This window comes from Microtus oregoni, unplaced genomic scaffold (genome assembly GCF_018167655.1).
Source record: "Microtus oregoni isolate MIOR12 unplaced genomic scaffold, Mior012 000031F_ref0000149, whole genome shotgun sequence".
Lineage (NCBI taxonomy): Eukaryota > Metazoa > Chordata > Mammalia > Rodentia > Cricetidae > Microtus > Microtus oregoni.
The window spans coordinates 17,754,510-17,826,598 of NW_024543090.1; the positions used below are offsets into that span (position 1 = coordinate 17,754,510).

General features: G+C 38.9%; 1 protein-coding gene and 1 pseudogene across 1 annotated transcript; both read right to left on the minus strand.

Moving 5' to 3' along the window:
* Positions 1-24,939: 24,939 nt before the first annotated feature.
* LOC121465837 (60S ribosomal protein L7a-like) lies at positions 24,940-25,743 on the minus strand. The gene has a single exon (XM_041679247.1). It carries the CDS (start codon positions 25,738-25,740, stop codon positions 24,940-24,942), a length of 801 nt encoding a protein of 266 aa, XP_041535181.1. The 5' UTR covers positions 25,741-25,743.
* Positions 25,744-50,458: 24,715 nt separating this feature from the next.
* Positions 50,459-50,932, minus strand: LOC121465857 (annotated as a pseudogene).
* Between the last annotated feature and the right edge of the window lie 21,157 nt (positions 50,933-72,089).

Consider the following 72,089-nt stretch of genomic DNA (forward strand, 5'->3'; position numbering starts at 1 on the left):
TAATGGAGGAAATCCTGGGTGGAATGATGACTCCTCCCCATCTCGTTCCTTGACCACCCTTGGTTACGTGTATGAGACCTTTTACTGCTCTATCTTGAGATTGTAGTTCAGCGCTTTCTCCCGTGAAATCTTAGCAGTAGAAAAACCAGATGAGTGTAACTCGAAACGGAACTTTTAAATGAGAAGTTTTTCATCTTTGTGAGCACCTCTTAGATATTTCTACATCATGGCGGTAGCTGGGGAGGTGCTTTACCATTGAAGACAGGTATGAATCATTTACCTTCAAGAGTACTGAAGTCTGTGCTGTGCAAATACCACTTCACGTTTCCAAATATGGAATCTTACGCGTTTCCTTTCCTATTTACTCCCATTAATCAGATAAAGTTTACAAGATGCTTAATACATACCAAATATTCAAAAGCCACATAGGTTAAATACCCTAAAATGAAAGTGTGTCAAATATTTTCTCTTTCTCTGTGGTAAGAATAAAGGCCACAAAGAACTCTCTCAGGTTATCTGATAAAATCCCTACGGTGGTTACTGGAAATGGAGAAAAGATGGGTTTGGATGGTTCAGTCACCACCCCTGCCCACCTTCCTGGGAAATCTCTAAACTGGCATCTGTGGCATCCAACCACCGTTAAGAGTGCTCATCTGCCCTGAGCTGGATACGCTGTGCTCCACAGAGGCTTCTGTTCACTGTCCAGTACGTTAGCAGATGATGTATGTTTTGTAGCTAATGGACTCGAATAGATCTTTGAATTTCACAGCTCGGTGAGTGTGTACTCCATTTTCTTTCTGGCTCTGCTGTTGCATTTTTTTTTAAAGAGCATATCCGTATATTAAAACGAAACCATCAAGAAACTGGCAAAATCTGCTTTACACATGATCAGAGCAGATGGGAAAGACACAATTAGAATTCTTTTAACTATTGATGCTAATAGTCATTTGACCAAAATCCTTGACATTGTTAATGATTGAATTACTTCTTGATTAGAAACGGCATGTGGAACAGAACCCATTGTTTTCTGTTAGGTTTAATGTAAAGATTTCTGTGGTTATGTTGGGCAGATAGATGAAATACTGATACCAAGAAGTTAGAGATGCCATTTAATGTAAATTAACCATGTGCCGTGCCTACTTTGAGATGGTCTGAACACAATTATTTTTACAAGTATCTTAGTGTTTCTTATATTTAAACTGTTCTTTCCCAAGACTAAGAGTATAAGAACTTTTGATCTGAATAATTTCACAGAATCAGCAATCATCCAAACAGTTCTACACTGGCTTTACACACAATAGATTAAAAAAAAATTCATGAACAATAATTTCATCATCACAAAAGAAGTAGAAAGGTACATTCACATTACTTCATAAGAAAATTAATACTGTGCATTCATGTGACACAAAGATTAAGCTACTTTAAGTGCTTCAAATTAGCATCAAAGCTAGGTATTTGTTGCAGATCTGAAAAATAAGTACAATATAATTGGACGCAAAACGGGGGGGGGGAAGCCCTAGGAGTTGAGGACCTATAACCCAAGACTCAGTCTCTTACCTATTATGTAAATAGTTTCATTAGAATGAAGCTGCGGCCACCTCTTTTTTACCTATCCTTTGTTGCTTTCTCAGTACAGTAGCAGAACCGGAATGGCTGCAAAGGACACCACATGGCCTTCAAAACTGAACATGCTGGCATCAATCCCTCTAAAGGAAGACCCGTATGACAATTCCTAAACCAAAGAGGTTAATCATCCATACAACAGCCCAGGAGGATCTCAAATCGGTGAAGAAGCTCTGAAAATAAAATAAGCAAATGATGAAGTAGTGCTGTGATTGCGCACGTCTTTCACCGTGCGCAATAATTTCACAGAAACAAGGTTAGAGCTAAAACAAGAATCTAGGCCTGGTGTGGTGGCTCATACCTGCAATTCCAGCACTCAGCAGATTGAGGCAAGGGAATCGGGAAATCAAAACTAGCCTGAGCTACCTGGTGAGTTCAAGGCTACACAGCAAGACCTTTTTAAAAATCTATCTATCTATCTATCTATCTATCTATCTATCTATCTATCATTTATCTATCTATCCATCCACCCATTCATCAAAGAAAAAGTGGCTAAATGTATAAAACATACTTCTTTTTCCTTTTGTAATCCTTTTTCCTATTTTTCTTTTATTGAAACAATTTTTTCATGCAATATATTCTGATTATGGTTTTTCTCACCCATCTCCTCTGAGATTCCCCGCACCTCACATTCTGTCCAAATCCACACCCTTCCTGCCTTTCCTTAGAAAATAAACATTTAAGAAATAGTTATTTATTTAATAAACATTAAATAAACAGTTAAGAAAGAAAATGTGGTACATTAAACAATGGAGTGCTACTCAGTGGAAAAAAAACAATGACATGTTGAAATTTGTATGCAAATTGATGGAGCTAGAAAAAAAATTCTGAGTGAGGTAACCCAGACACAGAAAGACAAACATGGCATGTACTCACTCATAAGTGGATATTAGATGTAAAATAAAGGATAGTCAGCTTCTAGTCCATGACCCCAGATAAGCCAGGTAACAAGGAGACTCCTAAAAAAGACATACATAAGTTGAAGAGAGGGAGGAGCAATAATATGAGCAAAGAGGTCAAGACCATGATGGGGATACCCACTGAAACAGCTTACCTAAGCTAATGGGAGCTGGCTGACTCTGAACTGACAGCAGGGAAACCAGCATAGGCCAAAATTTGGTCCACTGAATATATTGTATGGCTGGAACAGACTGTGGGGTTACTGGTAATGGGACCAAGATTTATGCCTACTGCTTGAACTGGCTTTTTGGAACCCATCATCTTTGGAGAGATGCCTTGCTCAGTCTAGATATAGTGCATAGGGGAGCTTGGTCCCACCTTGAAGTGATGTGCTAGAAGTTGACTCCCCATGGAAGCCTTATCCTCTCTGAGGAGTGGATGGGAATGGGGTGGGGCGAAAGTGAAGGGAGCGGGAGGAGGGGAGAGAGTGGGAACTGTGATTAGTATTAAAATGAAAAAAATTAATTAATAAAGAAAATAAACATTTAAAGATTAATAACAAAATAAAATAAAAACAAATAACCAGAAAAGGAGAAATAAAACAAAAAACAATACAAACAGAAACAAAAGAGTCTTGTTAGATTTCCTTCATCTGTGTTGGCGTATCAAACGGTGTTTTCATTATACAGGTCTCATTTAGACTACATTGTTGAGGTTTGGTGGGTACAGCCTCCCTGCCATGTCTAGAAGACATTGTCTTACAGCAGATGTCCACCCCTAGATAAAGAGCTGCCACAATCAACTGTCACTGAGAGAGGGAGACTCCATATTCTCCAAAATGAGTCCTCTGACAGGTCATCCAAAAGGGCCAGCCTTAAACGCATGAACAGCACGGGGTGGACTCAGTAGGTGTGTGTGTGCCTCAGAGTTTAACGAAGAAAATTAAAGAGGAAGGGGTCATAAATTTAAGTGGGAGTGGGGGAAGGGATGGAAATACATACTCAACTATTAAACTCTCAAAAAGTTAAAATTAAAAAAATTCTCTTAGCCAAGAGCAGTCACACACACCTGTCATCCTAGTCCTGGGAGGCTGTGGCAGAGGGACCAAGTTACGAGCCAACCTAAGTTACAGAGCGAAACCATGTCAGAAACGAATACATATATATATACAAAAGAGTCAAAGGAAAAGCATGAGAAACTCATGTAGATGCAGAGACACACATGTGTGTACACATAGAAATTCCATAAAAACGCAAAACTAAAAACTGTAAGAGCAAACAGAGAGAAAGATAAATAACTGGTCAATAGAATAATAATCAATAATTGCAGAAACACATTCACATGAACTCATGCTTTAACAAGACTGTTTTTCTTTGTTTTCATTCTTTTTTTTTTGACAACTTGGATCGTGACATTTAGTTTGCATTATAGAGAAAACAGACATTCAGACTCTCTGGAATTTATAGTCTAGGGAAAAAGACAGACATCTACACACATAACTACTTTAGAATAAAAAAAATCCTGTCTCACAGTGGAATTTCTGAAGACACCAAGCACAAGGCAGAAGAAACAAATCATCATCACCCACATGTGTAACTAACGCTGTCTGGATACTAGACACCATGTCCAAAGGGCAGGATGTAGGAATTCTTGGTACAGGGTAGTCAGTGTGGGATAGAGCATTTTAGAAATACATTCAGCATAGTTCAATGAAGAACATTCAGTCAAGAGATTCAATTTTAATTAGTGAAACGGTAATATTAGAACCATTGAAATCAAAGAAGGGTTCCTGCATAATTGTTTCAGAACCCCAAATGAGACTCTCTGGTTTCTTCCTCTGTTCTTCTATCTCAGAGTTTTGCATTAAATTATATTCCCTTCATTGACCTACATCAGATAAAAATTCTGTCCCCTCTTGATGGCAGTAGCTGAATCAGCAAGTCATGGGTCTGAGCCTCTGTGCCACCTCTCTGTTAGACTTACTGTGGGGCCACAGTTGTTAGGGTGATATATAGTAACTCAGGGATCTGCTCACAAGTAAAAGGTAACTTTTCTATTTCACTCATACACATAGTGCAGTGCACACAAAATCTAGAAGTCCTTCTCCCGATGTACCTATTGTTTATACCCTGTCCTTCTGTGTTTGTGTATTTTTCAGACTCTGTTTATCTGTAAAATAATTGAGTTAGGTGACCTACAAAGTCTTCCTTGGCTTTTCAAACATGTGGCTTATATACATTACTCAAACAAATTTCTGTTACCCTTCCCTGTGCTCTACCTGGCTACTTTACTGGTCATTGTTTTTCATCTCTGGGTTAGGGACCCTGTTCATGATAATGACTACTTTGCTTTTAGGAATGAATTTACTCTATTAGAATTGTATAGAGAGTAGTATTTGATGATGATAGCTGTGACATTAGGTTAAGTACAATCTAGTGTCTATTACAATCTAGAAATTCTTTCACTTGAATTTCCTGAAATGGAGATATTTTCCTTCCTCTTTACTAGAATGTACCAGTGGACTCAACTAATCTGCAATGTGGTACCTTTAAGGAACTATTCTTTGACTGTCATCTAATGGTCATTAATTTAGATCAATTTCTTTTAATACTGATATTGGAGTTAGTTGTCAGGCACAGGATACATGCTGAATCAACGGAGTTTAAAATGATCTGAAGTTTCATGTTAGAGGAATAGAAGACTACACAACATCTGTTTTATGTACCGTATTCTCAGCAAATCATCAGCATCAGTATGATGGCAAGTTCAGCTAGAAACTGAAAATGCAAAGAGTTCTTACCAACCAGCCATCAGTTTGCATGGAAACAGCACAGCAGTAAACTGAGGCCATGGCAACTTGAAGAGAGGACTCACACTAGGCCATAAACCAGTGGGGCTCAAGTTATTTCATTTATTGAACGCAAACAAGCCTTCATTAAAAATGTGATGTAGTGGAAATCCTTCATGAATTTAATTTTCCCCTCATCAATGCACAGAGCATTTACAAACTGAATAACCTGCATTAAGTAGATGGAAACGAATTAGTGTAAAATAAATTGGAAAATTTCAAGCCACTAAAATGCACAGTGCATGCCCATTTGTAAAATCTTAACAGAATGGATATTTTAAATGTATCTTTTGTCTTTGGCAAAAAAAAGAAAGACAAGGAAATTAATATTTTTGTAATATAGATGTCATCTTATATTTCATGCCTGACTCATTTGAAAATGTAGATTAATTTGCAAACAATTTAGAAAGCTGAACTATTGAATTGGGTCCTCTAAGATTTAGGATTTGTCATCTTTTAAAGTTGACACCCAGCGAGAGCTTGTCAATTACAAAGGAGTGAAATGAAGTGAAAGTGAGTCTCATCTCCATCTTCTTGTTATATGCTTGGTTGGCCAGAGAGACACCATTTACAAGCCGAAAGTAATTATTCAGAAAGTTGCGCTTCGCTTTAAGACCAAATTTAAGCAAGAGAAAAGTGCCATTATGTGATGGTTATTTTATTCAGTGAGTGGGGAGGTTGGGGGGGGGGGTGGAGAGGAAGTACAGCTGATGTTGGAATGTCCCTAATGTGTTTACATCTCTTACCTCAGCAATGAGCAGAGATGATTTCAGGTTCTCCACAAACAAACAACGCTCCCTGCTTTGCTGCTCTATCCGTGCTCAGTGAGTGTCAGCGTTTGGGAGAAAGAATAATGATGTGAAATCCAGGTGTCATCATTATGGGAATGGAGACAGTCATGGAAATCCCACCCCCTTACCTGATCTTAAATGTTGAGTAGGATTTTTATTCTGTTTGTAAGTGTTAAGAACTGCAATGTTTTAATTCCTTGGGAGAGTCTTACAAAGGTAAATTGTTTATTGTTGTCAAATCGATACATTCGGAAAGGAATGCTTCCGTGTTATTATTCATGCTCCGACTCCTGGCATTGACCTAAGGATGGAATGCTGACAGGCAAAGTCACCCCTGGAACAAAACAATACTTAGAGATGTAGCACCCCAATACATTGACTTTCCCATTGTGCTGAACCCAGAGCCATTAAGCAGGCTTTGAAAATCTATCTGCCTCTAAGACCAATAGCAGAGATTAGTGGGACCAAAGAATTGCTGAAATTGTGCATGTTTTACTAGTCTTTTCTCTCTGGGCCTCCTGTGACCATTTACTATCATATGTCATCTCTTCTCTAAGGTGAAAGGAAAAGAAAGAAATGGAAGGGGGAGTGCAGAAGAGATGCATTGTAAAATTTAGATCTCTCAGAACAACAGCTCGAGACATCCTCCCTTCTCCATTGTCTTACCTAGAGCTCTCAGGCCAGCTCTGTCTACACTATAGTAAGAGAGCAAAGGGTCCAGGTGGATTATTTGGTACTTAAACCCCTGCTCATTCCTTTCTTGTTTTTTTTTTTTTTTCAGTGATGCATGATGTTACAAACCACTCCACAGATTGAATTAGGAAGAAATAGCATTCTGTCTACCTAACCCAATTCACTTTCTGAAGCCACATTGAGACACCCCATGACTCTGTCTTAGTAACTCAGACCTCAGCAATTATTCATTGACTCACCCTGAAGCCTCAGACTCTGTTTATGGTCTTTCTTAGGACTTTTTGTCAACGGCTGCACACAGATTTTTTAAATCATAAAAGTAATAAAATAATGTTGGTGTGGACCACAGAAGAAAATATCAACTATATTTCAATGTTCCGTTGTCAAAAGTGAAAACTATGATAATTATACTTATTCTCTGGCTAACTTTTCTATGCCCACACCATATATTTTTTTAAAAACCTCTTACCCATGGTTCTGTATACTGAGCTCTTATTGCATACTAATTCCTGAGACCTATACATCACTCCGCTAGGTACAGACAGCTGGCTCCTCCTTCACGATGGGCACAGATCAAGACTTACTAAATAACAGCATTATTGGAACACAGTAAGTTATTTAGAACATTATTACTAAATCCTGTCACTATGTTTATATGATTATAGCGTTCAAAAAATTTACATTATTTTAAAGCCAATTCTCAGGAGGAAAATTACTGGCTCAAAAAGTGAACCTTAGTAGTATAATTGAAGGAATTCACTTTTAACTTCATAACTATGTATTTGGACATTGATTTTTAACTTACTCATTTGTACACTCTAAAGCACACTGTGTTGCTTTGCCTTCTGATTGTAAAATCAGATATTACCACCCTCTATACAGTGTTTCATAAGAGTAGGAAACAACATATTAACATCTGGCATCAACAAGAAAACATGATTGGAAGACAAAAATGACACAATGAAATCCATTGCTTTGTACGTTAACTTTAATAATCACTTAAAAAACAGACATACTTACTCTCCCTCAAAAATTTGCATAAATATCCCAGAAAGGCTCGACATCTGACTCCACAGACACTCGCCTAGCCACATTCATTGTTGCTTTATTCCTAACAGACAAGAAATAGAAGGAGCCTAGATGCCTGCCAGTTGATGTGTCTGTAGAGAAAATGTAGTTCTCTCTCTCTCTCTCTCTCTCTCTCTCTCTCTCTCTCTCTCTCACACACACACACACACACACACACACACACACACAGGAATTCTCTTCAGATATAAAGGGAAATGAAATCTACAGGTAAATGCATGGAACTGGGAAATATTAAACTAAGTTAGGAGGCCCAGACCAAGAAAAACAAACACCATATTGCATGTACTCTCATATTTTTGGATCCTACTTTGACTATTTAGGTTTGAGTATTTAAAGTGAAAAATTCAAAACTGGAAAAGTAGAATGGGACCATTACAAGGAAGAAACTATGGAATAGGGCTTAATAGGACACAGATACTGTGAAGAGGGAAAGGGAAAGAAAGGCGACTTAACTGGGGTAAGAGTTGAGAAGGCAATGCAGAAGGAAAGGGAGAAAGGTAGGATAAATACTATAATGATGTTGGAAAAAGCCATAGAGTATCTTAATGTTTTATATGCTTACTTAAAATATTTATTGCATATATGTTTTCTTATGCATAGCTTAAATGGACTTATTCCCTACGGGGGGAAAATGCTCCCACCAGGAACCATAGATGACCCAACCAAAACCCCAGGTAAGGGAAACTTTGTTTTGAGTTATTGGTTATATATATGCGTGTGTGTGTATATATGTATATATGTATAGCAATAATACCTATAGAAGAAGAAATTGTTCAAGAAGATGTTATTGGGCATGAGAGGAGTCAGAGGGGTGAATATGACATATAAAGTGTATACGGATTTCTAAAAAAATCAAAATGAAAAGAAATATTAATTATCTAAAAAATTAGTGTAAAATCTCTTTAGTTGTCTATGAGAATACCAGTGTTTCACAATCTTGTTCTGTTTAGTTGTTAAACTGACTCTGATAAAAAATGGTCTCATATTATCTCATATGCATAACACTGATAGCTAAAATGCTTCTGTATCATCATTTTTCCCTTTGAGTCTTCTTATTCATATTAGTTTGCATTCAAATTTTTAATTTTATAAAATATATGTAGCTTCTTTCTGAGGTGGGTTGAATGGTTGACTGATTGATTGATTGAACCAGGGCCTAAGTAACCCATTCTGTCCTCCCTAAGCTGAGGACTACAGGCATGCACCATGACTTCTGGCTTTTCAGGAGCATCATATGGTGTTTCTGTGATAATTCTCCACACACTCCTGTTTCTGTGTAACTATTTGTGTCTATAGACAATGAAAATTCAGATACAAATAAACTCGCATGGATTACTGTCCCCTGTCAATTGCGTTTTATTCTTCATGCTCTAAAATAGCTTTCATATCAACCAGAGTACTAAAGGTGAACTAGAAAAGCATGTTCTAATGAGGTATCTGGTGATGTTAGTGTGTTCTTTGAAGTTGATATGAAATTGATTAAGTATAACTAATGATTCTTTTTAGATTTCAAAAATTTTTAAGAATCCAAGCTGCCATTACCATTTCAGGTTACATGTGTGTGCTGACTTCTGGACTTTTGTGTTTCCCCTGTGTTCATTCATTTTGTGTCTACCCACATATCAGAAATAATTTCCTTTTTTATACCAATAAAGCCAAATTTTGATGAGACTTTCAGCAGAGTTGGAGATTTTGTGTCTGATTAAAAATTTAGATTGAATAGGTCAGTTCCTTGACAAAGCAAGACATCAACAACTGGCCACTACGAAGTCTTGCATCATAAGAGAAATAGATGTCCTAAAAGACTTTTCTCACTTTCCAATTTTCCTATCTTGTATTCAGAAACTGCCTTGGGTTCGCTTTTAGATATCTAAAATATTCCAACCTACTTTACCCCTTCAGTAGCTCAGAGAACTTCATGGAAGAAGAGGCAGAAAGAAGGTCAGAGTAAAAGATAGGAGATATGCTACAAAAACGACTCTTTTGGACATGACTTAGTCTTTTTGTATTCATGGCCGTTACAGCTGTGGACACCTGTACAGGACTGTGATGATGGATGCTATAAAAATAATCCCACACTAGCTCAGAATTGAGTATAATAAAGGGCTATTTATTGAAAAGTAGACTCACAGATCACAGTTCTCTGCATGAACAGGGAACAGGAACTGAATCCAGAAGCCGGGAGAGATAGAGACAGAGATAGAGTTAGAGAGAGAGAGAGAGAGAGCATTTGCTTTACATCAATGTTTATAGTATAAGAGGCCATGCCCAAGTGGGCTAGTATCTTAAAGGTTACTGGCTGAAGGAATTCCTACAGCACCTATCCTTTAAATAAAAGAGTTTAAATAAAAGAGTTCTAAGCCTAATACAAAACTATATGCAATAAGAACAAATATCAAGTGTAAAATTTAGAATTACAACCAGTATAAATGATATCAAGCAAAAAACATATGCTAAATGTTTCAATAGTTATCCTATCCTAAGGAGTCTAAGTCTCGTATTAAAAATAGGTTGGGCAAGTCATGAGAGGAAAGCAACTATAACTATCTAGTTTTCAACCCCATTGAAGACCTGAGAAGGGAAATAATATTACTTGAGTATACAGAAGTACAATCAAGCAACTTCCAAAATGTACAATAAATGACAGAGATAACTGACTACCTGGGCAATCACCCAAAGTCTCATTTGCAATATTGGAGCAACCAACTTTGGCTAAGGTCTAGAGTAACTGACAGACATCTTCAGAGGTAGAAATGTATAGTGAAATATGATAAATATATCCTAAAATTGTATCAATATACAAAATGTCTTAAGCAGAGGTAGAAGCATGCATGCATGCAATATGACAAAATCACTTTGCATAGGTGTACAAATATTGTAAACAGAAATAGGAGCATATTCAATATAACAAACACAATTTGAATTTATATTGATATACAAGAATCGATACCAATGAAATTGTCTATCAATAATAGCTCACAAATATTCACTCTATTATTCCCTATTATTATTATTAATGTAAGCTCACACTAATCTACTTATTATCTCATTCTTGTCCCAAGCAAGTAAGACTGCTGTGTGGCATACAGACAAAATATGTTCATTGTAAAGAGCTTGATCTTGTGGGTCAGCATAAGTGCCCTCACCAAGAATTTGATCTGGAAAGCCTCAAATCCTTTTGCTTTTTTCTATTGTTCTAAAATTTTGTCTTTTCTTGCCAATAGCATTTCCATAGTGGTTGTGGCCTGTCTTCCAAGACCACTGAAACTAACTGAAGCCAATCATGTGGGGTATCCTTATTGCTGGAAGCCCACGTCTTTACCATCTCCCTAACAAATCATGAATGCAAGCCATAAGACATTACTGCTTGCTTAATTTCTTTTAGATTGTTCATACCTATAGATATCCATCTATATTCTTTGGATTCTTTTGGGCATTTAGAACTTGATGCTTTTTCAGAGATGATTACAAGGTAGGACGCTAAAACCTTGGGTAAGTCATCTTTGGCTTTGACATGTACTGGTGATGTTAAATCCTGTCCTTGTACCTTCTCTCCCTGCCCATCAGTTCTGAAAATATCCTCAATTTTTTCAAATCTTTTTACTACTGTCTTTTGTAAAGCCTAAATCTCTTGGCCTGTATATATTTCTAGTGATTTCATTGAGGCACCTAGACTCTGGTCCTCATTCTGCACATGTGATTCCAAGATATGAAGCTTTTCCTTTAAAAATAATATCTCATCCTTGGACATTATTTGGATAGTGCACAGATTGCCTTCCTGGAGAGATACTCTATCTGCTAACCTATCATATCTTTTTAACAGATTTTTATTGTCAAATTCAACATTATAATTTTTTTCAGATAATTTCTCAGTACCCTTTGACATGAATTGAATTTTATCTGTTAAATTAATGTTATTCTTTTCAATGGTATTAATTTTTTTCAGATAGCTGTTCATTTTTAGTCTGTAAAGACTGTATCATTTCTAAAAGTGCCTCATTCTTGGCTCTGTTATCAAACCATTTTCTTAAGGATACAATATGAAAAACAAAGCTAAGTCCCAATAACCAATAAATGATATATCAGCAAAACCATATAAGCCTTGAAGAATACTATCCATAGCATAAGCAAAAAAGTTATTAAATTCCTGAATGAAAATGTTGTCAGCTATTGTATAGTTTTTAACTTTATTAATTTATTGATTTCAGTAAGTTGTCATAGGTGTAATAATCTTTATTGACCAGCAGATGTCATGGCTGTAGCCATGTGGTAGTGAGACATGACCAGCAGCAGCGTGGGACTATTCTAGCTGCTTTGGCTTCATGTATCAGTGCCTGGTTAAATATTGACAAATATGCTTTGCTTGACAAATTTAGAACAGTTAAATAAATCCTGAAAAAAAAAATAAATTCTGTACACCAAGAGTTCTTTGGTGGCCAGAATATCCAGGATCCCAGAGCTAGTGAGCAGGGAACACAAAATGGAAGCTGTGTAAGTTGCCGCACAGTGGTGGAGAGAGCATGTCGAGCCTACCACACTATAGCTCTGCTGTGGCAGAGTTTTGGCAAAAACAAAACAAAACAAAAAACAACAACAACAAATACTTGGTAGGTGAAATCAAGCAAGGTGGACGGGGGTAGGGAGTGGGAGATCTTCTGGGCCACAGACCTTTTAGGCCTTTCATGTCTGTCCCAGTAGGCATGGAGTTAGGATTCACATGGGTACCAGATGATGATGGATGCTATAAAAATAATCCCACACTAGCTCAGAATTGAGCACAATAAAGGGCTATTTATTTAGGGGTAGACCCACAGATCACAGTCCTCTGCACGAATGGGGAACAGGAACTGAATCCAGAAGCCAGGAGAGTGAGCAAGTACATGCTTTGTTGGCATTTGTAGTATAAGAGGCCATGCCCAAGTGGACTGGTATCTGAAAGGCTACTGGCTGAAGGAGTTCCCACAACAAGACTGGACCCATGTATGTTTTATCATGGATTAGGACTGGTCTCATGAAGCTCCATGCCCTAGGAAACATTGGTAGTTTGCTGGGAGAGGGTAATAATTTTTTTCAGTAGTTTAATCCCATACTCCAATAAATAACCTCCAACCCAGCTCATGTAAGCAACTCTAACCTCATTAGGTTATACAAAGGCATCAAAGCAGGAAAGGAATGTGATAAGAAGAGGATATCAGTAGCAGAGAAAGAGGAATGAGAGAGGCAAGTGGGGATAAGACTACTAAATTCATTATATACACATATGAAACTGTCAAAGAATAAATAGTAAAGATTGTCTATTAATATGTAAAGCATGTTTCCATAGTAAGTCATTATAGTCTCATTCAGTCAATTATAAGTTATACCATTTACAGACACATCCATGCACCATTCAGAGAGACAGCAGATGCTATCACCAAAGCTATGATAACTTATTGATTACTATACATCTCCTAACTTCAGAGAAATTACAGTGCAAGGATTTATGAGGGCTAGAGCCATGGAGAGATGGCATGCATATTATTTTGGTCCTTGCTTTTTTACATCAGGAGAAAATAGATTTCAAAATTATTTTCTTTAAATTCACTCCTATCAATTCTTTGTGTTAGGAAGCTGGTGATATAAAGACTTAAAAATATATTTCATATTGATTATAGAATAAGAAAATAATCTGATTTTCCAACCCTCTTTTGCTTTCTGATACATTTTTTTAAAAATCCTTTCAATGGTGAAGCTTTGAATTATGTATTATTTTTGACTATTTTAGTGATGTTTGTGTGAGTGTTGACTGTATTTGTGTCCGGGTACATATGGAGCCCAGAGGGTAATGCTGGATGTCTTCCTCGGCTGCATCTCTATTTATCTGAGACATGTTCTCTCATTGAATCTGGTCCTAACAATTCAGACGGACTGGCTGGGCAAGAGCCCTGTGGATCCTCCTGTCTCTGAGTGCTTCCCCAGTATTAGGAGCACAGGTACACTCACAGCCTATTTTTTAAAGTCGGTGTTGGGAATATAAACTTAGGTTCTCATGCTTAACTGGCAAGCAAGTTAGTGCCTGTATACCATGTACTCAACTCTTTGACTTATTAGATTTAGGAAAAAAAGCACAAAGTCATGGAGATTGCTAAGATCCTAGAAAAACTTATTCTTAATTCTCCAAGCTGTGTGCCTAGTGGATTTTGTGTTCATGTACACTTTGTGTATAGCATTGCTTTGTAAATTTTATAATTTTTTAAAATACTATCTTTTCTCACTTTATATATCAATCCCAGATTCTACTCCCTCCCTCCACCTTCCCCACCACCTCATCCCCACCCCCATCCACTCCTCACAGAGGGTAAAGCTTCCCATGGGAAGTCAGCAAAGTACTGACTTTTTGGAAACCATTCTTTTTGGAGGGATACTTTGCTCAGTCTAGATGTAAAAGGGAGGGCCTTGGTCCTTCTTCAAAGCAATGTGCTAGACTTTGTTGACTCCCCATGGGAAGCTTTGTAAAAATTTTAATTTGTATTTTCCAACCAATTAAGCCTTCAGTTAGTTGTTCATGTTTCCCGTCTGAAATGTAAGGTCTTCCAGAATCATTTTCCATCTGCCTGTAGAAATTTGTTTTTGCTTTCTTTTAATGTATAACTGCTTTTGACAAATTCTGCCAGTTTTGTTTATCTGAGAATGCTTTTATTCTTCAATCATTGTTTGGGCAATTTTTGCCCAGGTAAAGTTCTAGATGGGGGCTTATTTGCTCTCAGCATTTAAAAAACGTCATCTTAAAGACTTCTTATTTGACCTAATATGAACCAACTGGGACCAATATTAAAACATGAGGAAAGACATGCAGGAAGTGACCGTAAAGTGTTGGAAGGGAGCCTCAGGAAGAAAAGGTAACCAACCAGACAAAGATCCACAGGATCTGTGAGTGAAATTGGGGCTCCAAGGGTTCTGGGAGAGCAGTGGGCTAGCATTCTCCGTGCTGAGACCCTGAGAGAGCGGTGGCCACTGGAGAAGGGTCCCTATTAAGTGTCTAAAAGCATCACGCGTGTGTGAAGAAACTCGTCAGCCCAGAAAAAGAGTCACCAATAGAATCAGCACTGTATTCCAAACTTTCAAAACCATGGTGACAAATGCCTGGCAGAAACAACTATTGATTGGACCCAAAGTATCAGAATCAGGCATGGTGAAAGGTCTGGAAGAGGTCCCAGTGGGAGCCCACAGCCAGGTTTCTCCACCTGGGACACAACAGTAGGGCTAAGCTATAATCCTCAAAGATCTGCCTCCTCCCCCCTCTGGATACACTTCTGCCCCTCATGGCCTGTACACCAAACGCTCTACAACCTTCCAGAACAGCACTGTTAAGTGGGAATCAAATGTTCAAATGCAGGAGCCTGTGGGGGACGTTTCTCAATCAAATTGAACAGGAATAGACAGTAGCTGGCACTTGTCCTGGACAGAAATAGTGCCTGTTGTTCCCAGCCAGGTGGAAAAAGCTCAGAATTCACATAGCATTAGATAAAACACATAGGAAAGTCTTGACTCGGTATGGGGGATAATTAGCCCTGGACTAAACGTTATTCTGGGACCACCTAACAAATCTTAAAAGCAAGGCTTAAAAGGATCAGGCTGTTTCCAAGTAATTTAACTATGTATTAGAACAAAGATCATAAATATGAATAGAATGCAAATTATCTGCCTTGCAACATAGGAAAATCCCTCAAACCCAGCACCCAATCAGAACGTGCCACACATTCAAAAGGTAAGAGAATATGACTTATAAGGAGGAAAGCTTTACTTGGCTATAACAGTGAAATATACTGTTGGTCTTCATTTAGAATATCAGGGTTTTTTGTAAGCACTTGCAAAATCTCCTTTTCTTTGGTTTAAAACCAAATACCTAAAAATGTCTTAAAGGAAATCAACTATACAGAGGCCTGTTTTGTTCGATTTCCAATGCCTCATGCTTGTAATAATTTTTTCACTTTTTGAAAGTATAATTACAGCATTCCCCCTTCCCTTTCTTCCCTTCAACCCTATCCTTGCTCAGGTCTTGCTAGAAATATGTAAGAGAATCCATATCTATGAAGTCGCCCATGTTTTCTTGACTTGATGACAAAAATCTACTATGTCCTGGCTCAAGGACCTGCTTATTAGGTCAGCACAAATTCTATGATTGCTAGAGACTTTCAGGAACTCTTAGCAACTATGACACAATTTAGCAGACATCTTTCAACAATCATGAAAATTACACTTCAGGTATTACCTGTTTTCCTTCCTACTAGGAAAAAAACTCCAGCTGAACTAGGATTCGGGGGAGGAAATCTCTCAATGCATTTACATATATAGTCACAAAATCCTCAGTTTACCTCGCTTGACATGCTGAAGTACAGTACATAGTTTTCTATGTGCTTTAGAGAGTCTAAGGAATACACAGGACTACACACGCACAGACTTCTGGGAGCACAGTGTCTGTGTTTTGGCAAAGCAGAGAATATGAATCATTTCTCCAGAATATTGTTAATTTAATTTTCAAAAATATTATATAATGAAGTAACTATTATTATAAAGATGCTTTCCAATGGCATTTAATTATAGCACAGGATAATTTATTTTACTAGCTAGAGTATCTTGGGCTAATTGCATTTATTTATGTTTTGTGTGTGTGCCATCATAACTAACAGCCTATCACATACATGCCCCACTCCAAGTCCTAGAAGATATTCTGGATTTCCCCTTAAATCTTGGAAATGCTTCTTACTTTCAGGGAGACCATTTCTTTGCCCTCACACCTCCCTGGTAGAGGAAAGCTTTGATCTCTCTAGAAGCCTAATTGCGTTTCATGGAAAGGTTCCTCTTTGCAATTAAGTCTAGACTCAGATGGTTGGTGTCTTTTCTTTCATGTTTCTGTTCAGTCATTTAGGTGGCAAATTTTCTGTCTCACCCGTGTTTCCTTTCATCTCGGCTCCTGGTAACAGTAATGTCTGGTTAGCCACATTCTTTCATCTGAGATAGACAAGCTCTCTGATCACCCTTGAAGGGTTCTGGCAAATTCCTCCTTGATTGTTTCAGTTGCTCCTCCCATTTACAGATAGTTAAGAAGGGTACAGATTAAGATACTGTCTACCTCTTATGGGGTTCCCTCTACTGGGGAGGAGTCCTCACTGATAGAGTAAACACAGCCTTGCTAGGGCCTCCTTAAAGAGAGTGTTTTATTTAAACACTAGTGGTATGATCGGACTTAATGCTCTGTGGGAGGGAAAGTGTCTTATGAAGATGGGTGGCAACTGTCTGTCCAGATCTCTGCTCTAAAACAGAATAGTAACACTCCACCCAAATGACAACCTGCTTCTTCATTTTCTTTGTAAAATTTTCACACCATAGTTCCCCCAAAAGATTCAATGAATACTAGCAAGAAAGTCCTCTCACAGTAAGTTAACAAAAGGCCAAGGATGCTGAAGAACAAAGGAAACTGATAAAGAAAAAGAGTCCCGAGCCCCATGCTTTGCTCTCTTCCTCAGCAAATTATGTTGAGGAAGTGTGGTCCAGGGTTTGGAGGTGGGCCAGATGTTTAATCAGCAATTCCAATTAGAGAACTAATGGTCCAGGCTGGAGATTGCTAAAAGCATGGGGCAATTACTCTGTATCTCAGTTTCTCCATCTGTGAAAACAAAAACAAATTCGGTCATATCCAGTTCCCATAGCAATACTTATGGCCACAGTCTCAGGTATGTGCACAAGAAGGGCAATAAGTATGAAATTGCCTTGTTTGGTAAATTTGAGCCAAAGATTTGCAATCAAAAAAGTCTTCCACTTTACCCAATTCATCCAGTTATTTTTTCTATATGTATTTATTCATAAATATCATCTAAGTAGCAGAAATTGGATATAGCATTGTAGACATAACATTGAAAGAGAGATGTCTGCTATTATATAGCTTGTTTTTTAGTTGGGGTCTGAAGGGCAGGACAAATTGAATAGGATTATGGGGCAGCGATTGTGGTCTCCTTAAATAATGAACTCAGGGAAACCACCTTTAAGGGGACAGTATTTGGATGACAAGCACAGCATAGAGTGGCCAGACAGAGGAGCAGTAAGCATACATTACTTGAGTTTGTTCGGAATACCAGCAGAATCAACAGGACAGGAACCACACAGAAGCCTGAGGAAGCTAGAAGGTTGAGTGAGCTGAAGCCTGGCATGAGATGATGCTCAGATGTAGGAAGAGATCCTTCATGTATAGCTTAGGGGGCAAAGAAACTGAATATAAAGCAAGCAGTTTTGTTATGAGATTCACATCATGTATACAGTGTGTTCTTATACTCACCTCTCCGTACCCACCCTTCATCCCCCTCTTTACTATACTTTTCCACTTAACTAAGACTTTAGAAACATCCTATGTATTACAGGATACTATTTTTAATTAATTATTTATTTATTTATTAAAGATTTCTGCCTCCTCCCCGCCACCGCCTCCCATTTCCCTCCCACTCTCCCAATCAAGTCCCCCTCCCTCATCAGCCTGAAGAGCAATCAGGGTTCTCTGCCCTGTGGGAAGTCCAAGGACCACCCACCTCCTTCCAGGTCTAGTAAGGTGAGCATCCAGACTGCCTAGGCTCCCACAAAGCCAGTACGTGCAGTAGGATCAAAAACTCATTGCCATTGTTCTTGAGTTCTCAGTAGTCCTAATTGTCCGTTATGTTCAGCGAGTCCGGTTTTATCCCATGCCTTTTCAGACCCAGGCCAGGTGGCCTTGGTGAGTTCCCGATAGAACATCCCTATTGTCTCAGTGTGTGGGTGCACCCCTCACGGTCCTGAGTTCCTTGCTCGTGCTCCCTCTCCTTCTACTCCTGATTTGGACCTTGGGATTTCAGTCTGGTGCTCCAATGTGGGTCTCTGTCTCTGTCTCCTTTCATCGCCTGATGAAGGTTAATATCCAGGAGGATGCCTATATGTTTTTCTTTGGGTTCACTTTCTTATTTAGCTTCTCTAGGATCACGAATTAAAGGCTCAATGTCCTTTGTTTATGGCTAGAAACCAATTATGAGTGAGTACATCCCATGTTCCTCTTTTTGGGTCTGGCTTACCTCACTCAGGATAGTGTTTTCTATTTCTGTCCATTTGCATACAGGATACTTTTGAAGATCTGGGTGTCATGATCTTTTAAAAGATTTATTTAGTTTTTCTAAATTTGATTTTGGGTTTGTGTGTGTGTGTTTTGACTACATTTATGTTTGTGCAGCACATGGGCATAGTGTTGTCAGAGGCCAGGAGGGGATGTTGAAGCCCCTGGAACTGGAGTTACAGTGATGTTTGGTAATATGGATGCTGGAAAACAAACCCAAGACTTCCGCAAGAGGAGCAAGTGTCCTTAACTCTCTGCAGCTTCTGGGAGCCATGGTCTTGTTTGTTGCTTGTTGTGTAAAACAGAAAAGAAGCAAGGACAGCAAGTAAGCAGTTCCGGGAATGTCTTGAAACTCACCAGCATTATTGGCAGGGGTACTGCGGGTCACAATGGCTTGGATCGTGGATGCGCTTGCAATGAAGCTTTCAGATCCATATGCCTGGTGTTGAAGCAAGAGAAGCGAGTAGAATCAAGATATCATCCAGGATATTTCCTTGAGCACCTGAATAGTGGAGGCATTTACCCAGATGGGGAGGTAGACTTTAAAGGGTGGGAAAGCGGAGGACGTAGATGGTTCAGTTTTAAAGTTGCACACTGGAAGCTACCTCATACAGATATATACATGCATGCAAATGCAGCTCTTATGCCTGGAAACACAGTATCAGCAACTGCATGAACTGAATTGCCGGAGTGGAAAGGGCGAATAAGTGAAGAAAATATTGTTCAGGACAAAGGTATGGGGCTTCCCAATTTTTAAAGCCAAGAAGAGGAGACAGACTCATCCAAGGAGGCTTAAAATGGAAAGGAAATAAAGGTAATCACAATACAGAATCTGTAGACCATCTTAAGAGTGGGAAGCTAGAAGAGTGTGTTTGACACTTGAAGGAACGTCAACGGTAACCTTTTCCAGATGAACATTGCATGGCTTGGCAGGACATGTTCAGAGGCCACGGACGAGTACTGCTTGCTGGCTTGCTCATCCTTCTTTCTTACAGAACCCAGGATCACCAGCCCAGGGATGGCCCCACCCACAATGGGCTAGAGTCACCAATTAAGAAAATGCCTTACAGCTGGATCTTATAAAGACATTTTCCCAGTTGATGTTCCTTCTTTTCAGATGAGTCTAGCTACTGTCAAGTTGACAGAACTCTATTCAGCATGGGTGTTAGTGAAAGAAAGGAGCAAAGGACGCCTGAGGATGCCGAACTAAACCTTGGGAGGATGCAGTTGCCAGGGATTCTGGGCATAATTAGCAAGAAAAGAAGGCTGGACGGCACACTGCCTGAGATTGGAAGGTTGGGTATGTGTCTGTCACATGGATGGCTGGAAGTATAAGCTTGGAATGTTGTACTTCTCATGTTGACTGCTAAAAGCCTTCAGAAACAGGACAAATATATCAATGCTACTCTCTCAACTTCACTAAGGAACTTCTCAAGTAAGTTCCCTATATGGATGAAGTTCCATGGGGGTAGCAAAACAAATGATACTGTAAATACCCACAAATCTGTTGAGACCAATACTTCTGGGAACGGACAAAGCATAGGCAAGCTGGGTTATTTAGAACCTTTAGTTCTTCACTTTGGACCCCTAGAATGGCGTCCCACTCAGAATCTTCACCTGGTTTTATACTCTAAGAAAGACACCAGCTAGAGAGAGGGCTGTTAAGAAGTCCACACTGAGTTTTCAATAAATACACAGCATGCTGTCACCGTCACAATCTTACCAACAATTAGTTAAGAGTTATTTGTTATGAACCATTGGCTAACCCTTGGCCCTCCAAAGAAAGACGTTCCTTGACCCAGTTAATCTTGGGTAAATGTCTCCTGTGAAATATGACAGGGGCAATGAGACAGTCCCCAGGAAACTGCAAGTTTTAAACTCCAAGGAAGGGACGCGGTCAATGACTCTGTGCCTGATTTGGAATCTCTGATGCAATTAATGATGCCTGCACATGTCCCTTATTAGACCGACTTGAATAAGCATTAGAGAAGGGTTGGACTGTGAGAGCTAATCAGGAAAAATACCACTAAGCAGTAGGGTCAGTTAATTAACAGTAAAGTCATATTTTTCACAGATTAAGTCAGGTTCTTCCTTCTGACCTCATTTAATTGCTGCTTTTAAAGCCCACTGGTATAGGGTACTCTCATGGAAAGACACTGAAATCCAGCCATTCTCTTGCAGCATGGGGATGACAGATCTTTAAAAGTGGCATGGAAGTGTAAATTGGCATATCCCTCGTGGACAGCCAGGGAGACTGTGTACTGCATGGGAATGCATTTTATTGTAGAAAAGTACATTTGTGGTGATACCTGTAGTGTCTTAGATACTTTTAGCATGTGAGCTTTGCATAGAGGAATGCAGATAACCATTTACATATGAAGGCATCATTGTAGCATTATTTTCAACAGTGACACTTAGAAGCCTGGGTGCTCAAAGAAATATTCAGACAAATCATGGCATTTCTCTGACAAATTGTGTAACACCAAACAGAAGAAAAAGTCTATCAAATGAATGGTATAAAACATGATTTCAGTTAGGGTTTGTTAGAGTAGTATGTAAACTGTATGTCTGAATCACATAAAGTACTTAGAGAAAGAATGAAATGTGTTGGAACTTATTTCCTCTTTGGGCAATATAGGCTGTTTTCTTCCTCTTCCTTTGACTTTCCTAGCTAAAGTAATTGCATGAATTTCTTTTGTAAACAGAAATATAACAGAAATATAACTCAACTTGTTATTTAGAAAATTAATCTGTAATCTTTTCAGCATGTTTTCCTATATCTTTAACTTCTGGTCACTATGGAATCTTAAAGTTGTTCATAATTCCTGTTTTCTCAGTAACCTTGTATTCATGAGGAAATATAAGCTCTGCTCTTATGAGTATAGCTAATGGTAGTTATAGGGCAAGGCAATGGTGGAGCCTATGGTCAGACACTACAGAAATGGATGTTTACTCTAAATTCTTTAAGAAAAGGAAGTTCTCTCTATTTTCATCTCTTTATACAATTAACATAAACATTATTACCTACTCACATTAAAATAAATATGTATTTGCTGCATGATGATTCTGCATTTCATGAATCAGAAGTTAAACATGAATCTTTTACTTTCCATTCCCTTTTATTAAAACAATAGGATTTTAGTTTCTAATCTACATCATGGGAGGGTTTCTGGTCTGGGTATCAATATCCTGTCACTGAGCATTTTGCTTTCATGATGAACATGTAAGAGTTGTTCCTCAGCAACCTGATGAGTTGACTTTGGAAACAACAGAAGGAACAGCCAGTGTTGACATAGTCTGCAACTTCCTGATGTTGACATGGTCTTTCTACTCCATAGAATAAAGGTAAGTTGTTAGTGCCAGCTGCTGATTCTCATGTCGAGTTCACGCTTTAAACTCCATGTTAGTGGAGCAGAGCTCATCAACCTACCGGGGGACATCACCACATAATAATTATGAGAGAAAAAGGTGTTGCTAGTTTTACACGGGCAGCTTTCCTTTCAAGCAATAGGAATGTCTCCTTAGTAACACAAATCAGAGAATATTTTAGCCAATAGAAAATAGACTCCGTGAATGGGGCTAGCAGACTGATGAACATTATCTGTATTTATTTTCACAGTTATTTTCACCGTTATCATTTTTAAAAAGCCAAATGTTTAAGGACAAATGACCATGATTTCCTTATGTCAAACATTTTCATTGCTCTTTCTAAAAGGCAAATTATTCATTGATTTTTAAGGTGCCGAATGCCTGGTTAGGCGGTGCGCTAAGTTAAAATATTAAAAGCACCATTTAATCAAAAGCTGCCCACATAAGGAACTAACGCTTATTAACCGATATGACCTTAAGCTCATGCACATTGCTGGCAATAATTAATCCACCTGCAAAGGCAGCAAACTGTTCAGTCACATCTGTGTGCAGGATGCTGACTGACATCGGTCCAGATGAAGCTACATCTCTTTACCCGTGGTCCTCAAATTCATCCAAGAAGGCTTGAGAGTTTCAGATGCCTGGCTTTCCCTTCACATCCTGTGAGGCAGAGCCCTTAGAGTGGAGCTTTATACACATTCCCTGTTTTGCACCTTGTGTCATACCTTTATATATGAAGTTCACCCAACAGCAGTAAATAAACCCTTGAATATAGTTTTTTTTTTTTTATTTTCAAGACAGGGTTTCTCCGTAGCTTTTTGGTTCCTGTCCTGGAACTAGCTCTTGTAGACCAGGCTGGCCTCAAACTCACAGAGATCCGCCTGCCTCTGCCTCCCAAGTGCTGGGATTAAAGGCGTGCGCCACCACCGCCTGGCTATAGTTTTTTTTTAACTTTCTTTTTGTTTTATTGAGAAAAAAAACAATTTCCGCCTCCTCCCAGCCTCCCACTCCTCCCCCCCCCACACTCCTCTCCCCGTCCCCCCATTCCTCTCCCTCTCCCCCTCCCTCTCAAGTCTGAAGAGTAGTCAGGGTTCCTTGCCCTGTGGAAAGTCCAAAGCACCCCCCCCACCCCCATCCTGGTCTAGGAAGGTGAACATCCAAACTGGCTAGGCTCCCAAACAGCCAGAACATGAAGTAGGATCAAAACCCAGTGCCATTGTCCTTGGCTTCTCAGCAGCCCTCATTGTTCGCCATATTCAGAGAGTCCGGTTTTATCCCCTGCTTTTTCAGTCACAGTCCAGCTGGCCTTGGTGAGCTCCCAATAGATCAGCCCCACTGTCTCTGTCGGTGGGTGCACCCCTCTTGATCCTGACTTCCTTGCTTGTCTTCTCCCTCCTTCTGTTCCTCATTGGGACTTTGGGAGCTCAGTCCAGTACTCCAGTGTGGGTCTCTGTCTCTATCTCCATCCATCGCCAGATGAAGGTTCTATGGTGATATGCAAAATATTCATCAGTATGGCTATAGGATAGGATCATTTCAGGTTTCCTATCTTCAGCTGCCCCAGGAACTAACTGGGGACCTCTAAAGAAGCTAAATAATAAGGTGAACCCAAAGAAAAACATATAGCTATCCTCTTGGGTAGGGGAAGTAGACAAGATTGCCAGGCAAAAATCGGGATCTTAAGGGTGGGGGGGAGGGGGGTAAGGGGAGATGGGGAGAGAAAAGTGAAAAGGGTAGGATGGGGAGAACTTGGGGCAACGGGATGATTGGGATAAAGGAAGGTTGGATAGGGGAGCAGGGAAGCACATATCTTAATTAAGGGAGCCATCTTAGGGTTGGGAAGAGACTTGGACCTAGAGGGGCTTCCAGGTGCCCAAGGTGAGGTCCGGCTATAGTTTTTAATGAATACGTGAACCACCATTTTCAAGTGAGGGTGAATTATTTTAGTCTACTCTTCCCTTTATAAAAAGACAGTGGTTATTTAGGAGAAGTTTTAGATCAATGGCAATATGCATAAGAAAATGAAACAAGTATAGAGACTGCCCACTGGTGCCCCTGCCTCAGCAAGGCACTAGCCAGGGCAATGACAGGTTGGTCATAGCTGATGAGCCCAGTATACTCATTGCCCTCCAGATCCTCTGTGTCCTATTCTCTCTTCTCTACTCTCTGGCCCCTGGCAACTACATACCTGTATAACTAACTGTGTCCACACATTTGCTTTTTCCAGACTGACCTGCACTTATAAACACAATGAGTAGACCCTTCAGATTTATCTAAGATCTTTCTGCATCTTCTCAAAGTTTGATAACACTTTTCTGTATAGTAATGAATGATATTCTATGATGTAGGCATACCAGTTTTTCTACATACTTAGTAAGGAGTATCTTGGCTATCTCCACTCATTTTGACAATTATGAATAAAGCTGCGAGAGTAGTTTATATGCAGTTTTTATTTTTATTTTATTTTTTTGGAAGTTTTATAATTATATTTATGTACAGAAAACTCAGCAGTACATTTAACCCAGTTTAGTGGCGAGTTCTTTGGCCTTTGCCTTTTCCAGCTTGGCAATTCGAGCCACAGATTTAGGACCCAGGACGTTGCCTCCCCAGTGGCGGCGGATCTCATCATATCTGTCGTTGTAATTGGTCCTAATAGCTTCCACCAGCTTGGCCAGAGCACCCTTGTCTTCCGAGTTAACCTGTGTGAAGGCAACAGTGGTGCACGTCTTCCTATGGACCAGCCGCCCCAGCCTGGCCTTTCCCTTGATGATGCAGTAGGGGACCCCCATCTTGCGACACAGAGCAGGCAGGAAGACCACCAGCTCAATGGGGTCTACGTCGTGGGCAATCACCACCAGCTGAGCCTTCTTGTTCTCTACCAAAGTGGTGACTGTATTGACGCCCTCTCGAAGGACAGGTGGTCTCTTAGTCGGGACATCCCCTTTGCCGGCAGCTTTCTTCTCAGCACGGGCCAGCAGCCTCTGCTTCTTTTCCTGCTTGGTCTCTGGCCTGTACTTGTGGGCAAGTTTAAGCAACTGGGTAGCTGTTTGCAGGTCCAGGGCTTGGGTGAACTGGTTAATGGCTGGAGGAACTTTGAGCCGCTTATAGAGGATGGCCCTCTGCCGCTGCAGCCTGATGTAGCGAGGCCATTTGACGAAGCGCGTGAGATCTCTCTTGGGCTGGATGTCCTGCCCAATGCCGAAGTTCTTAGGCCTCTTCTCAAACAAAGGATTCACCACCTTCTTCGCCTCCTGCTTCTTCACGACGGCGGGGGCCGGGGCCACCTTCTTCCCCTTGGCCTTCTTTCCCTTGAGCATCTTGCCGGGCTGGAGGAGAGAGTATTTACATATTCCTGTTTACTTTGACTACTGGTAAAATATATGCATGAGGTGTGTTTTAGGTAACTCTGTTAACAATATTGCTACTTATAATTATCTAGTTATAGTATGTAAATATTTGAGTCTTTACAATAGAAGACATACAAACCATCTATTCTGTAAGCACACGATGGCCTCATAAGGACCATGTTGAAGATGACAAGATGCCTTCATGTCTGTGAGACACAAGCCAAAGAATTTCTGAGCCTTGTTTTGGTGTGGTCCCATGCTTGTCATCAGTGCCAAAGGCACTGTTTTTGTGCCAAATATCTTTGCATTTGTGCCCATGTGCCATACTCACTGAGGCTATGTAGTGTTAGATGTGTGGACAATAGATGCCTAAAGAAATATCAAAGATAACATTTTCCCTTAAGTGGCCGGGACTATTTCTGGGCTCCTAGCCTCTTTTCTCATTTTTCTATTACTTCAAGATTATGTCAAGCTGAATGAACAAAAGCAAAAGGAAAAAGAATCCAGCAAAAAGCTGGGAAAGAAAAACATTTTGAAGATCTTAGAGAAGGAAGGCATTTTATTTTGTATTTTTAAAAGACTACTATTTTTATCAAAATCTTTTAAAATCAAAATATACTCATGCTAATTCTTCCTTTCCTCTACCTTATCCTATGTTCTCTCCTTCTATTCCCATGTCCCCCCAGCCCCTTTAAAACTGATAGCTTTTTTTCTTGTTTGTTATTGTTTCATATATAAACATATAAACACAAATACAACTTGCTGAGTCCTTTAGTTTAGTGTCACTTGTGAGTATATGATTTCAGGGCTGATCAGTTGGTATTGGATAGCCAACTAGGGGCCTTACCTTTATGAGAGGCTAATGCTCCCTCTACCTGTAGCTTTTGCTTTTGGGACCCCTGTGAGAATTTTTCCTCTTATTAGTCAGTATACTATTGATATTAAAGTTGGTGATCTTGCCTAGGCAAGTCATATTGTTGGATATCATGGGTGCGGCGTCCCTGCCATTTGCAGGTGTCATAATCTCACGACACTGGTCCTTTGCCTCTTACAATCTTTTGCCCCCTCTTCTGTGATGTTCCCTGAGCCTTAGGTGCCAAAGTTGTGTTATAGCTATATCCACAGGAGCTGGGTTCTACATGACCTGTTTGTCTCTGCATTATTACAGGTTGGGCTTTCTGTGATAGGCTTTGCTCCCAAGATGTTTCTTCTATGAGGGTTGAGAGCTACACTTATTTGTGGGTCTAAGATTAAGTATTTAGAATGCAGTTAAGATTTATGCTGATCTAGTAAAAATGATGAAGGTGGGTTCTCTTCTCAGATCCGTGACCTCACTAGTCCTGGGTAGTTTGTTAGGTTTCTAGCAGCAGCGGGCATAATTTTCTTCCCATCGAGTGGCCTTCAGTCCAATTAGACATCTCTTAGTGTCTGCTAATATGAGTGCCACTATTGTGTCTTTAGGGGCATCTTGCCGTGCTGATTGTTATAATATGTCCTTAGTATCACAGCTAGACAGGACTATTGAGAGCTTCTCTCTCTGAAGTTTGCATAGCACTGTCCTCTAACATGAAAGCTAGACCACAGAAGGAGCCTTTCAGGTTAGAAGGAAAGTACTTTAGAACCCGCCCCCTCCTCCAATCTCTGTTATTTCTATTCTTATTACTTCCTTACACTGAGCCAGGCTCAACCCTTGCTGGTAAGTTGTTCAGTCCTGACTGCCTGAAAGCAAGCACTTGAGAATTATCTTTTCTACTGTAATATAGCTAAGGACTGTATCATTTTATGGCAACATTTCCTATAGTTAAAAAAAATCTCCATTTTCTGTGTAAACATGGAAAAGTGCACCATGATAGCCGTGAAACACACATGTCTTCTTTCACCTATTTCACCTACTCTTCAAGCTTTCTTTGGAAAACCTGGGACCCATATTTCCATGTGGCAATTTTCTAGTTTTTGATAGGAACCACAAAGCACTTTCTGTTTATGGATATTTCCATATAATAAAACTAGGCATTTCTCATCAATACTATTTGTAGTCCCTTTTATAAAATTAAATGTACACCAAAGTATGTATGATCTGAAAATAAAAGTAAAAGGAAGGAACTCTGTGCCTATCAGTAGATGCCACGAAATAAGTTTATCAAACAACAACAAAAACAGCTGCTCAGCCTGAGAGACTTCCTGATTGCAATAGTTATAGATACAATAGAGATGACAATTTTGAAGACACCCAGAGAATGCTAAAATATTACACATACAATGTTTTGTATTGAGTATAGGATAAAAAGGTAATAGTTTGAAGACATATGCTATTTAAAGTGATTTCACATTGATTTTATGATTTCACAACTTGAAGTTCTGACTTGCAGCACACTTACAGCTGCAGCCCATGCTCACAACCATGTTTGTGTCATAAAAGTGTCTTTGTAAATTTTTAAAAAGTGTATGGTCACTATTCTAGATAGCAGTTACCTTCAGGAATATCAGAGTATTTTTGATTGTCACAGGTAGTGGGAGGGTTCTGATAGAAATTCTATTCACTTGGATGGACTAATTAGATCTAAGCTGTTACTAAGGCCCTGAGGAGGAGGAAGGGCAGAGAAAGAAGGGCTCCTGTGAGCTCTCTAAGTCCCCTGTCACACTTCTGCTTTACTGGCCTGCTTAGCCAAACTGCAACCAGCCACACTGTCATGTTGGCACATTAATTGGAAAACTCAGTAATTTATAGGAATCTGTTAGTGCCCTTTAGAAGGTGACCGAACACTCCAAATTGTGGAACTGGGATGAACCAGGCCTTCCTGATTATCTACTAGAATCCACCTGGAGGTCCTTGCCTTTTTCCTGTTTCCATTATTAGGACTCCAGGACATAATAATTATAAAAAAATTAAGGGATGCTTAAGTATCGTACTCTCCCCTAACACACACATCATTCTCTGGAAGATGACAAGACAAATATTGCCATCAGACGCATAGGGGTTAAAAGTGACAATAAGACCTCTAGGTTTAGTCAAAAGTTTACCTATGGAAATGAAATATGAAAACCATAGCAGTGTTACCAAACGTGTTTGTGAGACTGAATGGTGGGATTTTTGCCTTCAGTGCTTTAGAAACCTACACGGAATTTGAGGAAGCTCTCACCTCTTCAGGGACACTTATGACAGTATCATCAGAACTTATCTCAGGTGCATAAACTGTTTTTTTGGAGACCTTATCACAATGGTGGTATATCTTGTGTAGCCTTGATACAGGGGGGAGGGGCCTTGGTTCTGCCTCAAGTTGGCAAGCCAGACCTTGTTGACTCTCCAAAGAAGGCCTTACCTCCCCTAAGGAGTGGACAGGAAATGGGAAAGGGAGAGGTGGGGAGCGGTAGAAGGGGAGGAAGGTGGAACTGGGGTTGATACATAAAATGAAAAGTAAATTTTTAATAAAAATATAAAAAATAACTTATACATGTAACCATTTTGTAGATATCCATCATTTTCCATGCATTACAACCATTTATAATATGGGATTCCCCTCTGTATGCTATGAATATGTTTTATTATCATTAGTTAATGAATTGTTGCCTATGGCAGGACAGAATATAGCTAGGTGGAAAAGCCAAACTGAATACATGGAGAAAGAAGGTGGAGTTGAGAGAGATGTGAGCAGCTGCCAGAGAAACAAGATGTGAGGTTACAAGCCACAAACCACATGATAAAATATAGAATAAAAGAAAAATGGTTAATTTAAGTTGTAAGAGCTAGTTAATAATAAGACTGAGCTAATAAGTCAGACAGTATGTAATTAATATTAAGCCTCTGAGTAATTTTGTTTGTTTGTTTTTGTTTTGTTTTGTTTTGTTTTTGAGACAGGGTTTCTCTGTCACTTTGGAGCCTGTCTCGGAACTAGCCCTTGTAGACCAGGCTGGCCTCAAACTCACAGAGATCCACCTGTCTCCACCTCCCAAGTGCTGGGATTAAAGGCATGCACCACCACTACCTGGCCTGAGTGGTTATTTAAAAATCTGAGTTGGATCAGGTGGGACAAGAAACTACCAGTTACAAATATTTAGTCATCATGAGAATGATATTCTTCATTTTTTAAGTTACAAGGACTTTTGCAGTTGGTTTTCCCCAGCTATGCCTCTCCCTTACCATAAATACAAAGCTAAGCTTAATGCCAGCCCAATGATGAAACCTGAACATTTAGGAAAGCCTAGGAAAATTGAATATTAAACAGAAAAGAGAAAGAGAAGTTGGCTATGGAAGAAGGTGGATTCTGATGATGGGGCCCTAACATCGGGATCTAGGCACTGTGAGGAGTTTCCCCCTTTATTTTGTATCATGCATAGATAGTATTATACACCACTTCATAGCTATCTTGCTACTATTTCTAAGGGGAGCTGTGCCATATTGGCTTGGATAAATTCAAAAGTTTGCCCTGTGTATGTAACATATGAAAGCAAGAGCTTCTGAGTAGGCACTTTCTCGATTATTTGTCAGAAGTCCTTCCACAAAATACACAGTCAGCATAATTTCAGAGGGGCTCAATAATGTGGAAGGAATGAGGTTTCAAGAGTTATAGCAGTAATTGATGACGGAGTTTGTGTGTGGAAAGATCTGGGCTTCTCAAGGTCATACTGAATTTCATGAAGATGCTAAAGAAAGATGCAGTGAGCAAGGGTTTGGCAAAAGCGAAAGTTACTGTGAGTCTGACATCAAAGCGAACTTATTTTTCCTTATAAATCTATTTCTAACATAACTTTAAAAGAATAAAAGTAGGTACCCCCTCTTATATATTTTAACCAGCTAAACACCAATCAAAGCTAAGTTATAAACAACCTAGGGAAGGCCACAAACTCAAGATACGTGATGGTCTTAACATACTTGATAAATCCCAAAACAGTGGCTTCGTCTTGGCTCACCAAAGTACAAGTATGTTCTGTACTCCATAGTTGTTTGGTTAGGGCTTAGTGAATGAAAGAGTAGAAGACTGAGTAAGTAGTTGCATTATGTTCTTTTCTTGTTTACCGTGTACACTCACGTATTACATACATGGATTTGTTTCTCTGGATTGCACTGACGGGTGAGGACTCTACCCACAGGTTTCTACCAAGTCTCCTTTACAGTAGACTGGAGGTACCCAGGGAGCTGTGCAGTCCAAGCTCTTACTTTCTCTCTGGGACAAAATGAGCTGTTCTTGCAAAGATTAATCACAATTTTAGCTTCATGAGCATTGTAAGTCTAACCCAAAGGTAAGACCATCTCCCCAAGTGGAACCATCAACTTAGTAAGCAAATAGACCCTTCTGATTCCAAAAGGAAAACACTGGGACTCTGTAGAATTTTTGCTAGCCTCTTGTTTTGCCATGTCTTTAGCTGACCTTCACTTGTGTTTTCTTTTGCATTTTTCAGATATAATATTGTGAGACAGTGATTTGGACTCACAAATACCTTGTAGTATGACTGAGAACACAGCAATACCAAAGAATATTAACAAAATCTGCTTAAAATTTAAAGTCCCACTTGGATGTGCTAAATGATGAAGTCAAAGGAAGAGTGTAGGAATGTCCCTCCTCTTTAAAGCGATGAGGTTGAGAGAGAATGAAAGGATGCATAGGCCTGGGAACCTGGGGGTTTCTGGGTCAATTTCTGACTGAGTTTCACTCTACACGTGAAAATACATGTTAGAAAGAAAACAGTTTTGAGATGGTCACAGGGTTCAGTAGTTTAACACCATCATTCCGCCTTTTTTCATTCACATGTAACTTTTAGGCTTTTCTGCTCCAGGAGCTTTGAACTCAGAAATCTTGGTTTTCCCACTCATTCTCCTCTGGATTTTAGCATCAAGAGGGCCTGTAGCACGTAGGGAGAGTGACATACAACTGTCAATGGACAGCTCGCATGCTCGTCTTTATATGGTTTGGATTATTCTGTCATTCAGAGCGTTTCAGGCTCAGAATATGCTTTTTCATTTTTGATTTACCACGGCTTCATATTTAGAAAAAATTGTCTTTTAAGAAACCCCAAATAGATTGTTTCGTGCTTTTATTTCTCTTGCATATTAATACCCTCAATGCTTACTAGCCTTTGGGCACATTAACACATACAATAGAAAGACAGACAGACTCTGCCATTTAGTTCACACTTCGGCAGTAAATTTGCAAACAAAGCACAGCTATGGACCTCGCCTGGGAATTTCCCTCCTTTCTTTCTGTGCATTATGACATGGACTTCGATGATGCAAACAAGAAGCCGCAGCTCCCCGGAAGAAGGCCCTATTTTTCTTACAGATGGAAGAAACAGGGTCCTCTGAAGAAGACAAACCTGAAGGAGAAGCTGGCACCTGGAGACACAACACAGATGGCCCAGCAGGGTAATGCACTCTGAAGTTATCCATGTCTGCACACTTAGTGGGCTTTGCGACTCATCAGCTTGGGGAAACATGTCCCATTAGAGAATATTTCCCAGACTCTAATAATTTCTTGAATTAAAAGTGTCATAAATTGGGAAGTGGATTACCAAATTAAAAGCAAGTAAAAGGCAAATTTCTAAAACAGGTATTGAAGGGAAAAGTGTGAGTGGTGCCATAACCAGATTCTAGAGGTACGCACATAACATTCATATTATATTATTTATTACATTATTTTCAGTGATAAGTCAGTTAGATACACATACATTTCATGTCTTAACATTTCCTTCACCTTCAATTTGCCAAGAAAAAAGTCACTTCCATTACAAAGTGTTGGGTAATAGGTCCTATACATTTGTTATCTTACACATTTTATTAAGTAAAAGGGTTAAGTTTCTTGAGAAAATATTCCTGTTAGGAAAATATTACTGAACTTAATGATAATAGCAGAAAGAGGTAGCCATATCTTCTGAGTCCCTAACTCTGCTGCGTATCAGCAATTATTAGTAGAGTGTCCACAATGTCCTGAGTAAGATTAATTTTTGAAATGTACTGGGGAATAAAAAAGAACTTGGACTTGATTTAAAGAACATAATCTTTAAACCATTGGAGTGAAGATACTATTTATTTTAAAAATCAAATATATTTAAAAATTTATTTGTGAAGCAAAATGAATTTAAAATAAATATACCAAGAAACAAGTATTTTGAGATATGTTTTCCCAATAAAGTCTTGTTATCCTCATTTTGTTTATGGTAAAACTGACATCCCAAAATTTTTAATGGATTACTCACGAAAATACCCATTAGAGGGGACTATCCAAACCCAAGCAAGCTGAATATTTCTCCATCCTACAGCTATAGGGAAGAGAAATCCATTGCTTCAGAACACTGCATTCATGGTACCCAATCTAAAACCCACCAAGCAAAGTGAGGGTGTGATTGTGTCTGGGACCCGAGAGAGACAATTTTAGGTGAGACCTAAAGACATCCGATTCCAGCATCATGAGAGTGGCTTCCTACCCTCTTCCTCTAGGTGGCGTTCTCCAGCGAGACTAAAGGATGACCCTGTTCTTTGTTGCCATCAAACATGGTTTTAGAAGTCAGAAAGCTCAGATTAAGTTTCAAGAAATTAGTTTCAAGCCAGCTTACTATTTGTTGCTGCTCTGATCTCATCTCGTTTTTCCTTTGGATTTTTTTGACCTCAACAACTGTCTCCTCTAACTAAATTTGACCATTTTTCACTCTCCCAGTTAGGTTCTATTGTAATAATGTACCACAGTCAACTTGGGGGTAAAAAGGTTTATTTGGCTTCCAAATCCTGATCAGAGTCCATCAGGAGGGGAAGTCAAGGTGGGAACTAAAGCAGAGACCATGAGGAATTGTACTTACTAGCTTGCTTCCCCTGGTTTGCTCAACTACATTTTTTTTAAACCTCCCAGGACTGATTGCTAAGGGGGTGGTACCACCTACAGCCCTCCCAAATCAATCCTCTATTGGATTGTCTTTCAGCAAACTTATGGGACAATGCCTCAACTAAGGTTCCTTCTTCCCATACAATTCAAGCTTGTGTCAACTTGACAACAAAAAAAAAAAATTATTCGCTCATTATCGATCCTAACACAGTCAGTTTTCTAGTTCTGCCCCACTTTGCAGAACATGGGACTGGATCTGTTTTCCCACGTTCTTGAGCTCCAATGCTTAACTGAAGTCATGTGACAGTGGTCTGCTTAGGTTACACTCATAGTACAAAGTCTATTCAAATGTTATTGGCTTACAAAAGAAAGATTCTTCTCTTGGGTCTCTTGGTTAAAAACAGATTCTGGTGAATTTCTTACCTTTCTTTCCTCAGTTTACCTGAAGCCTTGTGTGGGCCGCTTCTCCTTCTGTTTCTCAGAGGTGGGAAACCTAGATGTCGTTAATGTGTTTCAGTCATATACTGACCCTGGGAAGTCAACAGGAAGTTACTGATTTGTTTCAATCACGGCTCAAGGATATTTTTCGCTGACTGTGACTGTTAGGTTGAATAATCTTACTCCTTACGATTAGGAACTATTAGGAAGTCAGAGAGCACTGTGTTTTTTTTAACAGGTGACCTCTAGACCATCCAGATTCAACTGCTTGTTCTTTATGAATTTAGATATGTCATAATATCGTTATAAGCTTCATTTATTCCATCTGAAAATTGGAAATGATTCTGCTTATTTCATGATTGTGAAGGGCTTGAGTGGATCAATGTTGAGTGTGTAGTCTGACGGGGAAGAATTAATAAATTCTTTTTCTCATTGCTATCATTTTATTCTGATTTACTCAGGTCCCAATAGATAGGAATGTATCTATTTGCATCACTGGGTCAGGACTCAGTTCTGGGCATTTTCATGTCTATCCACTCTGAGAACTCAGCCTTGATGACATCTTGAGACTTCTGTATGGAGTGGTTTTGTGTATGTTTCAACTATAACTTAGTGCCACTTCACACAGCCCGTGGCTCTCGACACATCCTCAGTGGTGGTACTGCCCTTGGGCTGTCATTTTGATTGCTGACTCCTTCAGCCAACCACATTGTGCCACGCTGCCCATCTTCCCTGAGCCATCGCTACTCCTCACTTTCTCTCTGATTTGTAAAGGAAATCTTCCTCATTCTTATGACTCTTCCAGACCTGTTCAGAGGAATGGTTTGGGCATGGTAAATATTTTCTTTCCCAATGATACATACAGTAGCATCCTCAGCCCTCACGCTCAGCCTGGATGCCTTACAGACATCTTTCTCCTGGAGCACTCATCTCAGGAGCCTTGCAATCCCCACCTGTGATCTTGTTCAGCGTTTTCACCCGTGCTCCTACTTGCCTCTGCTCTATCTAACAAATGACCATGTATAAACATCTACAAAGGAATTGCATGAGTTCATAGCATGGTTCAAGGTCTTTTTGGTATAACTAACTCATAGGATCCTTTCACTCGGGGCATGTAGCTGTTTTCCAAATGGTCTATACTAATAAGCGCTTTACCTGACTACATCAGGGTGACCCATTAAAGTGAAGAAAACATAATAAGGTAATTATAACGTTATCCTCAGCTTACAACCTACTAGAAAAGATAACCAGTAAAGTAGTAAAAATAAAAATAAATTACAAATATAATAGGCCATATGCAGCAAATAAACAGGGTGTTATGCCAGACAAAAACAGATAACGCAGCTTTTAGGCAAAGCCTATAAAGATGAGAAAACAAACCACCTATAGGAACAATTGTGTGTCCATCCTTGAAATTAGGATTTCCTCTCAAGCAGTATGTTTAGGAACAGCAGGTCTGAAAGGAGAGGATGGTAGAGCCTGCTGAGATGTTCTGATGCGTTCTCAGCCAGCTGTGTGAGAATGGTACAGCTTCTAATGTCAAAGCTGGGTAACGAGTCTCCTGGGTGCTGATGTTGCCCATCTATAGGGATATGAACACGGCTTTCTGACCCAGGTAAAAACACACATTCCTGTTTCTCCTTGTAAGAAGTCCGAGGAGATAGCAATCTCCCTCTCAGCTGCTTGGTCCCAGTTACAATTGCTGATTCACTTGACCACTCTGACTCAAGATAGCCTAACCTACCTTCTTATTAGTACTCCTAAACTACAGCCATGTGATTCTATTACTTAACAACCCCAAACTAATCTGCTTGGTGTCCCCAGGGATGCTGAGGAGTTTTTTTGTTTGTGTATTCTATTTTCTTACTTTTAATTTCTGAACATGAATTCATTTGTTTCCTGACAATATCTGTCATTTAAAAGATTTTATATTACAAAGGGCCAATTTAGCTCACGCTGAGCTCACAATGTTGCGTGGGAGAGTTTCAGAGACGCAATGGGAACTATTAGTAGGGACATGTTTGCCCAAAGGCAGGGGGTGGGAGCAGAAGGCTCCGAGATAGAGTCTCTCATGATCAGAAGTAGAAGCCAGCAGCACGTAGGGGAATATAAAAAGCTGTTGGGGTAGATGAAACATGATGAGATAATGCATTTAGAAAAAGACAGGCTTGTCTAGAAGTGTTCAATAGGGAGATATATATGGTGCCTTCTATCTCCATTTTGTTATATGACATCAAGTGGAATGAATGGTAACATACACTGGAAGTTTTTGAATTAGAGATAATTTGGGGAAGGACAAGTAATTACATTAGCATTATCAGAATTATGGGGCTTATTTACCTTATATTTGGGTGTGTTTGAGGGTTTGCTTATCCCATAGACCTGAAATTATGTTTCAACCTGGCATTAAAATAATGCATGCTGAAGAGAATTTTGTTGTTAATATTTATTGCCACTCCTACTATTACAATCTAGAAAACAACAACTTGAAGACTAGACAGATGGTTCAATGGGTTAAGTTTTTTAGCATGAATTTAACGACCAGAGTACAGAACCCCCAGACGCACATAAAAAACTGTTCAAGGAGGTACAAGTCTGTAAACACAGCCCTGGGAGGTAGACTCAAGGCCTACACTGGAGGCTCCTGGCCAGTCAGTGTAGCTAAATCTGCAAGCTTCAGGTTAAGAAACATCTTGTCCCAAAAAACGAGGTGGCTAGCGATAGAAGATCTCCACGCATGCACACGTGGATGCACCTGCCCAGAACCATGCACGTGTGCGTCCACACCCCGCCCCAGACACAAAACAGCATCCTAACTGGGGACTACCGATAATACCCTGATTCAATCTTTTCTTCCACTAAACCTCAGTAATTCCTATGCTAATCATTTTGGAAGGAAACTGCCTGACAGAGAGAAACAGGCTTTTGCCAGCATCACATTGGGGAGGAGGGTGTCACGCTCTTCCTGATTTTAAATACTGAAGTTATTCTTGCTCCAGGCAACCTGAACTTCCCATCTCCCAGGAGCTCCCCACATGCTCTGGCTCCCTTCTATTTGGTTTACCTATTCAAAAAACTGCTTACCATGGCAACCCTTGTCTGCATGACAGGCAGTTAAATTTGCTTGGAAAAACTGCAACAAAGTGTCATTTTTTTTTATAAACCCCCTACTCGCAAACGTTTCCTTCCTAAGGGATTTCCAGTCACTCTGTTGTGGTCTTCTGGCCAAAAGACAGCTTGTGAGTGAAAACTTTCTTGAGATCCATGCACTTGTTCGATATTAGGGATGGATGCTGTTGGGCTGGGTATAGCTTCTCAGAACAAAGCGTAATTGGTATTCTAACTCTCCTTTTGATTCCACGGAAACAGCATTCAGATAAACCTTACCTGAACCAAAGAATTATGCATTTTAGGAGGATGTGCTTTGTGAACTGATAGGTAGCGAGATGTGAGGATAATAGACAGAGAGCTAAAAATAATTCTAGCCCAGTCTGGATTGCACTTTGCACCCCCGAATTTGTGTTCCATTCAGAAAAACTCAAACACGTTTCCAGAAGCCCTCCTATGACACTATAGGGTTGGTGCTAACAACAGCAGGTAAGAGTTTTGGTGTGATCATGAATAAATCTGTAGATCCCCTGAACTACTTGTTTAGTAAATGTTGGACACTATTGACATATTTTAAGTATAAAAATTGGTGTTTCTGTGGTATTTATTCCTGTGGCCCAAACATGTTTGGATCAACATGCTAGATGTTATTAAATCTGCAGTTCAAGTTCCCCAAAGTCATAACAGTTGAAACTTTCCCAAAAAATTGTTCACTATTCTTCACATCAAGTTACTAATCTACTCTTAGCATCCAGTCAAGGAAAAAGTATATTGTGTAAATTAGATCTTGGCCCAGAGCATAAATGGATTTAGTTTTATGCTCACAAGGAATCTGGCCATGAATGAATAGTGGGAAATGGAGGTGAGTACAAAAGCGTGTCCCAGAGAACTACTCTTTTGGTTCATGACAGATGCTTCTTCAAGATACTGAAACTCTTCTTCATACTCAAGTACAAGGAAATTGGTAAAGTGATCCCTCAAGGAGACGTGGAAATGCAAGCCTTTAGGGGTTTGTTTGCATTTTAGTAATACCGAAGTTCAGTTTCGCATTCATCTCTCAAGTTCTAGACCTTACTTTAGCAATTTTAAAAGGTTAATATGAGTCTGGATGGCTTGTGATTCACACACTACACATAATGCTGCAATTGCATTACTTACATCATATGGACAAGCTTGAAAATGGGTCAGTGGCAATGATGGGTTGCTCTCCTGAACATGTATTTTATGGATATGTATATATATATATATATATATATATATATATATCCTGCATACTGTATTCTGTATGGAAATTGTATTACCCTGTGTCCTGCAGCAAACATCTGATTTTAAATGGGTGTGAAAAATCAAAAATGTTTGTTCTGTGCCACAGGCAAGGGCACAACTGCCTCCCAAGTGTTAACTTTAAGTCCAAAGAGGTCAGAAATGATGTTTGCAAGATAGGTCTGATCCAAAACTCAGGAGGAAAAGTGAATGCCATTGGATTAGCAACACAGTAGACAATAGTAGATAAGTACTTTGAAGTTAGATACCGCTTTGCAGGGTGTCCCTATAAAGAAAGCATTGTTCAAATCAAATCATAATAACACCAGTTTGCAAGAATGGCCCATGCCCTAAGGTAAACGTTGGAGTTGATCGCAGTACAGGGGGAGACTGAGGGAGAGCAGGAGCATAGTAGACTATGTTTACGGAATTATGTAGCCTTGCAAACCTGCTTGAGGTAGACAAAGACCCAAGAGAGTAGTTATCCTTAATGCAGGCAACAAAGTAGGGAGCAAAGTTATAATGGATGAGACGGAGGAATTACAGACCTGGCTTCTGTTGTGGCAGGGAGATTGGCTGGAGTTGTTAATTGGGATAAGTGTCCACAGGAACTAGGGTGTCAGAGCAGGTAATAAGAGGGGAAGCTGATACTTTACCAAGTTGTCTTCAACTTGATTATTCTTGTGTGGGGTGTTGAGAGGAGGTGTAATAGCGTTTTGAATGTAGGAGGCAGTTTCTCGCGGAGTTGTCATAAAAGAGTGGAGCAAAGACCTTTCTCTAACACACATATATCCATCCATTCATTCGGTTAGGCAGAGAGTTGGGAAATCTTCATTGAATGTCACATAGTTTTGGTTTAAAATAAGATTGTCTTATAATAAGTCTTCCTGTGATAAAATAATAATAGCAATAATGTTTCCTGGCAGCTTCTTGTGGTTTGCTCTGTGCAAAGCAGGCAGTTTGCAGGCCATTATACTAAGAGAAAAACCAAGTCCTTGATCTTTGAGTCTTTATTGTCTAAAGGGGAAAAAAAGAAATAAATAATACAACATGTGATACCTTGATGGAGGAAGGTCATTGGCTAATAAAGGCACTGCCCTGGCCCGTTTAATTGGTTAGAGGATAGGTGGGAGGAGAAAACAGGACAGAACGCTGGGAGGAAGAGGAAGTGAGGTCAGAGACTACACAGCTCTGCTCTCTAGGGAGCCTGAGAGAGACGCCATGCCCCGCTCCGGCATGAAGCTCCGACCCAGGATGGACTAGGCTAGAATCTTCCCGGTAAGACCGGTTCTCACAGATTATTAGAGATGGGTTGATCGGGATGTGAGAATTAGCCTGTAAGTGCTAGAGCTAAAGGGCCAAGCAGTGCTTAAGAGAATACAGTTTCCGTGTAATTATTTCGGGGCATAAGCTAGCCATGTGGGCGGCCGGGTGTGGGGGACGCAGCCCTGCCGCCCCATATTACTACAATACCTATTATAAAATAGTGGAAGAGTTTTGCAATAGAGAATAAATGGGGATTCAACAATGCAAAGTTAGCTACACTTAATTTTAAAGGAAATAACCTCTATGATAAGACTGGAATGGAATGAAATGAAATGTTCAACACTGGAGAGCAGGAGGGATGGTCCAGTCATCGGAAGCACAGGCACAGAAACACTCAAGTAGCAGAGCACAGGACTTCTGTCAACAGGGAAGAAGGCGGGGTGGCTGGAGTATGAGTGAAGAGAGGGATGCCAGGATGCTGGACCACAAGCAGGAATGGGCTAAGCTCTCTCTCACTGCGTAGGCCTTTTCTAGAAGTCCAGATTGAGTTGTAAATGACAACAAGCTTGTGACGTGTTTTAGATCAAGAGGAAAACCGTCATACATGCTTTAGAAAGAGCATGACAATGGCTGCAGTGTGTGTCTAAGCTCCAAGAGAAAGAAAATCATCAAACATGTGACAGCGGGATTTAGGAGCCAAGGCTGCTGTCTTCGAGGCGCACACCGAGAAAAGGGGGGACTAGAAATGACTAGAAATGACTCAGCAATTCTGGCACAACGTCCAGACTTTCTCAAACATGTAAGAGCAGCTATGCCCAAGAGCGATTATAGCAGTATTAGTCACGAACGAGCAATGCAGAAACCACACAGATGCAGATGAGCGACCTCAGCAAGTCACTTACGCACAGGACAATTGCACAGCACCCCAAACACAGCACCCATAGAAACATGAATATGCCTAAGACTGGAAAATGTAAATTTAAAACAACGTCCAAGCCTTAACAACATGATACCACTTAAAATGAAATTAAAATAATCAAGCTAAAATAGATGTACTTCTAGGAATGCGTACGGATGCAAAATCATATCTTGCAAAAAGAAAACATGTAAATGAGGGACCTGCAATCCAGGATAATACTCAGCTCAGGGGACGTAGGACCGCTTGGAAAATGGAACGGAGAAGAAAGGGGTTAGATGTGGGTTACCTGCACCATCCTAGTTTGTATAACATTCATGAATGTTTATTATGCGGTATAAACTCAAAAGTTGAATATAGCATGTATGGGGCCCACATTGAGAGAATGTCAGTGTGACTCAGGTCCTGTATACCGGAGTCCTTCCACGGTGACAACATATACCATAGCTTAGAAGTAAGGATCCCTCCTTCCCACTTACAAGTTAAAAAAAGTCATAAATCAAGGGAAGCATTAATTTCCAACCCAGGCACTTCGGTAATAATATCGTTTTCTGACGTAGGCAGACTGAGGGAGGGTTTGCTCATGTTTCCTTCTTATGCAACCCAGGTCCCCCTGCCCACCGATGCGCTGACCGCAGGGGGCTGGACTCTCCCTCAGCAATCATTAATCAAGAAACTGCCCCTCAGATGCCCCCGGTGGCCCGTATGTGGAGGCAGTTCCTCAGCTGAGAATCCCTCTTCCTAGGTGACTAAAGCTGACCAACACAGAAACTTCATAATAGTTTTCTCTGACTGCTATCAAAGTTGCAACACATTAGGTAATTTTGAAAAAAACAAAAATCATTGTCTCATCACTCTGAAGACAGATGTCTGGGCTGTAATCAAGATTTTAGCAGGGCCATAGGCCCAGGCTGTCTGAGGAGGTTAGTTGTAGAGTTCCAGCTTCTGGTGGCCATGACACTCCTTGACTTGTGGCTGCTTTACTCCAATTTGTACTTCTTTGGTCACAGGACCTTGTCCCCTCTGGCATGTCCCAAAACTTTCTAGCTGTCCTTTTATAAGGGTACTTGCGGTGGCATTTATGATTGACTGGGACAAACTAGACAACCTATACTCTAAGAGTCTTAACTAAATCAAACCTGCAGCAACTTTTTTTTTTCCCCAAATAAGAAAACATGCCCAAGGTCTAGAATCCTTGGGTGAGGTACAGGCAGGTAGATAACAATCCAAATGTTGGGAGTCCTGATGGGAAAAAAAAGAAAAAAGATTGAAGATTCTGAACAGCACCATGGTACGTGCCAACATTTGTAGCTTAGGCTGAGGAAAGCCTGAAAAGATGCTTTTAAAGCTGAGTGGTGGTGGTGCATGCCTTTAATTCCAGCACTCGAGAGCCAGAGGCAAACAGATCTCTGTGAGTTCAAGGCCAGCCTGGTCTACAGATTGAGTTCCTGGACAGGCACCAAGGCTACACAGAGAAACCCAGTCTCGAAAAACAAAACAAAAACAATGACAACAAAAAGATGCTTTGAGCAGCAGGAAGAAAATTAGACAAGGATGGCTTCGTGGAATTCTGCAGAGACGAGGATTCAAAAAATAGCTAAGAAAAGTGGATGTAGCTGGTAAGCTGGACACATGAAGGCAGTGGTTCTCAACCTGTGAGTCTCAACCCACTGGCAAATCTCTATCTCCAAAAACATTGACATTATGATTCATCACAGTAGCGAACTTAGAGCTGTGAAGTAGCAGCAAAAATAATTTTATGGTTGGGGATTACCACAATACGAGAAACTGAAAGGATCGTAGCATTAGGAAGGCTGAGAACCCCTGAGCTACCAAAAGAGACTGTCTAGTTGATAATACTTCAAAACCATTCTTGTTGAGTGTTGGGGACAGACCGCAAGCACATTGAGTTATGAGAATAGAAAGATGAGCATTATGAGGTAGGGAAGGCAGGGAGAGCAGCTTGCTCTGCAGGGCAGTAGTAGCATCGTGGGTTGAAGTTGGCTGTGGGTGGTTTCTGCTGAGGCTGTTAGATAAGTAATGGAAGCCACTAGGTGGGAGCCATTGAGGTTAGGGATGAGTCAGTTCATTTGGGAGGAGCCAGCCAGAGCTGATGCTGGGGGGTGAGTATGACTCCTTCCTATATCAACTTCTCTGGAAGAAAAACCCTTGCTCAAGCATATCAGGAAGAAGGGAGTGGTAATGTTTGCAGATTTGCCGAAGAGATGCTTAAGTGCAACCCCCAGGTGTCTTGATTTGTTTAGCATGACAATAGGGCTGTTTGGGAGGGAAGAACTGATATTGGATACCCAAAGAAGGGGGAACAGCTCTGAAATCACCTTGGAAAGAGAGGGTAAAGTTTGCAATAAGGGAGCTGTTGAGCCCATGTGAGATCCTCAAGAGGTTAAATGTGAAGCCAGACATTTGGCTATACTACGTGAATCTTCAGTATCAACTGCAACAAATAGACTTGAATTCGCTTAAGGCTGAGGATACTGGCAGAGCTCTCAATCTTTGGCTCTACCTTTATCTTAGATCCGAATCCTGATTCCTCCACTTCCCAGCTATGAACTCTTAGCATTTAACTGTCAGTGTCTGCTTCCCTACATGGGAAAGGGAGGCCAGTGTAGAGCCTGTCTTGTTAAGTTGATGGAACAATTGAATTATTCACAGGTCTCAAGTGCACACAACAGGATCTGGCCTAACAAGTCAGCTCATATGAGTAATACCACCCATAATTCCAGTGAGATAAAACACACACAAGTATATCTCCAGAACTTTATAACTTTGGAAATTGTATATTTTCTACTCATTCAAATCAAAAGAAGAAGCTAGAAAACTGTAAGAGAATCATACATAAAGATTTTCTTGGATTAAAAATATTTTTTCTTCTAGGAATCATTACTCTTAAGAAAACCATTCAGTGTTACAAAGTTTCCTAGTTTCTAAAAACTCACCTCTTTTTAGATTTTCCTAAAATGAATCACAATTTGCAGAGATGTCACTTAAGTGATAAATTCAGTCTAAAAACTTAATTTATGAACAGTTTCTTTCAAACTTTGGAATGTAGAAGATTTCTGCTTTGTAAATCTATTCATCTGTATTTTTCTGCAGGAAACTTTCTCAGACTAGAAATGCCACCTAAGTGTGTAATGCCTTGAAATCTCAACAAGATAAAACAATCAAGTGATATTACTGATTAGTTGTGTAACTTTTTAAATTCTTCCATGTTAGAGTCAACTTGACACATAAGTATCTGGTGTCTTCATTGTGAAAATCCCAGGAAAGGTACCAATGTCCTGTCAGAAAAGAAAGGCAGAGCAGAAAAAAATGTAGAGCTCAATAAAAATCAATTAAAAAATATAAAAAAAGAAAAAGAAAAAAGAAAGGAGAGGCAGATTTGCAGTTACTTATGGGGTTTGTATTTGATCTTCCATGTGTGTCTGAAATTGAAGACAAATATACTTTACTCTCTTAATAAACAAGGAGACAAAGATGTTGAGAAAACATACAGATTTATAGAGATGGTATGTTGGTCTAAGGGTACAGAGTCCTTTATGTAGTGTGTTAAGTTCTGGAGATACACATACAGCATAATAATATTGACTGTGTCTAAAATAATACTAATAATACTGGATTATACACTTGACATTTCCTAAGAGTCAATCTTGAATATTTCATTTCTTGTAAACAAACACAAAATAACTATGTGAGGTCATGAGTATTATAAAATCCTGTTAAAGGCTTCATGATATATACATAGACAAAACATCACATAGCATGTTATAAATATATGATTTATTTTAAATTATTTATTTATTATTAATATGTGTATTCATGTGTTTATATGGAGTATCTGTAAATGTGGATACATGGATGCTAAAGCATATGAGTGATAGTCAGAAAATCATTTTGTAGATCTTGTGGGTCTTGGGGACTGAACCCAGGTCTCCAGGCTTGTGCAGTGAGGGCTTTGACCTGCTGAACCACATCACTATACCAATTACTTGTAGTTTTTATTTGTATGTGTGTATGCCCATGGGTGAGGACCACAGGAAGACCTCAAAGCTCATTCATGAGGCTGTGTACACCTGTTTTTGAGACAGTTCTCGCCAGCCTGGAGCCCTCCGTGGAGAAGAGGCTGTCTGAACACTGAGCTCCAGAGAGCCACCTGTCTGGACATTCTCAGTGCTACGGCACCAGTGACACCCTGCTGGGTGGCAATCAAAACCACAGGTCTACATGCTTGCAAGACAAATATTTTACTAACTGAGCCATCTCCCCAGCTCCTAAATATATACAATTTTTAAAACTCCGTCAAACTTGCCCTAATCAGCTAAGAGAAAACAAACAAACCAACCCAAAAACAGAGTTTGCAGAAGAGATCATGACTCTTGACTCATCCCTCTTGACTACTAGCGCTAATATGAACCATGAACAACGAGGGGGAAATAGAGCTAGAAAAACAAAGACTGTACTCTGAAGGTGTTGTTGCTCTTAACTCCATTACCAATTTTGAATAATTGTCTCATTAGGAACCCAGAAAGCTGTCCATTCAAGTCTAAGTATATTCAACATAAGTAGAAAAATTAATTGTTCACATTAATTCTAAAGCACTTCCTAAGTGACATCAAGAGACCAAAGGACATGTAGAAGTCACATAAACTTGTAAGTTATATGTGCATAGATATAAAACCATGTCCACTCTTTCACTAAAGAATTAAATTTTTGGTTTGTGTTGACTCCCTCATCCTCTTTTTAAAAAGTTATTTTCTCTGCCACATTCCTCATCACAAACGTTACCTGAGAAGGTATCTAGTAGACACATTCCAAGGCCTGTATATTTGAGTATTTAGAAAGTGCTAAGAACAGAATCTATGCTAGAAAACATGGCTGTCCTTTGGGCTTGTTTGGCCACAATGAGTCAAGGGAATGTATGAATATTGCACAGGGGGAAAATACAAAATGAACAAAAAGCAATGAATGTATGTTTTGGTTTAAAACCATATTGCTTGAGCTAGAAATCATAAATCTGTCCACCTGAGAAATACTAGAGTCAGACAAAACTCTGTGCATGTTTGCAAAGTGGCTAAAAAAGGAAACCCTGATCATGTACATGAGTGGTACCTGTCCATGGGCCAGCCTCCTAGACTGAGTGTAAAAGAGAAAGCAAGTAGAGCACCAGCCTTCAGCTCCCTCTGTATCTCATTCTGCTTCCTGGCTCTGAACACAGTGAGACTACTCACCTAAGTTTCTGCTGCCTTGCTTTCTCCACCATGATGGACTATACTCAGGAACCGAGAGCCTGAACACACCCTTCCTGACTTAAGGGATTTTATCTGGTGTTTTGTCACAGTAATAAAAAAGAGTAATACATTAGCTAAACTGAAAACATTAGAGATTTAACTGATTTACTGATGGATAATGAGATGGTTATTAAGAGTTCTTATTTATTTGGCTTAACAACACCAACCTCATGATGGATAGGTTGGTTTCAAATTAAAGAAAAGGCAAATCATATTCAAAGACCCCAACAGAAGAAAAGTAAATCAAATTTTAAGACTCATTCATAAAAGAAGCAGATTGTAAGTCCCTTGTTATTTCTAATTGATAACACATTAGAAGGAATGCCATAACAGTAATTTTAATTTGTTTTTACAGTTTACTCTCACAGTTGTAATTTGCAAAGGCATTTCAGAGTTTTCTATGTTGTAATAAGAATGCCTTTACTGACTTTCCATTGATTTGTCCAAAAGTTTGTCATTTTAAATATTCTGCATACAATGTCAGCACACATCACTCAGGAAGGAATTCCTTATTGTCATTTTACTAACTTATATTTGGTAAAACAAGTAATCGAAAGAGATGACCCTGGCTTTGACCATTTCCTCAGTGCTAAAACTTACAAGTTGGTGAGCCTTGAAAGCAATTCATAGATACTGGGATCTCTCAGACCTTCAGCTAAGTGTCCTGTTTCAACCAATGTACTTGGTAATAATATAAAGCAATAAAATTAAAAGGAAGTTGGCGAAAACTTGCTTCTCCATGACCTGGAATAGTCAAGCCACAACCAGTTGCTGATACATGAGTTGCGTATGGCTGCAGTTTAAATCTCAGATGCAGAATTTGGGTAAAATACTCTGTTCCTCCTGAGATTTGCTTAACATGGAACTGGACTCAAAATCTATGATTTAGAAAAAGGCTACTTTTAAAATAATACAAGGAGACAGGACTTAATACATAGCAACGGGAAGCTGCTAACTGCTATGGTACTGCAGTTCATGGGTACTTGATGCCTGACACCTGCTTCAAAGATAATAACGTTTTAAATTACAGTCAAATCATAAATGCTTTATTAATATTTATTGAATGATTCAAAGATGTAGTTGTATTCTCTAATAACTTTTTATAGTGTGATTATAAAATTCACTGGCAACACGTTTTTAATAGATGGTTCCATAATAAGGTCCTTCATAGATGTTGTTATAACACAGCTGTTGTAATTAAAACAATATACTCACCTTCTTGATCCATTAATCAAATTGTCAGTTCATCAGGCAGGTTCAAGTGACCCATATCATTTTAAAACTCATTATTTGGATGAACCTTTGGCTACAGTTTCTTCCTGGTCATTGACACCTGTAGCCTTTACTGCCTGAAAACAGAATAAGAGAAAACTTAGACCACACATGTTTGGGGAATTGCTAAGTTAGTCAATTAAGCACATTCACTGACTTTCAGTTAAGAAGACACGTGGCCACTTCCAGAAACAAAACACAACAAAACAAGACTTTGATCTTACATGGCTTACATAAGGTCAAATGTATACATTCCACACCTTATAATTCACATAATATTGTGTAAATCGAAGACATAAAATCTTCCAGAATATCTCCTGATCAGCCTAAAATTGAGACAGAGATTAGAAGATAACCAAATTCATATTCCTTGTTTAGTCAATGCCATCCATTTTGGGAACATCACACATACTAAATAAAATTTGTAGCAAGAAAAACTTCATATTGTGGTGATGTGGGGTGTCCTTCTGCATGATCTGAATATTTTTTATTGCCATTGGTTAGTTAATAAAGCAGCTGCTTTGGCCTATGTCAGGGCAGAATATAGATAGGTGGGAAATCCAAACAGATAGAGGGGAAAAGCAGGCAGAGTCTGAGAGAAGTCAGCAGCAGCCAAAGAAGCAAGAAGTGAGGTAACAAGCCACAAGACTCCTGGTAAATTATAGAATAATAGAAATTGGTTAATTTAAATTGGAAGAGTTAATTAATCGTAAGCTTGAGCTAATAGGTCAAACAATTTGTAATTAATATTAAGCCTCTGTGTGGTTATTTTAAAAGTGGCTGCAGTATGGGGCCAGACAAGAAACCTCCAGATACATTATGGAAATTTTAGTTTTGATCTAAGAGAACTGTTTCCTTGATTGCCCATTAATTTTACCACCACAGGCTTTCAGATATTGTTATTACTGCTATAAGCATAGTGAGCCCTGATAAAGAACATGGAAATGAAAAATATTCATTTAATAGTTTGTATTCATTAAATTGCACACATATAATCTCAGGCTGCCATAACAGATACCACTGACTAGGTGGAGGAAGAGAAATGAATTTTCTCACAGTTCTGGAGATGAAGACAATTCTGATCAAATTATAGGCAAATTCAGCAGCTAGTGAGATCTTTCTAGCTGGAGTCGGCCACCTTCTTGGGGTGCTCTTACATGGTATAGTTTCTTTTTGTATGAAAAAGTACCCTATTCTTAATAAATTAGGGTTTTGTCTGTATGCCACCATTAGACTGTACTTACTTACTTTCCAAAGGATCTATTTCCAAATAGACACATTTTGAGAATGCCTTGGTGAGAACTGAATTTATGTCCCTTTCTACATAGAGGTAGGTACTAAGAAAAGTGTGATAGGCATAGAACAGCCTATGGCTTTAATTTTAAAGAGAGACAGAAAGTAACTATATGAAACCTAGGAAAACATCTGGTAGTGACGGCTACTATAAAGAAAACATAAAGCTATAATTAATTCAGGACCATGGACTAGTGTAGATGCATGCATCTGTAATGAGAGCCAAACACACTCGTGCATGGCTCCCAGGAGGCCAGAGTGTGAAGTGAAACCCAGCGCATATGAGGAGGGCAGGGTCTGCGCCTACAGTGCCAGGTACTGTCTGTACTCGCCATAGCTGTGACCTCAGACACACAACTGTAAAATGTCAGGAACATGGAGCTGCACTCTGTGGCAGAGGCTGATGCTTTGATTAAAATCTGTCTCCTTTTCCACATGGATACACACTTGTGCTACCCCAGCCTATCTTTTCACATGACAAGGCCCTTCTGACTGAGTTCTGAGCTGGGGGCAATATTGGGCAGTGAGAACGTGACACTGGGCCTCCCAACACAAGGTTTTATTTCCCTCTGATTTGGGAGTAACCCAAAGGGTACTCAGAGGAACGAAATCTGGCAGATGGATGTGTTCCACTTTGTAGAATTTGAAAAATCAAAATATGTACACCACACCATTGACACCTATTTAGGTTTTCAATGGACAACTACTTTGAGCTCAGAGTCAGGCTTTTATTAGAAGTTATGCCCATCCTGGGTATACCTGCATAAATAAAGACAGACAATGGTCCAGCATACATCTCTAAGAAAATGAACCATTTTTTTGCTTATTATAATGTAAAGCCCATTACAGGTATACCAAACAATTCTACAGGCCATGCACCTATAGAAAGATCAAATCGAACTATAAAGGATATGGTAAGCAAATAGAAAGGGATGAAAAGTACCCCCAGAAATAGATTGTATAATGCTTTATTAACCTTGAATTTTCTTAATGCTAATGAGAAAGGAACAATGGCAGCAGAGAGACACTGGATAATAGAAAAAAAACTTCTGAATTAAATCAGCCAGTGTATTTCAAGAATGCATGACTTCACAATGGAAACCAGGAGATGTGCTACTTTGGGGAAGCGGTTTTGTTCTTGTTTCCACAGGAGAAGAAAAGCTAAAGATACCATTGAAATTAATAAAGATTCAGTTTGAAAAAGAAAAACCTCTTGAGAAAGAGAAATGACAGCTCAGATACAGAGGTGACAACCATACAGGTGGTAAGGAAGCCTCAGAAGGGTTGGGGCGTGGTTCTGTTCTTGTCTTTGCAGGGAAATACCCATCTTCAAAAAGTCAAGAGACCTTGGATATCTAGATGGCTAAAGCAGAAAAGATAATTATCCAGAAAGAATCACCAAGAAAAGAGAAACCTGCAGAGTAAAATTTCATTACCTGAACATGTGTATCTCAGTATAACAACAATTGCAACTCACTTAAAAATCAAAGCTGGCTTTGGAGTTGGACAGTGACTCTGTCATTCTCTAAATCCAAGCATGTTGGTAAAAGAAAAACTCAGAATTTCTGTTTCTTGTTGGAAGCCATCTTGTGGAACAGAAAGAAGAAAGATTTTAGAGAAGATTTTACTTCTCCCCATACCTATTTTTGTCTCTATGGTACCTTTCGTTGAGTATATGTTTAAGTTTTCCACAATAACAATAAATTTCCTCCAGTAATCTTTGAAGTTTCCAGGAAGAAGATGGGGCCCCACAATAATGATTCCAGATAGTTGATATGATGTCATGATGCTGACAGCACTACTTTAAGATAAGTTTTGGGTACCAGCTGCTCAAAATGATTTCAACTTGGTTAGCTGAAATAATGCACCTTATTACAACGTTCTGGCCAGAACTCCAAATAGGAACCTCAGAAAAACCCTACTGACTACTCAGAGACTATTTGCAATTATACTAGACAGTAATCTTGAAACTTAACCATCATTTTAGTTTGTTTTTTTTTTTTTTTTTTTTTTTTTTAGAAAGTGTTAGCATTTAATTGGCCTCCCTGAGTGGCTTCAAGCCACCAGAACACAGGCACCTCCAACACCCTTTATCTTCTCTTCAGCTCTTCTGCTGAAAAATTTGGCTTTCACGATGACAGGCTGCTTAGGGAGCTTTCCCTTCCCCAGAACTTTGTAGTAGCCTGATCGCACAACATCAATGATGGGAGCAACTCCAGTCTTGTTCTTGGCAGCGTTGACCCGGGTCTGCTCACTGACCAGCGTCCACAGTTTATCCAGGTTGACAGTCGGGCAGAAGCTCTGGTTCCTCTTTAAGTGGTAATGCCTCATCCCAACTTTCCCGAAGTAACCTTGTCAGAGTTGATCCTGTGATGATGCATGCCTCCAGCATTCCTGCGTCCTCCTGGATGCTTGAAGTGTTTACTGATTCGGCCATGGCCGTGGCTCACATGGCCCCGGAGTTTCCGTGTCTTCCTCAGTCTGGATGGCATGGCGGTGGCAGAAAGGAAAAAGCCATTTTAGTTTTTACAAGATCCTATAGAAATAACATTGCCCCATGCTGCTGAAAGTAATTCTAGAAGACAAAATCTCTTCTTCCAACAAAGTTTGTCCTCAGGGTTTGGGTCATAAATTAGGGGTGGATTAAAAATGGTATAGGGTTGGGGGTTGGGAGGAAAATTATGTAGGATCAGGATCAGGGATCTCTTTAAAAAAAAGATACTGCATGGGATAATAGGTAGATTATTATGAGTTTACTCACACTAAAAATAATTGTGAGTAACATAGTGAATACTTGTGAGCTATTATTGATAGACAATTTACATTGGTATATATTCTTGTGTATTTATACAAATTCAAATTATATTTGTTATATTGAATATGCTATTTCTGTTTACAATATTTATACACCTACACAGTCATTTTGTCATTGCATGCATGTTTCTACCTCTGCTTAAGACATTTTGTATATTGATGCAATTTTAGTATATATTTATCATATTGCACTATACATTTCTACCTCTGATCAAGATATTTACACATTGTTTAAATTTTGAGGTCATTGTTCTTATTTGCTGAACAGTTGTTTAAATATTATTAAGTATTCTAATATGAAGCCTTAGTCTTTAAGTTATATAGGTATTAAGAATTATAGGTCAATAGTTATCCATGTTTATCATACTTATAGTTAGACTAATCAGGTTCTTTAGCTACACAGATTATATTCCGCATAGATAGGTAACCTTCAGCTACTTCAAAAAACTGGAATATGGCATTTAAATAACAAGGTTCTGTTGACATGAGACACAATTGATCCGGGCAGCACCGATCTATTCCCAAGAGAATGTTGGGCACCAAAGAAATTATACTTGGAGCTTATTTTCTTCTTGGAGATACTGGCCTTTGGGCAAAGAACTACCCCTACCTCTACCACTGACAAAATACACAGTGTCCGGACTGGACAAGCAGGATACAAGAAAAAAGACTGACAAACCTTACCAAGACAGGGTAAGATGGTTTTGAATTTTTTTCCTGCCTCTAAAAATGGTCTGTCAATTACTTAAGGCATTAGCCAAAGTTGGTTGCTCCAATGTTGCAAATGAGACTTTGGGAGATTGCCCACGGAGATTGCTTTCTCTGTCATTTATTGCACCAGTTGGAAGTTGCTTGATTGAGTTTCTTATTTACTCAAGTAATATTATTTCCCTTCTCAGGCCTTCAATGGGGTTGAAGACTAGATAGTCATAGTTACTTTTCTTTCATGACATGGTCAAGCCAATTCTTATACAAGACTTAGACTTCTTAAGATAGTATAACTATTGAAACATTTAACATATGTTTCTTGCTTGATATTGTTGTAATTCTAACGTTTATACTTGATATTTGTTCTTATTGTATATAGTTCTGTATTAGGCTTAGAACTCTTTTATTTTAGACAAAAGGGGGAGGTTCTGTGAGAACTCCTTCAGCCAATAGCCTTTAAGATATTGGCCTACTTTGGGCATGGTCAAATGTTCTATATATACAGATGTAAAAACATGCATGGCCCCTTGGCTGCTGGATTTGGTTCCTGTTCGCCATTCATGCAGAGGACTGTGATCTATGAGTCTACCCCTAAATAAAGAACCATTTATTGTACTCAATTCTGAGCTCGTGTGGGATTATTTTATTGTAATCTACAACATCTCATGGCAACACATTTGGGTCCATATATGAAAGGAGATGTGAATTTGATTGTCTTAGGCCACTTGGATCTGAAATCAATAGTGAGAAAGCATCATCAAAGAATCAAGGTATAACTGAGATTCTGCCAACAAAATCCAAATAGCTATCCTCTCTTTCCATCCTTTACTTGCTTATATCTGTTTTCTCATCTTTCCTATAGCAATGATAGGCTGCCTTGGTCGGAGTATATGAAATGAAGAAATGGGACTAACACTGAATGATGTATCCTTAGAAGGCTTCCTGAGACATAATCGAATAAACAATTCCTGGGCTCAGAGAATGAAGTTCAGGCATTAACCTGCTCTTTTCAGTTCAGGATCCAATGGTTGAACCATAATGTGCCAGGCAACAAATGGGTGTGATGGTAGGAAAATTAAAACATCTCACATAACATAACAGGAATTTTATGACCATTTTCCTTTTGTATCCACATCCTCATTAACACACCTTCATCAGAACCAGCACCAGATCAGTGAGCATAGGTATTTTATGTAATGTAGAGATGAACGGACAGAACATTTCATTTACAGAGAAAATATCTGGCAGGGTTAGTGATCAAGTCTTCCTCTGGATACATGGGATATCCGATTATCAGCTGGTTGTCTGAAGTGTCTACATTAGAAAGTAGTCTGGGAGAGAGGAAGAGTCCCCAGACTTCAATCTGTCTTCAAATCAGTCTGAAATATCCTAATGACCTCCACATTCCCACAGGTGGCTGACATTTGATGAATTTCCATGATCAATTTTACTGATAAAAAAGAAGTTAATGTCCTAAGTTCAAAGCTAAAGCAAATCTGTAACTCTGTTTTGCTAATTAATGTCTACATTAGGGGGCCTTGATTAGAAAACAATTAACTTTGAATGATGAGGCAGCTTTGATTCATGGATCCACGCTCTAAAGCTGATTGTGTATGAAGCTATTGATGAATTAATTCTATTTTTGCGAAGACACAGATGTTAGCAAAAGCCCTATGAGTCTGTTGTCCTGGCAGACTCTGAGCATTCATTCAGTCCGCTACATTTCTTTGTAACAAAATGTGCAATTTAACTAATGCAAGCTGATCGCTCTCCATAATTGTATTCTGTTGAAGAACACCACTCTTTATCCCGTGTATCAAGTGTATCCATCATTATCTTGAGCATCTCTCTGTATGTAAATACTTAGGACAAACCTTTTGGAGGGGAAATTTAAGCCAACAGCCACTGGTTCCATCAGATGATGGCTTAATCACAAATAGCATAGCCATTTAAATTAGCCTCCTGTGGATGATTAGATAATGTAGCCGATGAACCAGTGTGAGGCACCTGTGTTAAACGGGCAGTAAAAGCCACAAAATGGCTCACTCCCAATTAATAAATGAACTAACAAACCAATGACATGTCTTTGGTGCTCTGAATGACTGATCTTGTATGCCTGCCCAGGGCTTAGCCTTCCTTTGAAGCAGCTGGTCCAGTTTGTTGTTGTGCAAAGTGTTAGGACAAGGGGTAGTGACTAGAGTTCATTCCTTCTCACATACATTTCCATTGGCTATGGAAAAGAATTATTTACAGTGTTCACTTTTCTCCCAAGATACTGTTTCCAAAGCAAATTCTATCACCTTTGACTATGTAGGGAAGTCCTTTTAACGGATTGAGATGGTCTGCTCTGGGTGGCATTCGACATATTTGAGAGTTGATTTATTTACATACTGAATTAAAATGAGCATTAAAAGATTTCTTTCTGGACTAAGTAAGTTTCCATCCTGCTGGATTATTGAAAGATAATTCAGCACACTTCATAGTCTACTTCTTACCTTCAATTCATAGATACCTGCAATAATGTCAAGAACTAATCATTTGCCTTCTATTTGGATTACTTTGCCAATTGCTTTAACCAAGTTCCTGACCAAAGGAAATTAAGAAAACAAGGGATTATTCTGGCTTTCAGTTAGAGAAGTCTATCATGGTCTGGCAGGCTTGTCAAACATAGCATAAGGCTTACATTTCATCCATTGTCAACAGATTGGTGGCTGAATCATGCCTGTTTCTTTTTCTTTCCTTTCTATGTAGTCTGGGGCCCCATGACATGGAGTGGTACTATCTACACTTAGACCGAGTCTTCCCTCGTAACCTAGTCAAGATAATCGCTAACAGTCACGCATAGAGATCTGTCTCCTCGGTGATTCTAAACCTGCTACACAGACCATCATTATTAACCATCACATCCTCAGTCTGATCCTGGATACACAACCAATGGCTCTTGCCACTGCGCTGGGTGCTCAATGCATTTTGAACTAAAATGCATGCCGAAGTTTTGATTTGCACAAAACGGGTGTGGCTGTGGCTTAGTTGGTAGAGCATTTGCCTTGCATGGAGAGGTCCTGGATGTGATTCTCAGCACATTATAAATTGAGGGTGGTGGTGGTACATGTCTGTAATCTGATCACTCTGGAGGTAAAGGAGGAGGATCAGAAATTTAAAGTCACCCTGAGGCATAATCTATTCAAGGCTGTGTAGTAATGGGGCTGCAGGACTGCGTCCCCAGCACCCTGGCCGCCTGCCCGGCTAGCTTATGCTCCGAAATAACAACACACAAACTGTATTCATTTAATCACTGCTTGGCCCATTCTCTTCTAGGCTAATTCTCACATATTAATTTAGCCCATTTCTAATCATCTGTGTGTAGCACCCCAAGGTGCGCTTACCGGGAAGATTCTAGCCTGTGTCCATCCTGGGTCGGAGCTTCATCCCGGGAGCGGGGCATGGCGTCTCTCTCAGGTGTCTGCTGCTGAGAGGAGAGCTTTCGAGTCTCTGACCTCACTTCCTCTTCCTCCCAGCGTTCTGTCCTGTTTTCTCCTCCCACCTATCCTCTAACCAATAAAATGGGCCAGGGCAGTGCCTTTATTAGCCAATGACCTTCCTCCATCATTTCCCCTTTTTCGGTTTAAACAAAAAAAAAGGCTTTAACTTTAACATAGCAAAATTACATATAACAAAACAGTTATCAAGTAAAAGTTACAATAATCTTTATCATAACTAAGGAAAACTATAACTATAACTAACTATTCTTAACTCCATCAAAGACTCCAGAAAGATACAATACTACCTAAGCAAACAAGAAAAAAGCAACTTTTAAAACTCTAGAAATGACAGAGACATCCTGCTGCCTGGACAGTCACCCAAAGTTCTTTTGTACCGTTGGGGCATCCATCTTCAGCCTTCAGGCCCATGGTATCCAGCAGACATTTCCATAAAGCAGGAAAATTCAAAGTCAGTTCAGTCACTATCTGTTGTGTCCTGCAGAATGTCTCGCAGACTCTTTCATGAATCAGGAACGCCGAAAGATCATCTCACCTTAGGCAAGTTCAGTAGTCCTCTCTCTGCGGGTTCTCTGTGTCCAGTTTATGGAATAGTCCAGGCAAGAGCAGTTTCTTGCCCAAATGGCTATCAAACTCCATAAGGTGCCTCTTCGATGCCCATCTTCCTCTTGAAGTACATTGGTGCTGCCAGGAGCAGAGTGTCTCATTGTCATGAAAAGTCCTCAGTTATTAAAACATTAAATGTCCTATTCTGTAATCTTTGAAAGACATGAAGAATGCCTATCTAAAATATATCTACACACATCTAGAAAATATTAACTAACATGACTACAAACTTGACTATTATTTATGATTATCTATTAACAACTTATATTTCCTAATTATACATTACATATTTAAATGAACTACACAACCACAATACCTTAATCAAAATCAGAAACACTTATACATATAACAAAATTGACCGTAAATCTCTATCAATAAAGCAAAATCTAGACTAATGTAAATTATTCATATCTATATCATATCCCCCTTTAAATGTAAAAGAACATTTATAAACCATATTTGGGAACATGGGCGCAGTTTTTTCTCTCCAAACTGCTTCCTGCTGAATGGGGGCGTCGTTAATTAGGTCTTTCATGGTATAACCTGTGTGCTAGCTTCATCTCAGTTGGCAGTTGAGCGAAGCAATTTTTTGAAGGCGTTCACACCAACCCTTCAGGAGGGCGTGGTCCATCATACCAAATTGGAATAGAAGAAATGAACTGCGTCTCATCCTCTGTGAAAACAAAATAAGAAACTCCTTTCCAAAGTATCATATCCTTAGATCCAAATTCAAAATATCTATGTAGGATTAGTTCAGCAGTATTTATAAACAAATATCTTTTAGTAGCTTTTGCTCTTTCCTCAGCATTCAAACAATTCAAAGAGAGCATAATAGCATACAGTATCAAAATTCTCTGTGTATTTTCCATCTTTGTGCAGCTTTGTTTTATTTTGTTTATTTTTACTTTTAACTCTTTGCTTTTTGAGAAAGGTTCTCTGTATCTTTGACCTGAAGTAACTCTGTAGACCAGGCTGTCTTTGAACTCTCAGAGATCTGCCTGTCTCTGCCTCCCAGGCATTCGGGATTAAAGGTGTTTGCTACTACACCTTGAACTCACAGAGATCTGTTAGTCTCTGCCTTCTAGGCACTGGGATTAAAGGCGTGTGCTACCACACACAACAACTCTCTTCCTTTTTTTGTTTTTTACTTTAAGAACTTCAACTTTTAGTCTGCATATATTTTTAACACACTTTAAACCATTCAGAAATTTTCTCTGTCTTTGAATCTCTCTTTACTGTATATCTCTCTTTTTCTGACCACATGAATCTTTAATTTACCAAGCAATCTCAGTAGGACTAAAGGTGTGGCTTTGCCAGCTAGATCCAGTCCATTCCTTAGCTTTCTAGCCTCATGGCGGATATACAGGCTGTAGCCATGTTTACTGCAACAACTGTATGGCATTTCAAGGTCCCTGCCAGCAAGTGAGCTACAACAGACAACACTCAAGTTCTCGGTAGCCGGCCCTCCTGCCTCAAATAGTCAGAGTTTGCCCTGGCAGGACAGCCCAGAAAGCTGGCATTTTTAAACGGCACAGCTTTTTTCCTGCTACGGCTGAAAACCGAAAAGCATGTGTTCAGCTTTTTGTCAACATCATTTAAGTGTTTCATGTCAGGACCTCTTAATGAGCTGCAGGGTTTTGCAGCTAAAGCTGAGTCAGGAAGCTTCTCTTAGATGAGAGCGCTTGCTTGCCTCTAGCAAGCAGAGTAGAACCGAGAAATGGCAGCTACCAAGAAAACATGCTTTACTCTTTCCCAAGCTTTCTCAGGCTTTCAGTGGATTCAGTTGTCCACACGTCTGGGTGCCATCTGTAGTAATGGGGCGGCAGGGCTGCATTCCCAGCACCCCGGCCTCCTGCCCGGCTAGCTTATGCTCCGAAATAACAACACACAAACTGTATTCATTTAATCACTGCTTGGCCCATTCTCTTCTAGGCTAATTCTCACATATTAATTTAGCCCATTTCTAATCATCTGTGTGTAGCACCCCAAGGTGTGCTTACCAGGAAGATTCTAGCCTGTGTCCATCCTGGGTCGGAGCTTCATCCCGGGAGTGGGGCATGGCGTCTCTCTCAGGCGTCTGCTGCTGAGAGGAGAGCTTTCGAGTCTCTGACCTCACTTCCTCTTCCTCCCAGCGTTCTGTCCTGTTTTCTCCTCCCACCTATCCTCTAACCAATAAAATGGGCCAGGGCAGTGCCTTTATTAGCCAATGACCTTACTCCATCAAGGCTGTCTTATAGAAACATCCCAGTTTTACACATGCTGTTGACTTTATAGTAACTACAATGTTGTGTGCTTCACTTGATAAAGAAAACATTAAACTACAAATACAGAATTAGGGATGTGAGGGAATATTTTCACAGAGAAAGAGAAAAATATTAACAAATTCCCAGAGCTCTCTAAGTTTCAGCCCCCTTCTTCTGATCTCTCTGCGCTGTTTTCCAGAGAAGCTTACCCACACAGGCTATGTGGGCAGAGCTGCCGACTATGCCCTCTTGAAACTTTCAGCAACCACCTGCACTCACGTGGACACCAAAGCCCAGAGTTTCCTGAACAACACCCTGCCGGCCTCTCTGGCATAAGAACTAAGAGCTGTGTAAGAGCATACTACTGATTGAGGGGGTGCAGGAGGCTTGATGGCTAAGCCCCCATATTATTTGTTGACACTCTGGACTAGATCTGGCTCCGTCATTGACTCACCTGCAACTTTAAAGAAGTTAGTTAACTTCACCACACCTTAGTTTCATCTCTTTCAAAGCAAAGAATATCGATATAAGCTTCCCCAACAGATCAGACTTGAACTTGCACATTAGAATTTGTAGGATGACCCACAAGGTCTACCTTGTGTGATCAGTGGGCGTTAATCATTGTATCTTCTATAAATTCTCAGCCAGGACCTAATACAACTGCTTTTGTTGTTTTTATCATGTTTTTCTTTGTTTGTGCTATTTAGGATTAGTCTCAGGGTCCCTTACAGTCTTGTCAAGCACGCTACCACTAGGTAATATCCCTAGTTAAGACAAATGAATTGAATTCTACTCTCCCTTAAGGTTTTTTCTTTTATCTCTCTTTCATGGTTAGATACCATCTAACCTCCAGGGTGGGAAAAGTAGTAACGTGAACTAAACACTTGGAAATCTTGGAAAGAAAGGTGATCTTTAGGTTGTAACATTGTGAATGAGAATAGGAGAATCAGAGCCATATTCCAGCCACTAAGGAGAGCTTGGCAGCAGGTCAAGCTCCCTTGACTTCCTGTCTTTAAAGAGTAGAAGAGGAGAGGAAAGCAAACAGAATAAAATTGTTACTTATAATGATCATATTGATCATATTGATTATCCATGGATAAACTAAGACAGGATGATTTTTAAAGTGTCTGATTAAATTTCCTAAATAGGAAAAAATTGCTTCCTGTTGAAATACACTTCTTAAATTATAATTATATTGTTTCTATTATTTGAGATTATAAGTGCTTCCTTTACACCTACTCTTTCCTCCCTCTAACCACTCCCGTGTAAATCTCCTTGCTCCCTCTCTCTTTTCTTTCATTTGCCTTTTGCATACATATTCTTAAATACATAAATAAAAACTGCTTAGACTATATGACGTTACTTGTACAGACATGTTTCCTGGACTGATCATTTGGTACTGGATAGCCGACTGGTGTTCTCTTCTCTGAGGAAGTCTATTTCTCCTGTTGCCAACATTCTTTAGCTGCCTGTAGTTCTTTGTCTAGGGTTGAGTTCTAAAGGACTTTCCCCTTCCATGTTAATATTTCTAGTGGAAATTATCCTGTTTGGCTCATATTTAGGAAGCCATGTTGGTGAGATCCCATGGGTATAGTGTCTCTGATATTTCTAGGAGACACAATCCCACAGCAGTCTCCATGATCCTTTGGCTCTTACAATCTCTCCACAATGATCTTTGTGCTCGTCCACATGATCCCTGTGTCTTAGGTGCAGGATTTGTACTGTAGATATACTGGTTGGAACTGGGCTCCATGACTCTGCCTTTTGATTAGCCAGTGGTGTTCTCTGTTGGCAAAGAGAAGTTTCCTTGATGAGAGACAAGGTCTACATTCTTCTAAGGATGAAACATATTTTTAATGATGACTTTACTTCAAGAAACTTCTTCATGGATACAGTAAAGGCAATTATCTTCCTCAACCCATTCCAGGATAATTGTAATAACTGATGATATGAAATTTAATGAAAAACTAAAAGTTCACATATCTAAAATAATAAGACCCTCTACTGTTCTGGCAGTCTTTGTCTGTCATCATTTGCTGGCTTGGTTGTGTAGTGCATCTATACATAAAGATTTGCTAATGTCACTGCTACCAATTTAAGGATTTCAATGATTATTGTTATTTTTATTATTATTATACTCTAGGAAGAGGGGTTAAATATGAATTATAGAATCAAAATATAAAGAAAATATCTACTTCTATGGCTTGCCTTGGAAAAATAAAGACCTAAATTCAGTTCCCAGAACCCACATAAAATAGCCCAGGGATGGCAGAATGCTCTTGTAATCCCACACTCGGGAGACAGAGGCAGGATGATGCCTCAGGCTTGATAGCCAGTCAGCCCGTATGATTTGGGGAGTTCCATTCTAGTAAGAGATACTGTCTCAGAGAAAAAGGCGGACTGTGCCTGAGGAATGACACCTAAAGTTATTTTTTGGCATCCAGTCCTACGTCTGTGTTTGTGTGTGAGTGTATGTGTCAGCATGGAGGTGAGTGCATGCTTGTACCTATAGATCAGAGGTTTACATCAGATTTCTCCTCGGTCATTCTCTTATTTTTTGAGATTGGGTCTCTCATCAGAGCTGAAAATCACAGCTTTCCTAGATCACTTGGCACATGACGTTTGGGAACCCTCTTGCCTCCGCTCTTGTCTCAACACTGGGTTTGCAGGTATGTGCTTCTTGTGTTTGCTTTTTACATGGAAAATATGCATCCAAATTTAGGTTGCCATGATAGCGTGGCAAGCACTTTCTTATCTAAATCATACCCTCTGTTCTAAATGCAACTTTTGAATTTATAAAATAAAGCATCCAAATTAGAATGCATAAGTATTTGCCCTGCACATACATTTCACCTCTATGGAAAATATATGGTCATATAATAATAATGATGATGATGATGATGATGATGATAATAATAATAATAATATATTCTTCTTGAGTAGCAGATAATACTAAGATTAACAGCACATCCTTTAAAGCATTTTTATGAGGCAGTCTTTTCCTAAAGTACATAACAATTAAAATTGTTCCCGGCACCACACAGTGGTCGTACACACCTTAAATTCCAGCATTCAGGAAGGCACAGGCAAGTGAATGTCTGTGATTTTGAGGCCAGCCTAACTTTCAGAGAGACATCCAGGACAACCAGAGACAGAGAGAAACCCTCCAGGGTAAATATGATAAAAATTACTCAAATATATTTATTCTCAGAAAAGCAGGAAGCCAGCAGCAACATTATTCTTGCACATCCTTGCAAAGACATTTTAGGAACTTATACTCCCTCAGCATCATCACCATTGATGTAGCCAAATTTAAGGAAGAGTTTCTGGAAGATTCTCCTACTAGAATTCAGTTCCCCTTACTAAACTTGATTCTAAAAAGTCCATTACTGGGACAATTTGAGTTATAACTGCAATTTTACAGTTGCCAATGGTGTTAGAAATTAGTATTCTTGTCCAGAAGTTTCTAAAAGAAGAGATACCTCATATGTTGCAAATGAGAGACCAACCCCATGAGCCATGGATCACTTTTGCTTTATGTCAAAGTTGAGTTCAGAGCTGTGCCTATTGGCTTTGGACTTAAGACATTTCCTGTCGTTTTACTTGGGTGTTTAATCTGTTAAATTTAGGTTTACCTTTAAAAAGGCCTTACCAATGAGATTTCTCTTTGCTAGCCAAGTATTTTATTCAATAGAAGCAATGTTTGAATCCAGCACTTTATAGGTGGATGATGAAGAGGAGAGAAGATAAAATTGTTTGTATACATGCATCTCAATTTGTTAAGACACTTTTTCTGGGTATGAAGCATTTTAGTAGCAAAATCTCCTGACTGTCATTTGGAACCACTGAGAAAACAAACACCATCCTTAAAGTGGTAACGAGAATAAAATGTGCCTGCTCCCCAGCCAATATTCGCATCTGTATTGTAAGTTTCTTGAGTATGGACAATACTCAAAACTCTGATAGGGGTCTGAGAAAGTTGTTAGCACAGAGTATGATTGCAGAAATATGTATTGATTTGTAAACATTGGAGGCAGTAGAACACATGAAAGGGATGTTTGTATATATAACCGAAAGAAGTTTACCATCTAACCTTGGCCAACCGCATTTCCATAAAGACAGAACATCACTACAGACAGATATTCTTTAATTTTCAGAAAGAATTGTATAACAATTCAGGCATGGTTGTGTCAATCAATAGGCTACTATCACACATAATGATGGAAAAAGAGCCCCCAGTCTTCTACAATGCTTTCTTACACAGCAGTCACTTGGAGGGATTAATGAGAAATCCTGGATTCCAAAGAAACTTCAGGCAGGGAAGTAAATATGGCTCACCCACTCTTGTGAATTAAACTCTAAGGTAAACTAAAATATCCCCAAATGTGTCAAATGTCTGAAAAAGACTCTAAGACTTCAGGAGAAATGTAAGTTATCACCGAAGTATTGGCAATGCTTATGGCTACTACTCCCAAATTAAGAATAGATCCTGACAGGAATCTAGACATGGTTCATTGAGATAGGAATGAAAGAGACTTTAAGAGAGGGAGATGGGAAAGGTTGTAGAACACATAATATAAAAGAATGAGAGGAAGTGTACCCTGGGGGCTGGGAACAAAGAGACTAGAAAGAGGGAAGTGAAGAATCAATCTAAGCTGAATTTACATTAGAAATTACATAGGGTTACTTGTTACATTGTATGGAAATTAAGAAGAAAAAAATTAAAGCTCATTCTCAGAGTGAAAGAATTTGGGGAAGCAAATTATGCTGGTTTTAATGAGAACAGTCCTCATAGGCTCATGTGTATAAATACTTGGTTCCCATTTGGTGGAGTGCTTGGGAAGGATTGGGAGGTGTGGCCTTGTAGGAGGAGTATGGGTTTTGATGTTTCAAAAGTACATACCATTCCAATTTGCTCTCTCTCCCTGTGTCTTGGTTAGTGTCTCAGCATGTAAGTTCTCAGCTACTACAGTGTCATGCCTAATACCATGATGGTCATGGACTAGCCCTATGAATTAGCAAGCAATTCCCCAATAAACTCTACTATTAATTGACATGGTCATTATACCTCTTCATAGCAATAGAAAAGAATCCAATGTACAAAATTTCTGTATTAATATGTGTTATAGCATTGCAATCATTAGTAATATTAGGATTACTTTCACTGCTATTTTAGATAGCCCAAAAGGTGCTTAGACACAGCTGAAGAAAAATGAGCCAGTATTAAAAGGCAGCCAAGAAATTTACAATGTGGAAAGTACTCTTGCTGGAACTCAAAGGAAATTGCCTTTAACCCAGTTACAGCGCACCAATTTATCATCTTAAAATAAAATGGTATTTTGGTGGTTTGAATGAGAATGGTGTCCACATGCTCATTTATTTGAAAGCATGGTCCCCAGTTAGTAGAACTGTTTGGGAAGGATTAGGAGGGGTGGCCTTGTTGGAGGGGTTTGTCACTAGGAGCAGGTTTTGAAGTTTCAAAATCCCATGACAAGTCCAGTCTTTTATTCTGCTTGCTACATATAGAGCATTATGTAATGCTTTCTCAGTTTCTGCTCTGGTGTTATGCCAAACATGCCTCCTTGATTCCTGCCATGATGATCGTGGTCTACTCTGAAACTGTAGGTAAGCTCCAACTAAATGTTTCCTTTTTAAGGGTTGCCTTGGTTATGGTGTCTCTTCACAGCAATAGAAAACCAAGGTTCATATGTCCAATTTCTCTACTGCTAGACTCTGGCTATTTATGATGTGCATTTAAATCAGACTGAATGCATACTTCATCACTATAAATGTTTTATAATATTTAATTTAAAATCCTTTATAGGCATTTTATTATAAATTAATCAACTAGTTGAAATAGTAATGATTAGGGGTGGGAGCAGCCCCTGGACTGGTGCCAGCAGAGGATCTAGGTTCAATTCTCAGCCCAGAAATGATGGCTCATGACAATATGTAACTGTGATTCCATTGGAGCTTACACCATATTCTGATCTCCACAGATACCAGAAATATATGTAGCAATCCCTTATACACACAAAACTTAGTAGTGGCATTACTATAACAGCAATAGGCAATGGTTTGTAAAGATCTTTCAGTGAATGATCAGACTGACACATTATGCTCAGAGATGCAATCTTCACAATCTGTCATTGACATCAATTGTGTACCCTTAACTGAACTACTTTAGAGTCTGTTTTAGACCCTAAAAGCAAGAGGTTTTGGTTTTCTTGGCTGATATCAAAGCAGTAATTCATTCATTCATCTTCCTTTAGCATTAATAACTTCATTCCCTTTTCCTCCCTCATCTTTTCACAACAATAATATCATTCTCTTCTCCTCCATCCTGTATTCCTATTTCTTCACTAGATGAGGTACCATTTAAGTTGGGAGTTTTCAGTTGTTTTTTCTCATGCTGTAAGGATGAACCTGCTTTAATTCTAGGAATAGAGAAGGGTATTAACATTCAAAGATCATTTTGTCCTCTTAAAATATAAAATATTTGACAGAGATGGTTATTATAAGGTTTCAATCAAACACGAAATTCCAATATAAGAAAATGTACTTGCTGTTTAGGGTTTAACTACATATAGAGAGTTAATTTTATTAGTATGAGAACTAGAAATTGCTTTCAAGAAGGTTTGGCTTGCCGGATGTTGGTGGCACATGCCTTTAATCCCAGCACTCGGGAGGCAGAGGCAGGTAGATCTCTGTGAGTTCGAGGCCAGCCTGGTCTACAAGAGCTAGTTCCAGGACAGACTCCAAAGCTACAGAGAAACCCTGTCTCGGGAAGTTCTGTTTGCCAGGTAGTACAGTAGTACATTACATGTTATATGTAACTGTACAAATGAAGCTATTTAAGAAAAAAAGAAAACAACACTACAGTGAAAGACCACACATTCGAGAATACAGGAATGGCACAAATTGGACTTGATGATTGAAAAAAAAAGAACACAAAGTTGGGTAGAGTTGGAGAATGAATATGCTCAAAGCACATTGTTTGAAACTCTCAAAGAACTAGCAAAAACTACACCATAAACTATAAGTAGCAAAATGGGGACTCTTGATAAAACTCAGTAATATACTATATGCTTCACATGTGTGAAATGCTGTATTCCATGCAGAAGATAAAAGAATATAAGTAAAAGGATTGCCCATCATGGCACAATAGCCCTAAGAATGTAGTAGTGGCCCACATTCCTTGGCAGCAGCCAACACCTCTTTAATTAGGCTTAAAACCTGCTTAAGAGAAGTGAAATTATACTCAGTATTGGAAACCTAGCTAACTGCTCAGAGCTAGTGAAGTCACGGATCTTGGGGGAGAACTGAAAACTGTTCCCTTACTAAACCACTAAAATCCCTAATTACAAACTAAATGTTTGTCTTTATACCTACAAGTAAGTGAAGTCCTCACATCATCAAGAAAACTTCTCTTTGCAACAGATGGAGACAGTTACAGAAAACAATGACAATCAAAATGAAGTGTTGTGAAGCACATTCCAATGGGTACATCTACATAACAGCTCTTGCGCCAGATACTCTGAGATCATGAAGGAAGAAGGGGCAGGAAGATTGTAAGAGCAAGAAGATCAGGGAATTTTCTATGTGACTTGTCTCCCAAAAAATGTCTGAAGCTACATTATACAAATTAAGCAGGCTTTATTTATGTATTCAAAAATACACACACAGACACAGACACATACACACATATAACAATAATTCGTGGAAAAAAAGGCCATAAATTTGAAAGAGATATTTGTATTTGGGATAATTTGAAAGAGAAAATAATGTCATCATATTAAAACTTTAAAAAGTATAAGTTTATGCAAAAGTAAATGAATCATAAATAGTTGCAGCTGTTTGGGGAAAATATAAGAAATTGGAAATATGCTTTTCTATCTGGACATAAAGACTTTAGTTTTGCTGTTTTGTTTTATTTACATAGTAGGTTGATTCATAAAGATAACAAGCTAAACCATCATCTACCTGGGTGAGCAAAATTAGTGAAGAATGAATTTGAGGAACAGGTGAAAGCAACAGGAAGTCAACAGCTTTCTACTTGTGCTCGGAAAGAACTGTCTTCTTCAAGGCTTCATAAATACTGATGATTTGCTGAAAGCAAACTTTGCAAATGCTTAATTTAATTTCATTCAGTTTGCTAATTCCATGTTAGCTTGGATTCCTTTATTATCAGTTTCGTGGCAAGGCAAAATTGGGATCAAACCTGGGTTTGCCTACTCCCCATCTTATTTGAACCCATAATCTCTCCTCACATCTGTGGGGAGTCTCGATGATCATATAGACACTCATTTTAATAAAGCAGTTCAATTAAAGTATTTATTAACAAGGACCCCATGGGAGAAGCCATGTTGTGGAAAGACTTGGCTGAGAGGGGTAAAGAAATTAACCCATACTCATTAGCCCTAAAAAACTAACACAATATTCCACAAACCATCAGAAACCAGCGTGAACAGAAACTCAGTAGGCAATGCCACATGTGGGGTCCATTTTCTAAATGCTCAGTGAATTTTCATTAGAAATTTTGCTACACATACCCTTTAGTTGTAGATGTTACCAAAATGTCAAGCCAATGTATTTTCAAGACGAAAAACAAGAGTAGTATTATTAATTCAGTGCTAAATTGGATTCATATAGTTTAGGAATTTATCCTATTTTGAGGCAAAAAAATCAAATGGATAATATCAGGAAGAAATACTAACCTCCCACATACTAAAATAGTAGCATGGAATCTAGTAGACCCTGGTAGTCTAAACTAAGAATCCTAACTTCACCAACAATTGTTTGAGAACATCAGCCAGTTAGCCTGTGAGTATCAATTTTTCTATTTAGAAAATGGTTTTAAAGATTTTTCCCCTCATGGTTTTAACATAGGAATAAGACGAATTATAATACATTAAGCACTCACAGTAAAGCACCTATCTTAAAACTGCCCAAATTTTTTAATAAAGCTAAAAATTACCATAATGATGAGTTTGAACAGAATTTTCTCTTGCCACAAACCAGCATGTTTGATATAGGTAAAGCAGATTTGAGTCTGATTCTAGAAGAGATTCAACAGATAGTGATATTCATAAAAATAGAAATAGAAAATACTATAGCTAATAATGTATCCAAACACTGTGCAAGCAATGGGAGCTATAAAGATCAAGATGTCAGAGGGAAGGGAGTGTCCAGATGTGAAGGGAGATGATGGTTAACATGCTTCTGTAGCAGATTCTAAATCTAGTTATAGGTTGAAAATTGAAAATCACAGCTTTCCATAGTCATATCTCTTCTGGTCGTGGAAAACAAACAAGCTGAACTTTAAGCCGTGCTGGTCTCACATATGGGTCTCCTCTTCTATGACAATTTTCTGTCTATATGTTTGTTTTTCCATCAGTACCATACAGTCTTATTTCTATGTCTCTGTAGTATAATTTGAGATCCAGCATTGTGATACTTCCATCACTGCATTTTGGATAGGATTGTCTGATTATTTTTAGCAAGAGAAAATGAGAAGACAAGGGTGGATGATGAAGATGAGGGATAAATAAGAACAAAGCATATATGACAATACCATAATGAATATCATTACTTTGTATACTAACTTTCAAAAATAAGCATAAGAAGCTTATGGGGCTACACAAGACATCTGTTGAGCTCCTAGAGTTATAAGAAATAAATAAACAAAACTGACACCTTTGTGAAGGGTGAAACATCCTAGCATTTCATGGAGCATAGGCAGTATGCCCCTCCAGGAGGATGACAGATAAATTTTTTAAAAAAAGAAGAAAGAAAGCAAAAGAAACAACACTTAAAGACTGATGAACCGACACTAAGGATCAGACACACTGGACATCTACCCATGCACGGTAGTCTGAAAATATGGCTGATGCTCCTGCTGAGATATTAAGAAAAAATGGTTACTTTGGTTTTGGGAAATAGAAAATAAATATCGAGAGCTGAAAGTGTAAAGTACCAGATATGTCTCCGCTTTTAAATAAAATTTGAAATTGTCCAGGGAATGTGAGGTTAAAGATCTAAGTTTATTTTGTTTTCACATGCTAAAGATCTAAGTTTAAAATATGCAATTGACAAAGTAATTCTTACTACTTTTCATGTTAAGTAGACAGAGTTCAGTCTCTCTCTTGAAATCTATGGTGGCCATGCCATAGGAATCAGGAGAACCATGCAGAGATTGAGTCCTTACAGAATTACCACCCAGCCTCAACATGACTCAACATCTAACTGTGCTGAAGTATTAAACATCTAGCCGTAGGAAATAGTCAAATTCCTAAGAGGAGGAAACAGTAAATTCTCTCCAACAGAAAAGAAAATTATCTAGACTATGTGTATATTTTGAAGCACATAAATTATGGCATGTGATAAAAGTTTCAGATTATAGAAGCAATCATGAATGTAACCCATATAATACATTTCAAAGTAGTAGAAACATTCATAAATAATACCATTGTTTAATAAAATAGATGAAAAGATTGGCAAACTAAAGACAAACTAATAAATTTAGCAGAGGCTGAAATTTATATGAAAGAAGTAAATCTGTTTTTTACAATTATAAAATATCTGAATTAAATAATCAAAGGTTTAATAGAAGACAACACATATATGGGATTCTCCTATGCATGCTGTGAATATTTTTTATTATCATTGGTTAATAAAAAGCTGCCTTGTACTGCAGCAGAATAGAACTAGGCAGGAAAACTAAACTGAATGATGGGAGGAAGAAGGCGAAGTCAGAGGGATGCCATTTGGCTCCAGAAAAGAAAGGCACCTGAGTACCAGTACCAGTAAATCACAAGCCTCGTAGTGAAATATAAAATAATAGAAATGGGTTAATTTAACATGTAATCACTAGCTATAAATATGCTTAAGCTATTGGCCAAATGGTATTGCAATTAAAATAGTTTCTGTGTGATTATTTCAGGTCTGGGAAGCCAGGAAACGATGGAACAGCCTCCACCTACAAACACATAAGAAAAGACAAATCTCAGAAATTGAAAGTAGAAGCAATAGAAAATACTGAAATTAAAAGGCTAGGATAAAATGAGGATGGAATTAAAAAAATAAATATAACATGCTCCAATTTTGCAATATATGTAATTTCCAAAGACAAGACTAGAGAAAATGAGAATGAAACAATATATAAAAGGAAAAAAAAACAGAGGAATTTTCCTGAATTTATAAAAGTTATAAATCAATAAAGACATGTAATAGGAAGCCACTTGTTTGTTTCCTGGCCATCCAGACTCCTGAAATAACCACACAGAAACTGTATTAATTAAATAACTGCCTGACTCATTATTTCTAGCTTCTTATTGGTTAACTTTTACATCTTAATTTAACCCATTTCTATTAATCTGTGTATTGCCATGAGGCTGTGGCTTACCAGCAAGATTCCATCTGGAATCTGTCTCTGGAAGGGCTACATGACTTCTCTTCCTGACTCCAGCATTCAGTTTAGTTTTTCCCACCTACCTCTGTTCTGCTAAGCCACTGGCCCAAACAGATTCTTTATTAGCCAATGGTATTCACAGCATACAGAGGAGAATCTCACATCAAAGACAAAATTTAAACAATCAAGATCAAAAATTAAACAATCAATCAACAAAAAACACAAACTAGGCACTTAAACATTTGTTTTCTAAATACCCACGACAAATTACTGGGTAACAGTTAAAAATAGTGTGTCACCTCTAGAAGTACAGTTCTCAGTGACAGCTGCCTTCTAAGTAGAAACACTATGTGCCAGAAGACAGTGAAAAAAATCTCAAAATGCTTAGAGAAAATTAGTTGTAGACCTAAAAGTCACCTTCCAACAGTAAGGTGAACTGGGCATACTTTCTGATAAAGGAACTAAGGGATCTGGTTTCTAATAAGTCTACATTAGTATTGCCTTTAAAATGAAATCATAATTATGTACAATAAAGTATCTTCTTCATGATGAAGGAAAATGATCCCAATGGTAATCACAGAGGTACAAGAGGAAATGAAATACTGCAAAGTATAAATTCAGGATAAATATTTAAAATTTTCCATATTAAATATTAATAGTAAACATTTCAAGTCTAAAATATAGAGAGAACCAAAACTCATGACAGCAACGTAAGCAGTCAGTTTGGTAAGTGCAGATCGTACGTTCTAGGCTTCTCAATTACAAAGAACATTTTCAAAATAATAATTTGTGTGAGGTGCTAGTAGGTCAAAATGTATTTTGCAATTTTTAAGATACACACTGAAGCACAGTAAGAAATATAGAACTTAAAAGAAAATATAAAACCATAAAGCATAATGAAAAAACTGAAATATGTACTTGAGAATGAGAGAAACAGATGCCTTGAGGGTAAGAAAGAAGAAACAAATCTAAAATGGCTAACTTAGGAGTCCACACATGGTTCTTCAGAGGAATGTCAGTCTGGCACAAACCCTGCTGACTGAATTCTGGAGTTTTGAACATCTGTATATATGGAGAATAACTGTTTTCAGCCCAATGAAGACTAAAGTTAGAGCAAGGATTAGCTAGAGCTTACAGTTGATACCCCATATACAGTAGCTTCTGGAACATCACAGAAAGGGAGGGTATGGAGGAGTGCCATAAAATGTGGCCATCCAGACACAACAGGATATTGCAATTATGAACACAAAGCAGCAATGGATGCATGCACAAGATTAGGCCCTTCAACATTGCATCAGGGAAAGAGGAGGTACCCAGGAAGCCTCACCCCTTCCTACGGCATTAATGGTTAATAATGGTTGCTGTACATTATCTTCGATAGTGTCAACACTGGGAACTAATTGGGAAGAAGCAGGGGTTCAGAGGGAAAGGAAAGGGACATTAGAGAGTTACAGGGATAAATATAATCATAAAACATTATATACATGTATGAAACTTTCAAATGAGGAAAGATTATAAATATATTATTTTTATGCTCAGGAAAGTGATATGAAACACATATATGTAGATACAAATATATGTATATATAGATTCCAACATGCAAATGTCCATATATTCAAACAGACCACAGATACAATTTAACCTTAAATTATTTTCTGCGTAGTATATATTATAGGTTATATAGTAACTCAAATTTTTCTTGAAAAGGGTAAGCATCACTTTTACAAAAATTGTACTGTGCTTCTATTATACTATTTCTAAAAATTTCAAAATGTAATTCCATGAGTTATTTGTTGTTGTCCTTAACCTTAAATTTTATTGCTATTACTAAGTATAATAAAGAGATATATTACAATACCGCATGATGTCCATTGGTTCAGTTCACTTCTATTGATTCTAGGGAACTCATGAGGTTTCTAATTTTTTAAAAAAAATTCTTTCCAAATGGATGTGCTAATGAGAATGTTTATGAGCAAAAGGTTAGGAGTAACAAGAAATAAAATAAAATTGAAGCAGGCAGAGCTATGACTTAACCTCAAACTCAATAGTTGGTATTAATTAAAAACTGATGCTTCCTTTAAAAAAATCAGGTTTTAAAGCATGCTAAAGTGGAACATTTCATAATTTGTAAGATGTTTTAAGAAAAATACATCTTGCAAGTTGGTTTTGGGGTGTCAAATTTTCTAGTGTTACATGTTGAGGAAAACATCACAACTTGTCAAATTCCAAACACCATGTGACTCACCAAGAGGCAACCGTGTACATGGAAAAGCTGGCTTAACCTTTCACTCAATTCCAATGTGAAATCAAACTTCTTCAAAAAAGTCAAGTCAAGCTCTTAAAAGTTCATCTCAATTTTATCTCTTCA

Coding starts and splice junctions, on each gene's coding strand:
- LOC121465837 (XM_041679247.1), bottom strand. CDS start 25,740: ATGCTCAAGGGAAAGAAGGCCAAGGGGAAGAAGGTGGCCCCGGCCCCC.